The sequence below is a fragment of the Bidens hawaiensis genome, unplaced genomic scaffold, assembly GCF_021521415.1.
Source record: "Bidens hawaiensis isolate Kalapana, Puna unplaced genomic scaffold, B.hawaiensis_p1.1 tig00009309_1, whole genome shotgun sequence".
Lineage (NCBI taxonomy): Eukaryota > Viridiplantae > Streptophyta > Magnoliopsida > Asterales > Asteraceae > Bidens > Bidens hawaiensis.
In genome coordinates, this window is record NW_027491686.1 from 195823 (window position 1) to 267911 (window position 72089).

Here is a 72089-nt window from a genome sequence, read left to right on the forward strand (position 1 = left end):
TCAGCATTCTCGGGAAGTATTCTGTGTTCTCGGGCAAATTACAGAGTTCTAGGATTGTTTTGCTTGTTTTCGGTTAAATTTCAACGTTCTCGGCTACTTTTCAAGGTTCTCGGTTACTTGTAAGGTTCTCGGGTTTCTGGTTTCGTTGGGCCCACCTTAGTTGGGCTTTGGATTTTGTTCAAGTGGGCTTCTGATTCATTGGGCCGGTCATCCGAAGTGGCCTTCACCTCCACCAAATCCTCTGAGTTAAGTCCTGTATTATATTCCCAATCATGTATTGATAAGGTAGGACTGTATAAAATTCACCATAGTAATATGCTTAGAGATATGGAGGGAATTAAATATGAAAATGCTACCCTTAAATTGGAAAATGCTTTAAAAGGAAAACTAGAAGCATCAAACAAAGATTTTTCAAAACTGCAAAGTGATTTCAGTGTCAAGTGTTGTCACATCTTTGATGCCAATAAGAAAATTGCTAATCTAACCGCCAAACTTGAAGCATCTATTTTGGAAAACGCTAAATTAACGAATAAATTTGAAAACGCTGAGTTCAATTTTAAAAAGTTTGATGTTTCTAGTGCGATCGTTGAGTCAGTGATTGAAAAGCAATTAAGATGGAAAGAAAAGAGGGGGTGAGGGAATTGGGTATAATGAGTTTCCACCTCCATACAATGATAATTATACTCCCTCTCCTTTTGTTATTGAGGAAGATAAAGAGAAATCTTTGAAATATAGCAAACCTGAAATTAATGAAAGGATGATACCCGGGTTTGTCAAACCAGCTCAATCAGTTGTGAAAGTGAACGATTCTAATGTGTTTACTTCATGTGCAGTTGAAGTAATAGTTGAGGATTGGACTGATGAGGATGATGATTCACCTATTAATTCTCATGTTTCTTTGAATTTTCCTGTTTTGAATACTGCTGCTACAACTGTTTGTGTGGGCTCTGTTTTAAAGAGCAAAGACAATCGTGTGGTTGATTTCTCTAAAACTTCTAAAAACAGTGATCTGCTTTCTTATAAACTTGATAAAAATAAGAATTTTCATAAATATTCATCACCCAAGTTTGTTAAAGAAGGAAGTTCATGTACTTGTAACTGTGAGAAATCCAGTGCTAAGTCCAAAGGTGGACAAACAAACTCACACAACAGAGCAAGACCGGGAATCGGCCACAACGATTTTTATGTTAAAAGGCAAACCTGCTTCAACTGTGGCATTCCCGGTCACATTGCAAGAAATAGCTCTAGACTTCCGTATGTTCCATACTACAGACGCCATCAAAGGACTATGCCTCGGAATAGCTCCACAAGCTTTAACTCAAATAACATGAGGTATTACAAGGCAAAGCCCTCTGACGGTGATTGGAGGAGAAACAATGCTGACAGGTCAAGCTTCCATCAAATCAAGCCTTATTCGGTTCAAAAGAGGAACGGAAACTCGGTTTCAGCTCCGAGACCTAAGTGGGCCTCAGAATCGGAAACGTTTAGAAGGTCAAAGTCAAATGTGTCTTCCGTCCGCAAATCAGAGACAAAATCAACCGTTTATACAAATCATAAAGCTTTAAAACCTAAATACAAATGGTTGCCTAAATCTCCGGTGACCAAGCCATCAAAGCCTTCATGTTCAATCTTTAATAATCAGGAAGACATGTCATGGCAACCCGTGACACGGTTGAACAAGTCAGGTTTACCCAGAACGACTATGAACTGGGTTCCTAAGACTAACTAATCTCGCACATCGTGCAGGAATAGCTATGGAGGAATATCATCAGACCATGGTATGTTGATAGTGGTTGTTCCAGGCACATGACAGGAGACATCTCACAGTTGCATGACATTCAAATTTTTAATGGAGGGTATGTTTCCTTTGTGGGATGAGAGAAGGGAAAGATTACACAGAAGGGTGTAAGAGACTGCAGTTACCAGGTCATATGGATGCAACATCAATTGCTGGACTTTGGTTTGGAATTTCTTGATACTCCTATTTTCTGTGATAATGATGCTGCGATTACCATTGTTAAAAAGCCGGTCCAATATTCTAAAACCAAGCACATCGATATCAAAATTCATTTTATTCGTGACTGTTACGACCGGAAGTTAATTCATCTTGAACAGGTCCACACAGATAATAATGTGGCGGACCTATTTACGAAACCGGTCGGGACAGCCAGATTCAATGTGCTTGTAGGGTTTCTTAAGATGTTACGTTTTGAAGATTGAGTATTTTTTAGGTTAAATTTTGTACATAAATATTTCTTTCGTATTTCTTTAATTTTTGCACAAATTTAGGGGGAGAAAATTAAAAATATTCATAAAGAGTGTGTGTGTGCTTAAAAAAAATAATAAAAATCTGTTTTGTTCCTTTGCTTAAAATCATGCCGGTTACTCAAGTTCAACAGACATATTTCATATGTTTGGTCCTGTCATCAATTCTTGACTCACGGGATAGCCATTAACCTTAGGGCTGAAAGTGACCGGGGCAACTGAACATACATAAAAAAAATTTTGTTTAACTATCATATTAAGTTCTCTCACTGAAAATTATGTCGGCCGCCTAAAATTTGAGGGACACATTTTATGTGTTTGGTCCTATCGTATACCTGTAAACTCATAGGATAGCCATTCACCTGAAAACTGAAGGTAACTAGGGTGATTGGATTTAAAATTGTCTTCGTGATTATCATCTGGGAAGTGATATTATTATTCAGCTAAAAGCTTTTTAGAAGCTCAAAATATTTTCAAATGAAAATTGATCCAACCTTTGAGAAACGATAGATAAATAGATTTTGTGTGCCTAACGTGTGAAGTTATTAGGCTAAAAAGGCTTTTGAACAGTCATTGATGTGTATGGTAGCTTTCCATGATAATTAAAAGTTTGAAGTGATATAAACTAAATCTGCTAAACTTATTGTGGAGAGTCATTTTGAAGATGCTTTGCATGTCCCTAGATACATCTCTTTGAATGATAGGCAGAAAAGTAATTACCCAGTCATACACGAGCCTGTTAGTGTCTTGATCGCCAAAAATATTATATTTCTTTTGAAGCATAAAAAAAATTGTAAATATAAATGAAAATTATTGTCATTCAAATTTGTTTTCCAAAAGCTTAAAGGGGTCCCAGGGAACTACAGGGGTGGGGCATTCAAGTAAGTCCGAAACACCCTGAATGTAAGGCTTGTAAGTCCGGATGGCGTATAAGTCCAACGTTCAACCTTAAAGCTAAAAAATTTTTTGTATAAAGAAAATTATTTGATCAAGCACTAGGGGGTTGGAGTCAAATTGGGGTGATCTGGGGAAAGCCAAATACGCTTTGAGAAGAGATAAGGGGTATCTTAAGTCCATAAGTGATGTCCATATAAGCTTTATGCCTAATTGAATCTAATCATATCACTGGCGCAATGAAAGTCATACTAAGTTCTAAATACCTGCCATCAACCTTTTCACTATGTCAAAATAACACTGAAAATGGATCATTGTGAAAGTATCTTAATCAATATGATTTCATGATCAGATATTTTCTTAAAAAGAGTTACTCATTTTTAAACAACTGAAATTTGATCCCAAAATATGTTTAATCTACTAAAGGCCGGATGGGTAAATTATTTTTGTTTTTGTTTAGTTTTCCTTCTAATTTTATTTTTTTAATTTTTATTTTTTACCTCATGGTCGCTCGTGTTGAAACAAATGTCTTTAAGAAATCGTTTTTTTCACGAATCGGGATTGTTTTTAGATCATGAAATTTGACGGCTGCTAGTCGTGATCCTTGGGTCATTCACTTTGGCCCAAGTTGTTTGTATTAATGGTGTTCTCGGCCCATCCAGGTTCTCGGCCCAGATGGGTATCTCAAAAGTTTAAAAGGTTTTGTTTACAGATTTGATTAAGTTCGGAAGGGAGTCAAAGTGGTTTATCAAGGTGTGCATCTGTTGGTTATGTATAGAAGATTTGCTGAGATCGAGACAGATGTTGATGCTGCTGGTGCAGCTATAGCTGAGGAACATGTGGTTCCTGCTCAAAGGCACGTCACCACCTTTGAGACCTTGTCCGATGATGATGAGTCGAATAGTTCTTTATCACAACATATGGAGACTGAACATCAAGTACAACAGTCAATACCTACTGCTGAGCAAGTTAGAAAGTTTGAAGCGTTCAGAAAAGCTCCAGTCAACTGCGTTGAAGCCTCCTCAATCAGTTGCTGTGACACATGTTGAAGACGATATTGACGAAGAGCCAACTTGTAAGACCCCGAATCCCGGGAATCCTACAGTTGGTAATTACATCCACAATTTCACAAAAATTTAAAACCAAACGATTCGTTTTTATTTAAAACAAGTTCAGAGTAAATAACAGCGGAAAAAGTGTAAGTATTTAAAAATCCCAAACACGGGTACAAGTGTCCAAAATCAAATATAAATAAAGTATCTGCTTTATTTGAAATCCTCGACCAGAAATGCCTTCAACCTTCCGAGTAGTCTCCAGCACGTCCAAGCGATAACCTCCAATCCCTAACCTGAAAATCAATCTAACATACACACAATGTCAGCTAGAGCTGAGTGAGTTCAAGTTTTCGTAAATGACATTCATTAAACAATTTAAATTCCATCAGTATGAAATGTAGGGGAAAATTATGAGTAATTAGTTATATAATTTTCCTTGGTCAAATCATAAGTCCATAAAATCATAAATAACTCTTCTTAATCAAATCATAAATGAATAAAATAGTAAGTATCTTTTCTTGATCAAACACGCAACACCGGCCTCCTCACCCCGGGTCTTCTCCAAGTAATATATTTGACCCGGTCGCGGTTTAACAAAACCAAAAATCACGCAACGCGAGCCTCCTCACCCCGGGTCATCCCCAAGTAATATATTTGACTCGGTCACGATTTAACATACCTAAAAAAATGATACGGGCCTCCTCACCCCGGGTCTTCCCCAAGTAATATATTTGACCCGACCACGGTTTAGCAGAATGGCGGGCCTCCTCACCCCGGGTCATCCCCAAGTAATATATTTGACCCGCCGGGACATAAACATGCAACACGGGCCTCCTCACCCCGGGTCTTCCCCAAGTAATATATTTGACCTGGTCACAGTTTACCCACACGTACACATTCACATTCACATACACCCTTACAAACATCTACTTCAAATATCCAACTAAACCATATCATCACATTCAATCCATAAATAATGGATAATCTAGGAATCAATATTAGGCCTAATAGTATCCTCGAGCCTAGACCATAAATAATATATATAACCTTAAGGAATATAAGACCATAAACGAGTCTAAAATATCCTAAGGCATAAAATATAAATCACACATATTTTCATAAATCCACATATACGAAAGAGGCTATGTAATACCATCCAAATGTTGTAACAAGTAAAATCGGGTAAAATTGTAATACGGTGTGTATGCTAGCCCAAAACGTAAAAAGATTAAAAAGGGGCATCATGAACTCACCTGACACAAGCCACGAATTCAGCACGAGCTAGAGGACCCCCTAAGTATCCCCAAAACTTAAACGCCTGTCGGTTTACATACAAACATCACTAACGACATTGAAATGACTCGTTTATCCTACGAGACGTTCTAACATGATTCGAGTTACCTAACGCCTCGACCTCATCAAACTCATTCATAACAGCCCCCGGGGCCTTAAGTTTACCAACACGACCCTTAGATACTCCCGGAAATAAAGAATTCCCAAATTACCCCCCGGAAGCACTAGGTGATACTAACACGTGCGTTTAAGAGTTGTTTAAGCACTTAACATCCAACTCAGCCCCGTGTGGACCCAATATGATAATTTCACAGCCAACAAGTCCACACGACGCTACACGAGTTTAATGGGTCGGTAACTCGCAAGTACAACGCACTTACTATTCAATAAACGCAAATGCGCGTTGTACCGACCCGTTTGAGTAACCGACAACCAATTCAGTCCTCATACTTATAAAAATGATTTTTCAACAGTCCGTAACCTGAACCAAGGTCACCCGAACTGAATTGGTCTTTAATTACTCCAATACTCGCGTTAAAAGCATCAAATTCGCTATTCTAGACAACCGAATATCCACTTTCAATCTACAACTAGTTGACCAATCAAACTAACACCAATGCATATGATTTTAAAGTATGTTATACGGGACTTACCTACAAGGAATTTGGTGCAAAAGCCTTAGCCGAAACAGCCCCCACCCAGTTGGACAGCCACCCAGCAAGCCTAAAAACAACCGTTTTTCGATGAATAAACGAGCTATAAGGATGAATTAGGGTGAAAAAAGGTTGTAGCAATTTAGTACCGACCTGGTTTGCACGAAAATCGAGAAGGGGATGGGGGGTCTAGGGGGCGCCGATCGGACCAATGTTAGGGTTAGGGTTTAATTTTTTTTTAATATAAAATATAACAAAATAACATTCTGGCCCCTCCACTTTACTAAGGGTTGAACTTGAACGAAAAGCTAAGTAAGATACGTTTATGAGGGTGGCAAGGAGCTCTTGGGAGAATGTCGGGTCAAGCCCGGGAGGTGCACACAACACTATAAGGTTATACCTTTTATCGGAAATTTACGGACGTTACACAGCCACCAATCTAATTCCACGCAAACGACGAAAGAAAGATTCGAGACCAGGTGTGCTGGCTAGTGATGTGATACCAACTACTCAACCAACTGTTGCTGAGCCTGTTACTGTTGAAGCTCAGACAGCTTAAGGCCCATCTAATGATGCTCAACAAACTCAAGAACAGATTTTTGAAGATATTCTCGAGCACGACTAAAATCAAGCAATAAACAAAGGGGGAGATTGTTGGGCTATATTTATGGCTTATGCTTTATTTATTAGACGTAGTTTTTGGGCTTAATTGGGCTAATATATGTAAACCAAAATCTTGATTTCGGTGGGCTTTACTTTGTTTTGGGTCTAGGTTGGTAGTCTATATATATGATGTATGTAACTCATTGTAGGGTTGTTGGTTCTAGGTTGTTCGTCCATTATTATTCAATCGTGTAAGTTAAGGGCTTAAGCACCCGACGTATAATATACGTGTGTTTTGAAGCTTCTTCATTGTGTTTGGTGTGTTCTTAATCGTTTCTCATAGAATCAACGTAGTGGTTAGTTTTCGCCTAACCATTAAGTATATTGATATCGCATTTAAAGATCCGTCACGGGACTTACAAGGATCACTAAATAATAACTAGCCATAAAGAGCATTAATTGTCCTGGCTAGGATCTTGTATTTGTTACGGCTTGCATATCATTGTTATAAACGAGTGGTAACTCCCTCCAACGTCTACAATCTTCAATGCTTTGACCGAGTCTTCAGCTAGGCATTAACTATTGACTGTTTCATGCCGTTTGGAGGATAATGCATCCTGAAGTTATCCTGAATATACCGCATTTTAGGATACCAAGAATCCAATGTATAACAGTTTCTTAGTGGTCCGAGTCTTTAGGAGATCATGTGAACGTTGTATGACCTAGTAAACATCAAAGAAAGGTGATTGAACTGTTAGTATAACGATATATTAAGGATGCCTGTTGCTTGGGAGGATATTGTATCCTGACGTTATCCTGAATACATCGCCTGTTTTAGGATATCGAAAATTTGATGCCTAACACGGCCATAAACTAGTTCTTCGATAATTTCGGCTGGCCTTCGGTCTTCTCTTGATAGTAACAAATTCCTCGAATAATCCGGGATCACCTGACCTAGTCTCCATTAGCCGTTGGCCTTGTTAACCAGGCATACTTCTATAAAGAAGGTATCTTGACTCTTGGTACATTAGATCGACATCTTTGTTAATTTTCCTGAAAAGACATATACTGAAAATATCGGGTAACAAATCGTTAGAAAAATATAACCGGGATACCTGGCTATTTCAGGATACCGACTCATCGGTATCTCCAGATTTGCATAGCTTAGCATACCGTGATGTCGAAACTTACCCCTAACAAAAGGGTAAATTGATAATCCATGACGGAAGACATTCTATCCAACAAGACGGATACTTTATATCCTGCTTAGATAATTATAAATAAATACAAATACAAAATAATTATCTATTTATGGTTACTTCATATAATAGATTATTACCAATAAAAGATTATAGGAAGATGGGGACCTTTCCTTCAATTAGTTTGGTTAAGCATTCTTAATCCATCTTCGTTCAAGTAGTTTGGTAATGACATCGACCGATTGAACCAACGAATTTGTTCAATGGTTTCTTGGGTCAAATTTTTAATTGTTTATACGGATTACGCTATACAATAGTAGCCATGTTTCAACCTTGTTCCAATCAGGTCACTGGTGTAAATTTTTATTTTATCTGAGTCACTTAACATTTATTTAGTGTTTCAATCCTAGATATTTGACCTGGATAGCAGGTTATCTAGGGTTTTTTTTTATTTTCAAATATTTTGACATTGCATACCAAACACCTGCTAACTTAAGAGGAGTGCATACTAAACACATGTTAACTTATGAGGAGTGTAAAGTAAAAACCTGCTAAACTTAATATGAGTGTAAAGTAACACCTACTAACTTAAGAGGAGTGCAAAGTAAACAACTGTTAAGTTAACAGGAGTGTATAGTAAACACCTATTAACTTAAGAGGAGTGTATAATAAACACCTGTTAACTTAAGAGGAGTTCATAATTAACAGCTATTAACTTAAGAGGAGTGTAAAGTAAGCACCTGGTAACTTCAGAGGAGTGCACCAGAAAACACCTGTTACTTAGGAGGAGTGCATAATAAACACTTGTTAACTTAAGAGGAGTGTAAAGTAAACACATGGTAACTTAAGAGGAGTGCACGTGTTTACCTCTTAGTTATGAGGAGTGCATAATTGTAACATTCGTTATTTTTCAAACCCGAAAACACGACCCATTTTGAATTTTTGATTTTGTTTATATATATATATATATATATATATATATATATCTTATTATATTCTCAAGTTTCTTTTCATATATTTTATTTGACATTCGTCAATATTTATTATTTGTAATTGTATTTGTATTTATTAAACCGACCCGGTTTATCATTTCAATGTATTCTGGTTCATCGTTCATTATTAATATAATATTCATAAGGATTCACGTTTATCGATCGTTTGTTTTTCTATTCGTTTGTTCAACTAACGAGACTCTGGGATTTAGTGTGTTTATTAAAGTTAAACAATTTACAAAAGCAAGTATAATACAAACATTATCCAAGTATTTAAACAATTATTCCATCTTTTATCACGTTTCAAAGTTAAGGGACTAAGTTTGCAATTATAATTCAAATTTTGTTTTAAAAACAACATAAAGGTTGAGGTCCATAATGTAAATATAATTTATTTCTGATTTAAATCAAATTTGAAAGATCAAGGACTAAAATTATAACATATTTAAAATATAATATTATAATTAAAAATAACCCAGCTCATACCTAGCCCCATCCCCTTCACCGTTTTTCTGGCATCGCCGTCCGGCGACCAAGAAAACTCAGGCAGACATTGAAATCCTTTAAAACAAGCGTTAAAATCCAATTTAATCTCGTAATGACCCTTAGACCACCCGACGACCATCAATCAACATGTCTAACGCATAATAATTATCAAATAATGAGTATTCAAACCCTGTAACCGGCTGAAACTAATCAAAATTGCAATAACGAACATTAAACGCTATACACTCCAATTAAACCTATATAAAGGACCCAAACCATCAACTAAAGATGTCCATAACATCAAAGTTCTCTATTAAACTCTCCAAACTCCTTAATTAATCCGTTAAAATTCGTAGTCCGGCAACTATGGTTCATCACCAAATCATCACAATACCAGGTAAATTCTATATGGTTTTGAATAGTTTTTAGCCAACAAACAAATCCCTAACATGGAACCAATTTTTCTGATTAGAGACATACGGTTTTGATGTAGAAGATGATTTAATTGGTATAATATAAATATTGCATGTATTCATACTTGTAACAACAATCAGACTTGGTTTAGTGGGTTAAGTCACTTTATTTTAGCCTCAAGACCTGGGTTCGAACTCGGATCAGTACATTTCATTTTGAATATATTTTTTTAAATCTTTTCTTTTATTATTTATGACCAAATAAAATATTATAAATTACTATAAATCAATTAAAATTATTAAAACTAATTATAAATATTTTTTTAACCAAAGTTCATCCAAAAACCCAACTCTTTCGTATCCGTTAAAGTTTTGTTAAACCGTTAATATGATATTATATTATATACTTTTTCGTTAATATTTATAAAACGCTAGCGTAATTGTTTACGAAATAAAATTATATCGTTAAAATTGGTGCTTCGTAAACATCATAAAATTCTGATATTAATAAATATTAGCTGAAGTAATATTTAAATAATATTAACGTTAATATTGTAATTCCTTTTTGTTAACCTTATAATTCGATTTCATTAACTTTATATTTCGTTAAAACCGTAATACGCAGATATTATATTAATCAAACATTAGTTAAAATAACATTTGGTTCATTAAAATTTATGTTAAAGTTAAATATAATATTATCCCACAAAATACATTAATAATATTAAGCAATGTCCTAAATTAATAATGCTTAATCCTAAAATTTAATTAGTTAACTTTTTCAATCTTGTTAGTTAGATTTTGTATTTGTTTTAATTATAGTTCGAGAAGTTCAATTGTTTTAGGTTCTTTGACGCACTTTCGGTTGCTTCGGTTTTGTTATCGTGCTTTTGGTTTTCATTGCAATGTTTATCTTGAATTTCATGGTGAGTTTCTCACACCCCTTTTTAACGCTTTCATATTTTTGGGGTAGCATGTATACCGTATTCAAAGGTTTACCTGGTCATACTTTATTCAAACTACAAGTCATTATGGACTTGTGTGTTTATTTGCTTACTTGCGTTGTTCAATTATCTGAGTACGTTGGTTGTTGTTATACGCGGAATTTTCGGTATCCTAAATTGCGATATCTTCAGGATCAGTGTCCTCCAAAACGACATGTATCCTTAATATATTATCATACTAACAATTCAATCTCCATTTTTTAATGTTAACAGGTCAAGTAACATTCTACACGTCTTCCCGAAGACTCGGTCCACTCTCAACCATTTAAGCAACGGGCGTCATGGGAGCAACGTCTATATTTGATTTAGCCTAGGTTTTCCTGATTTTTAGGAATTGTTATTAGCTTATTTTTTATATATATAGAGCCGATATCTGGACAAAACACACATAACACATACACTCAATACTTAGAAATATTCGTGCAATCATTGTAACACGCAGTCCTGATCGATAGCTCCAACAATTGTATTTCTTTCATTATTTGAATAAATTGGTGGTGATAGTTTTCACCACCCGGGTTTTTTTCTTGTTGTCCTCAGGATAATAGATTTTTTCCTTGCAACAAATCTTTGTGTCATTGCATTTACATTCGTTGTTATCAAGCATCTAACCTCACTTACAAATTTGGTTACAAAATTACTCTATTCGATTTTTACCAAAAACAATTTGGCGCCCACCATGGGGCAATCGGTGCTTCGATTTTTCAAAACCTTTTACGTCGTCCTCGATTACTTTCATCCTTTCATCATGTCTTCACAGCCAAAAACCAGTTCCATCTTTGCTCTAGTAATCAGCACTGCTCCAAATGTCAACCCCGGTCCTTCGCCAATTCCGAAGAAAAACACTTTGCCTAAAGAAGATCATCCAACATACTCGGGAAGCTCTACACGGGTAGATCCTGCTATTTCTAAAAATTATATTCTTTCTTTGATGAAACAGGTAAAAACTTACATGGAGAAACAAGAAAAGACCAACCTGAAGCTATTCAAAGAGATTGAATGGATTAAGAAAAAGCCATGCCAGGATACTACTCCGCTCATGCCCAGAACCCTTGATTTTGATTCTCCAGGATTATCTATCCCCTAGAATCACAAATCCTCGGGGATACAACCAGCAAGGGCTCCGTCTCAACAACAGTCAGGATACTGGAATAATTATCCTCTGGTATCCTGGAACCATTCAGACCTTTGAGGCCGGATCCCATTCACACGCTGCCTCATTCAACCATGCCAGCAGGTTCGTTCTCGTCAGGGCCTCCCATACTATCCTCGGAAGTACATATAGGGGATGATATCCCTATGCAAACGCAACGTTATCCTAAAGCCACTCTTACCGGAGCTACAAGCCGTCGAAGCTGAGGATGTCAGATACCTAGCCATGATCCTAGTAACAATTTACTTAACACAACTTTATATACTAACCATGGATCTGTGCAGGATACGGGGATGTCCTCCGAAATAGCAAGAGAATTACAAAATATGAACGATATAATCTCCAATATCCCAGGGATAATACGTCCAATAGCAGAAGTCCCCTCAGGGAGCCACAGGTTATCCAGATTCACTTGGCCCATATACGATGTGGAGATCCCTAAAAGATTCTAAATTCCTAGCTTGAAGTTGTATGATGGCACTACAGATCCTGAAGAACATGTAGCTCAATATAGGGAAAGGATGAAGATCAACCACATCCCCATCAACATCAAAGATGTTTGCTTATGCAAAGGATTCGGTTCGACACTAACAGGACCAACTGAAGTGGTTATTGAGTATTCCTTCCAATACTATTACCTCATTTACTCATTTTATTAACTTGATTAATAATCAGTTTTCTTGTAGTAGATCCTTTGAGAAACTGACAGGTGATTTATACAGAGTAGTTCAAAATAGTGATGAATCCTTGAGGGCTTACATCACTATATTTAGCAGGGAAGCTTTAGACATCCCCAACTTCGATGTGGCAGCTGCTGTTGAAGCTCTCAAGATGGGATTAAAGAAGGATTCTCTGTTCTATGACGATCTTGTCATGACACCATGCAGGAATATCGATGAAGTCAGGAATACTGCCTTGAGATACAAACGGCTGGAGGATGACAAAAAGGCTCATAGGAGTTTGATTATACCAAAATACGAGTCTACCAACATGAAATTAGATTCGCCACAAAAATTCTCCAGATCTAAGCCTTATTCCAAACAAGATAACTCCAGAATAAATGCTGTGGAAGAAGACTAAATGATGAAGAGTATCCTAAACTTTTTGAATATTGCTTTAACATTGATATAAGTGGTGTGATATGTTCCATGCAGGCTTTAGGTGAAAAGGCTAGATGGCCCAAGAAATATGAGAGATCAGGATCCGACAAAGATAAGTCCAAATGGTGTGCATACCACGAAGACTTTGGCCATCGCACTGATGAATGTATAGCACTTCGAAAGGAAATAGGATACCTACTCAGCAAGGGATACCTAAAAGAGCTGTTTGGAAAGAACAAGAACAAGAGTCAGGATTCTGCCAAAATACCTGAAAGGGTGGTTTCTCCACCACCTGGAGCAAAGGTCATTGCCCTTATATCTGGAGGATCATACATCTGTTGAACTAGGGGGTTATCAAGATAGAGAGTGACCAACAAGATGCCAAAGATTGTTATGCATCATCAATGAAATCGGCCGCAAAACCTACTCTAACATAGCAATTACAGAAACAATCAGGAGAAGTCCTGCAAGGTAGGGAACAAGACGTGAAGAAAGTACCCTTGGATCCTCAGGATACTGAGATCAAAGTTTTGTTAGGATCAGGTATTCCTAAGGATATCGAGCAAGGATTGATATCCTTTTTAAAGAAAAGAGCTTCCACCTTCGCTTGGAAACATGAGGATATGATAGGTATCTCCAAATCTATCATTACTCATAAAGTTGGTATAGATAACTCTTTCAGACCAGTGTATCAAAAGCGAAGAAAATTTGCTCCTGAAAGAAATATCATCATACAAGAAGAAGTGGAGAAACTAATCAAAACCAAGATAATAAGAGAGGTCTGTTATCCTAGATGGTTGGCCAATTTAGTAGTAGTCCAGGAAAAGAATGGAAAATGGAGAGTGTATGTGGACTTCACAGACCTAAATAAGGCATGTCCTAAAGATCCCTTTCCACTCCCATATATCGATTCAATGGTAGATGCAACTGCTCGAGATACTAACTTTCATGGACGCATCTTCGGGATTCCAACAAATACAAATGGAACCATCGGATCAAGAAGATATAGCCTTCATGAATTCGATAGGTATATATTGCTATATTGCAATGCCTTTTGGACTAAAAAATGCAAGTGCAACATACCAAAAGTTGGTCAACATGATGTTCAAAGACCAACTGGGGGACACGATGAAAGTCTACATAGATGACATGGTCGTGAAATCGAGAAAAGCTAAGGATCACCTTAAAGACTTGGCAACAACATTTGATATCCTGAATAAGTACAAAATGAAGTTAAATCCTTCTAAATGCCACTTCGGAGTTAAAGCAGGAAAATTCCCAGGATACATGGTCACTAAAAGAGGAATAGAAGCAAGCCCTGAGCAGATCAAAGCTATCCTAGATATCAAATCACCAAAAAGCGTCAAGGATGCCCAAAGGTTAACTAGCAGAATAGCAGCCCTCAACAGATTTATCTCAAGATCTTTAGAGAAATGTAAATATTTCTATGATATCCTGAGGAAGAATCAGAAATTCGAATTGGGAGATAAGCAAGAAAGGGTGCTAATATCTTTGAAAGAATACTTATCCTCAGCTCCACTCTTGATGAAACCAGTTAATGGTGAACCACTATCCTTATACTTAGCAGTTTCAGGGAGTGTAATAAGCGTTGTCCTAGTCAAAGATCACGAAGGTCAACAACATCCGGTATACTATGTAAGTAAAAGCCTATTAGATGCCGAATCTAGGTACTCTTATCTTGAAAAAACAAGATTCGGTATCCCGGCAAAGATCTTTTGTAATAATGGTTCACAGTTCATTAGTAGTAGGACAACCAACTTTTGTAAAAGTTGGGGAATTAAAATGATAACTTCAACATTGGTACATCCTCAAGCCAATGGTCAAGCAGAGTCAAGCAATAAGATCGTCATCAACAATATAAAGAAAAAGTTGGGATCCATGAAAGGAAAATGGGCTGAAGAATTACCAGTCGTACTTTGGGCTGATATGACTACTTCAAAAAATGCAACGGGTTAAAAACCTTTCTCTTTGGTGTTTGGAGCTGAAGCTGTTATCCCTACAGAGATGGTGATCCCCACAGCAAGAACCAGCATGCAGGATACTGAGTCCAACAGTCAAAACCTTATTGAAGACCTAGACACTGTCGATGAGCTCAGAGATCTTGCTAATATTAGAATGGCATCATATCAACAAAGAATAGCCAAGTCCTACAACAAGAATATCAGGCGTCAAAGATTCCAACTAGGAGATATGGTATTAAGAAAAGCATTTCAGTATACCACCAACCCGGCAGATGGAAAACTAGCTCCAAAATGGGGAAGATCCTTATTTGATTGATTCAGAAGCAGGCAAAGGAGATTACAAATTGATTACTATGGAAGATGATCCCATACCAAGAGCTTGGAATGCTATACATCTAGATGTATAGCATTCCAAGCTCTTGGTATGGATGTATAGCATTCCAAGCTCTTGGTATGGGATCAGCTTAGCTAGTATCTTCAACTGGTATGTTCACATCTCCAACACTTTTAGATGAAGGTATGTCTCCTGATCTGTCTTAAAATTTTTATATTTGATCTTTATATTATTTCTTTATCAAGTTACTAACTTAAACGTCGGAGGGGTATTAGCCAAGCTAACACCCACCCCTCATCAAAAGTTCAATGTCTTTCAAATATTCCAACGATTCGGGATCCCGTTAAAAGTAAGAGGCTGATCACCTCACACACGAATAAGATATCCTACATATCTTCTAAGGTTTAAAGGTCTTCACCTTTCTTACGAATTGGGTAGCACCCCACCTCGAGCGCATGATATTCGACTATAGTTCGAGATGGTCAGACCAGACCATGAATAGTGGCTGATAATATTTTTTTTGTTGGCTATAGTTTGGATCCTCAAGACAAGTGGCAGACATTTCACACACACGTTCCTAAGGTTTATAACATTTTCATGTTATCTAAGGTTTCGGCATTTTCATGCCGCTCATGATTAGGTCTTTCCCCAGTTTTATCTGAGGTTTAGACATTTTCATGTCTCTCAAGTAAAGGTGTTTTCGCCAGTACCATGGTTTTACCCTGAACAGGCTTTATCAACAAATTTATTTAACTTAGTTTTGCTAAAGCAGAGATCGGCCAAGTCGCCAAGTGGAAAAACGCTATCTATTCACTTTTAACTCGACTAGTATATATCCTAAAAGCAAGACTCAGAAAATACTCAGCATTTGGGGACATCATATGTAAGTTTGTTTGATCTATGAGTGTCTACTACAAAGGTACACTTTTACCCCTAGCTTTATTATATACTTCACTATTAAGTTGTAACCTTTCGGCTTAATTGTGATAACTCTCACCTGAATGACTTTTAAAAATATTTTCTTGATATATTATGCTTATGATATTTTATTTTAAAAACATGCCAAGATATCTTATCTCAAACATCATGATGCAAAACATAAGATAAGCCAAAAGATTATATTACTAACGACCAAATGCAGGGAAATAAAAACAGTGCCCGAACTTCATCCTTAAAAAGAGAAGACCCATCCACCCAGGCTCCGTTTAAAGGTCAGGTTAAAGGATAACGTAGGCTTCGTCCTGGAACCCAGGATCCCTCCACCTATGTTCCTCAAAATGTTGATTATCCTAAGAGGGATTTAAGATCCATAAACCTATTGTTTAAAGACATGAAAAGTAAATTTTTCAACAAACCAACTACCACAAACCATAATCAAAAAACCACCACAAAACAAAGCTCAGGAATTTTCATTCTTACCCTCATTGCTCTGTAAACCTTCACCACCCGTCTGCTCCACCTCTACCTCCTTGATCTTTGTAGCATCCTCAGCTCCCTTTTCTGCCATGCTTGACCCCGGCTCATCCAAACTCTTTCCACTCAGGTCGGACATGATCTTCTCCAATGATGCCACATCCCAAAAAGGTGTCTCCAATCCTACATCCCTCGCCTCCTTGGCCATCCTATGCCTAGATTGGAAGATGGAGATCGCAGCTGATCTCTTAGCCCCCTCTATGACCTCCTGAAGTTTCACTGCGTGGTCCGCCTCCATGTGTACCAACACCTTCCTGGCCAGTGAGAGCTCGCTCTTCGTATCCTCAAGCTCCTTAGTCTTCTTCTCTAGGAGGGTGGTTTTGGAGGTACCAATCTTTAGCAGATCGGCAATTCGGGCATTTGACTCAATCAGTTCCTGATTCATGCTAGCAAATCTGGAGGTGAAATACTCAAGGCCCAATCAGGACAAACAGTTTTCATGATAAGTAATTCTCAAGATAACTTATTATCAAGACACAATAGTCAAAGATAGATACCTACTGCATCTTTTTCATCGCGTCTTGGAAATCAACATCGTGGACAGAAGTGGAGTCGGAGTGCTCTTGATTTTTCCTTTTCCTGGAACTCTTGGGGGGTCCACTTTCCGGTTTGGGGAACGATCTCGAGGCGACTTCCTTCTTGACAGTACTATGAGTGGAGACCATGCTATTAATATCTTCAAGACCAAAAACAGCTACGGATTTACCTACATTCATATAAATAAGTCAGTGTCTTCGAACCTTTATTTCTTATGACTAACATATAATCACTTCTTACCAGACATTTCGCAAGGAGAATCCTCCATTTGGGATAGATCACCGTGATGGCTAGACTTGAGTTGGAAGGTTCTCTCATCTTCGTCGATATTATAGAAGGCTTTCACCCTACCTATAGTCTGACCAGGCGGAGGGGCGATCTAAAAAAACTTCTAAGCTGCAACAAAAACAAAAGGAGAACAGATTAGGACCAAACATTTCAGTATATCATGTCAACATAACGTATCCTACATTTTGTAACCCAACGATATGGAAGATTTGTGGGGTTTCGAAAGGAATCCCTTTTTACGAAGAAGAATTGCTTCTTCCAATGATCGTTGTTCTGGGTGGTTCTCAGGATAAGAGGGGTTCGGTCAGATTTTGTTTTGAAAAGGTATCGACAGCAACTGTGGCTGCGAAGATCGTACACATAAGCTAGTTCAGAAAGAGAAAAATCGATAGCATGCTCAGAGATTAAGCGTTCAAGGACAAACAAAGTTCTCCAAACCATTGGCATAGTTTGGATGAAGCTCAAGCCAGTTTCTATAAAAATAACTTGTGGTGAAGGCGGGAAAAGGATAGCTGAAACCAATTTTGAATGGAAGATGCGGAAAACAGATCCAGGTTTTCAAAATCATGTCGGATCTGATCATATGATTGAAGGATTTGATGATGGTTTCGGGGGGAAAACAGTCCTTGGCTTTCAAGGCTTCTATATCCGTGTCATTGGAAGTGCATATCTCATTGACAGGATCTTTAAGAAGATTTTGAAAAACAAAATCAATGCCGGAAGTTTTGAGCTTTTTGCTCATGATTTTCGAAGTATAGATGAAGAACAGAGAAAGAGAAAGTAATTACCTTGGTGAGATCAGATCAATATTAAAATAACTCCCAAGAATATAGGGATAATAAAGCGACTTGCAATTATGACGGATTCACGGATGATCAACACGTGTCCTCTATCCTCTTCATCTTTGAATTCAAATTTCAAAAATTGACAGCTGTAAACCATTTTTACAACCGTCAATTTAGGGACAATTGTTATACGCGGAATTTTTGGTATCCTAAATTGCGATATCTTCAGGATAACTTCAGGATGCAGTGTCCTCCAAAACGACAGGTATCCTTAATATATTATTGTACTAACAATTCAATCTCCATTTTTTAATGTTAACAGGTGACGTAGGCTATCACGGTCTACTCAAAAACAATTAATTAAGGACTTAAATACCTATAACTAGTACGGGTAAGTAAGTCGTCTCCACAAGGACTCAAGGAAAGTGCTAATTTAATATGACTAAATTAATTAATTAACTAAAGCGGACAGACGACGTCAAGCAATTTGTTTTTAGAAAAATATTAATTAAAACTAATTATAACTTAAAAGCTTTGTAAACAATATTAATAAAAGCATTCATTCTAGGTTCGGGTAATATGTTCTTCAACTTAATTCCAGATTTACTTGTCTTGATTGCGCAGTAATTACTAAACCTAGTAGTTTGATTGTGATAACAAACGATACCCTAACCGAATTGTTGACACAATTGAACTGGATCTACACAATTACCAATTTATGTTTTATGATAACTAATTAAGTAACATTAACCGATGATTATTAGTTCAATGACACAAGAGCCTAACCCTAAATGTCGGTGAACAAACCAAACAAGTGATTTACTAATCAATAATCGCAAACACAAATTGTTTAAACAACCAAGCAATCAATTAAACAAGAATAAAGCAATAAACTAACTCAAGTTCATAAACATTAAGCACATAAATCTGGTCTTAAGTTAATTTACACAAAACCCTAGCCTAGAATGAACAAAGGATTTAGCCAAGCATTGACATATCAATTAAACAACTTATTTTTGATGAACATGCAAACCCGAGATTAACCGGAAGCTTCAGGATGGCTGGAAGTCGTCTTAGCACAGCTCTTCTGCCTCTGGAAGTCGTAATTAGCCGATTGGGGAGGTTAAGGGGTTTATATAAGGCAAACCTAAAATTTTGACCGACTTAAGCATCTTCACGTATCGTGAAGAATAAAATAGTCGCGGTCATCTTCTTGCAACTTTGCGTATCGCGAAGATGTAAAACTTCAGATTTTTCTTCTTTCTTTTCTTGAATGCCTCGTGTTACGTGTACATCCAATCTCTCACTTCTTGATCTTCATTCCAAGCCCATAAATATCCTCGTTAAGCTCCATAGCTTCCAATATCCTGAAAACACGTAAACAATGCTTGAAATACCAATGTTCATTCGATTTTTAAATAAAATTAACTATTTAATATATAATAATAACTAACTTTTACCCAATCATCAACAGGTCAAGTAACGTTCTACACGTCTTCCCGAAGACTCGGTCCACTCTCAACCACTTAAGCAACGTGCGTCATGGAGAGCAACAGCTATATTTGATTTAGCTTAGATTTTCCAGATTTTTAAGAATTTTTGTTAGCTTATTTTTTTGTATATATAGAACCGATATCTCGATTAAACACACACAACACATACGCTCGATACTTAGAAAATATTCGTGCAATCATTGTAACACGCAGTCCAGGTCGATAGCTCCAACAATTGTATTTCTTTCGTTATTTGAATAAATTGGTGGTAATAGTTTTCACCACCGGGGGTTTTTTTTCTTGTTGTACTCAGGATAACAGGTTTTTTCCTCGCAACAAATCTTTGTTTCATTGCATTTACATTCGTTTTTGTCAAGCACCTAACCTCACTTACAAATTTGGTTAAAAAATTACTCTATTTGATACCCTAAATAGTTGTTACCAACTGGAAAGGACCGTGCTTGTATTGTGTTATTATCCGAGTACGTTGGTTGTCCTCAACTAGAAAGGACCTTGCGTGCGTTGTGCGATTATCCGAGTACATTGGTTGTTACCAACTGTAAAGGACTTTGCTTGCGTTGTTACACATGTTCATAGAATTGTATGGTTTTTACGTATGTATATCAAAACAGTGTGATTCTCACCAAATACTTGTGGTTGACTGTTTATTTTATATACATGCTACAGGTACAATTATTAGAGGTTGAAGTACAATGAAGACACTAGATTTAGGTTATTTAAATCAATGGACAAGTTGTTTAGTTGTATTTATTTTTCTTGTATTTCTTGTTACAAACTTGTGTACTTGACGTATAAATTAATTAATGATAATATTGCCACTTAATAGTGTCACATGTGTTTTGAACAATCTGTACGCCACACTCGGGCGTTTCCTCGTAAGCAGGGGTTTTACAATAATAAAGCTAGATAACCTGATATTCATATCAAATATCTATGATTGAAACACTAAATAAAGGTTAAGTGACCTAAATAGAACATATTTTACACAAGTGACCTGATTGGAATAAAGCTGAAACTTGGTTAATATTTTATGGAATAATCCCTTGTGTATATGAAATCTAATTTGCTGATTTATTTACATTCCAACCGTTTATTTCTATGTTTTTTATCAAAGAATTTTAATTAATCCTTGTGATTTGTGGAATTTAAACTCAAAATCTCCCTATTTCAAACCAAGGTTTATTTCTATGTTTTAATAAAGTTAAAAATTTACTATGTTTTAATTTAGTATATATATTACTAGATTTTATCCCCCGTATTACGGGGGTTATTTTACATTATTCGTTTTTAATAATTAATATATATTTGGATTTTAATTTTATTTATTGTAAGAAAGTTAATAATTAACATACTTGAGGTTTGATGATAAAATGGTTTCACAAATAAATGATATGTTATAATACGGTTTAAAAGCTACCTGGATTTGATGATACCCATTATCCGTTTATTTTCTTTATTATAAAATTATTTCTTAATTATTAATAATATATTTTTCTAAATAAAATAGGATATTAATTTTAATATATCCCTATTTTATAGAATTTTCATATCAAATATTTGATGAGATTAATTTTTAATATAATGAGATGTTATAACCCGTTTAAGAGTTATCTGAGTTTGGCGAGATCTTTACCTGTGAATTCGGGTCAAATGCGTGATAAGCCTTCATTTACAAATAAAGCAATTTGATGGCTTGAGAGAATGGTTATTTTACATTTTTCGTTTTTTAATATTTATTTTTTGGATTTTAATTTTCTTAATTATAAGAAAGTTAATAATATACTTAGGGTTTGATGATGAAAGAGTTTTATAAATAAATGATATGTTATAACCCGTTTAAAAGTTATATGGACTTGGTGACCCATGACCTGCTTATGTTTTTTACTATAAAATTGTTTATTAATTATAAATCATATCTTTTTATTTTTAAATTAGATATTAAATTTTAGTATATTCTTATTTATAGGATTTTCATATCAAATAATTGGTAAGATTAATTTTTAATTTAATGAGATGTTATAACCCGTTTAAGAGCTATCTGGTTTTGGTAAGACCCATACCCATAAATTTGGGTTAAATCAATGAGATGCCTCCATTTAAAAATCAAGCAATCTGGTGGCTTCCATAAAAGAGGGGAGCGACCACATCGCGACACGTAGGATTTTAGTGGTTTCGTTTATATATATTAAAGATTATTTTATAAATAGGTTAGCTCTTCATTCAATTTCTAAAACGGGATGCCCATACCCTTATGAGAAATATTTGATATGAATTAATTATTAAATAAAAAGAGAATGGATGCGTAGGGACACACCTCGTGGATGAGAGTGACAGACACCCTTCGTTCACGTGGGTGATATAGACAACACCATGATAAGCACGTCTCGGTGGCACCGCAACCCCACAACTGAAATATTGTTCATGTGAAAGGTTGTTTTCTTTCTAAGATGTGACATCCAATCAGAGTCGATGAATTTAATGATATTGATTAAGAATGCCAAACAAAATTAAGGTAGATTTATTTTTTATTTTTTAATTTTATGATGAAAACAAAAATACTTTTATTTTTTGTTTACAAACAAATAAAGCCCAGCTATCCGGGTTAATGACAAAATGTGATTTTATATGTTTGCGATCGCAAATAGCACTGGGTAGCTCAAATTAAGTTAGCGGCCAAAATGAATAACTTGGTGCCTAAGTTAACTTTTTATTTTTTTTAAGAGTTAAGTTTTATTTTAGTACATGTGGTTTTTAAGAGTTGTCAGATATCTCTAAGTCAAAATAGGGTTTGTTAAATTAATCCCACCACCCAAATTTTTAATTTTCATCATGCAACATGTTAGAAAACATTAAATCAACTATTTTTTGTTTCTTGATTAAAAAATCTAATATTACTAATGTGACAAATTAAATTAGAAGATGTGACAAATAAACAACGATTAGTTAATACAAAATTGATTAATGATTCTCGTGACAAGCTTCACCGTCATCTTTTTGTCCAACACTTTCTTCTTAATTGCCTCTACATCATATATGCCTATATATATTCATTTTTATATATATATATATAAATAGGGTTTGTTAAATTAATCCCACCACCCAAATTTTTAATTTTCATCATGCTCCATGTTAGAAAACATTAAATCAACTATTTTTTGTTTCTTGATTAAAAAATCTAATATTACTAATGTGACAAATTAAATTAGAAGATGTGACAAATAAACAACGATTAGTTAATACAAAATTGATTAATGATTCTCGTGACAAGCTTCACCGTCATCTTTTTGTCCAACACTTTCTTCTTAATTGCCTCAACATCATATATGCCTATATATATTCATTTATATATATATATTTGATGTAATCCTCTATTTTTATATATATATAAAAATGAATATATATATATATATATATATTCATTTTTAGTTTCAACGAAAATCCGCCGCTCAAAGGTCACTATAGTAAAACCCGGTTGAGATTGGATTTAAACTGGAGACATTACAGTTTTCTGCTCAAATCTTCACTTCCTCTCTAATGTCAGTTGAGCTAAAGTTATATATATATATATATATATATATATATATATATATATATATATATATATATATATATATTACATTACAATAGAGATAGGCAACCTTTGAGCTATCTACATTAGATGCCGTAATATTAATTGCCATTGAAGGCTCCGGCGTCCTTCCACGTTTACGCTCCGACACCCCTTGAATGCTCCGGCACCAATCCTTGAGACGATGTTTAATATCAATTAATGGTAGTCCATTCATATCCATTCTGTTTCAATACTATATATGATATCAATTAATGGTTGTCCATTCATATCCATTATGTTTCAATACTTATATATATATATATATATATATATAGACCAAAATTCCTCATCGTCACTAAAACTTATATTCCAGTTCTCTTACTGAAGAGGTAGGTCCCAGCAGAGCCCAGTTGGACCCGTAAGACTCACCTTGAAGAGGGACGTCTGCGCAACGACTAACTGCTTCCGCAGGACCCACCATGCTCAGAGATGAAGACCTTACGCGCAGTACGCCAGCTGTTCCCGCAGGGAAAGCCTCCCAATGGTGAAGTACCCCGCTTGTTCCCGCAGTTGCGGATACAAGCCATCAGGGAAGGCTACCCGCACTGATAGCAAGGCTACACGCACAAGGCACTAACTCTTGATACTTCAGTAATGTCACCTGAAGGAATGAGCAAGGCGGGAATACTCCCGCCCAAATGAGCCAGTCCGTATGCTTCTGGAAGATCTTTTGTACTATACCTGCCAAGGTATGGGCAAAACAGACGATCTGACCAAAACAGCCCATGAAGCAATCATAGGGTGACAGCTCACCGACAACAATACGAGGAGGAGCACCCTCTAGTACTGTTTGTCACTATTAGCCGCTGCCTACTCACCAACCCTTACTATGGGACGTGCGTAGCCTACAGTTGGTGGAACAGTGCATAGCCGGCAGTAAAGGAACAGTATACAGCCGGCCTTGTCACTATCGGCCGCAGCCTATCCACCAACCAGCATGGCTTGTGCGTAGCCCACTGTTGGTAGAACAGGAATACTATTCAGCCGGCTGTACCTTCTTGGAAACCTACCTTCGGCTATAAATACTCCAACACATTGGAATGGTAAGGACATTATCGGATATCTCATTATCTTATCTCCTCTAGCAATCTCTTAATATACATTTATATTCAAGAGCAATCTAGTCTGATTCTCACGCCGGAGGGTGGTCACAAGGAGGTACCCCCCCCCTTCTCAGTGACGAGCTCACGGTGTCTGTTTTGCAGGTTATCAGAAGAACCATCTTTGCCGGGTCTAACCCCTCGTGGGAAACATCTATTTAACCCCCAGATTATCCGTAATCTGCCCGGGGTCAATTAGTGTTTCTTCATTGGCGCCATCCGTGCATAAAAGCTAGAACTAATTCTTAGTTTTTTCAAAATTTTTGAAGAAATGGTTAACGTTACTCCGGTCCCAAAGCCAGTAAGTGACCAAGAAACCCCGGTAACCACAACCCCAGCAACTGGGGGGAACACCGGCGGTTATACAAATTTTACGAACACTACCCCGGTTACCCAAGCCGGGACAAGTGCAGTAAACAATATTTCACTGTGGTTCACTGATGCTCAGTTGGAGAAACGGACGAGGGTCCCTCGCCAAACACTCGATCAAGTTAAGGCGTGGGCCGAAGCACGTCAGAAAGAGTTCCAAGCTGAGTTGGATGAACACTTGCGTTCACTTCAACAGGCTGACGAATTCGGCAGTACTCGCCAACATCTCAACATGAACAGTGAGTGCGAGTACTCGGATGATGAGCGGGAAGAATCCGATACCGACGCAAACCCTCGCCATAAGGCAAAAGGGAAGCGTAAGGAAACGGACTTCCAACCGACAAGGAATTTTGGAGAAACCTTTAAACCAACGAACGCGGGGAGAGACCCACGTGACTTCTCCAAAACCTTTTGACCAACTGCTGCAAATGCAGGAAAGTCCAAGTTTGCAAGGGACATTGCGGAAGCAATCGCCCCGAGAAGTGCCAAACAAATGTCCAATATCGGCACTTATGATGGTCTATCCGACCCAGACGACCACTTGAACAGATTCATTGCGGGGGCAACCGTCAGTAACTGGACGGAACCCACGTGGTGTTATATGTTCCAGATGACTCTGGTTGGAGCGGCCAGGGCATGGTTCGATCGTTTACCGGTCCACCACATCTATGATTGGGCGGACTTTCAGAACAAGTTCAGCCAACACTTCAGCCAACAGAGGAAATATACTGAAGAACAGTGGACGATCCTCAACTGCGTTAGAGAGGAGGATGAATCTTTACTAGACATCATCACTCGCTTCAACTCCAAAAAGCTGAGTCTGAGCAACATAAGTGAAGATCTTGTTCGCGCCGCTTTCATCCAGGGCGCCGAATACCCAGAGCTTATCCGCACATTGACGGGTAAGGACGGCATGCCATCCACATGGGATGCCATCATGACGGCGGCCAAGCGCTTTGCCGAGACGGAGAAGCAACTGGGAAGGGATCTTCCCCAGAGTACACACCTCTACACGCAAAGGACTAGAGAAAACAATGTTCGGATCGCCCGGCAGAACAAAAAGAGGAAGCTAGGTATTTGGCAGTCAAGGGTAAACTTTGACACCTCATCCAGCTCTCACCCTCTTGTTGGCGGAAGAGATAACACACACCCTTCAAACCGAAAACACCGGTGGACGCCACTCACCAAAAGCGTCACGGAGATATTTGCCACCGAGAAACTACCATGGCCAAAAGCTCCAATAATCCGGCAGCGACCTAATGCGGATCAAAGCAAATCCTGTGACTTCCACGGGACAAAAGGTCATAGTACGGAGGAGTGTACATCCTTGAAGGATATTGTTGAAACATTCGTCAAGGATGGAAGACTTGCACACCTTGTGGCATCAATCAAGAAGGGAGGAAGGAATGATAACCGGTACAGAGGCAACGGACGAAAGCCCGTTGACATCAGCATCAACATGGTTCATGGCAACATCAGAGGAAGAAAAAGGCGAGCGACAGAACCATGCGCGTGGAGGGAAGCTGAGGTGCGCTTCCCGCGAGTGCCAGGAGGACCCAGCAAAGAAGGCCCTATCGTCATCAAAAGCCAGCTGGGGCACTACATCACTTCTCGCACTCTTGCTGACAACGGCGCCTCGTCAACGGTGATGTACAGGCAGTTCTTCGACAAGCTAGATGACGAAGACAAGGAACGCCTGGAAACGGTCTACGCCTCGATGGAAGGGTTCGACGGCAGCACAAACACCCCCTTGGGTATCCTATCTTTCCCCGTCACTCTTACGGACGGGAATCACTCACGCACAGAAGACGTGGATTTTGTCGTGATGAGGAAGCCACACCACACATACGACATTCTCTTCGGAAGAGACGGGATGGCAAGATTCAACGCCGTGGTATCTTCAGTCCACGGCATGATGGGATGGCCAACAGCTGAGGGTGTAGCGATGATCACCGGCATTCCCCAGGTATGCATCGCATCTGTCTCATCTAAACCCAAACCAAAGATGGCTAAACCAACCGTCACCGAACTGGAAAGATGGGCCTTCAACGGCAAATACCCTGACCAGGCCGTTACCATTGGCCCAACAGTTGTTGATCCCACACGCACCTTACTCAAACGCTTACTACAGAAAAACGCTGACATCTTCGCGTGGACACCAGCTGACATGACTGGTGTACCCCGAAGTAAGGCAGAGCATAAGCTCAAGTGCGATCCGGCTGTTACGCCAGTCGTACAAAAGCGAAGAGTAATGGGGCCAGAACAAACTAACGCGTGTAGAACCCAAGTCAAGGAACTCCTTGACGCAGGCATCGTACGCGTTAGCAGATATCAAACATGGGTTGCAAATCCCGTTATGGTACCGAAGAATAACAAACAGTGGCGCATGTGCATAGATTTCAAGGACTTAAACAAAGCATGCCCCAAAGATTGTTATCCGTTACCCGAAATTGATCTTAAGGTGGATTCGTTAGCACCGTTTCGCCTTAAATGCTTCCTGGATGCGTATAAGGGGTACCATCAAATCCACATGGCCGTTGATGATCAGGACAAAACCGCTTCTCGGACGCCCGATGGCACATTTTGTTACCAAATGATACCATTTGGACTTAAGAATGCCGGGTCCACATACCAACGCCTGATGGACAACCAGTTTCATGCCCAAATTGGGAGGAACTTGGAAGTCTACATGGATGACTTGGTCGTCAAAAGCCCTGACGCAGAAGCGATGTTGAAAGACATCGAAGAAACTTTCAACACGCACAGGAAGATAAACATGAAGCTCAACCCGAGCAAGTGTGCCTTTGGGATGGAAGAAGGGAAGTTCTTGGGGGTCATCGTCACTAAAGATGGCTTCAGAGCGAACCCTGAAAAGGTCGAAGCCATTATCAAAATGGAATCACCTACCACCATCAAACAGGCTCAGACACTGAATGGACGACTAGTCGCACTTAATCGCTTTTTGGCAAACCACGCGGATAAGTCGTTTCCTTTCGTGTCAACGTTGAGAAACTGTTTAAAGAAAACGCACTTCCGCTGGACACCAGAAGCGGAAGCAGCTTTTCAGGAGATTCGGTCACGCTTGATCGAACTCCCAACGCTCACAGCACCAAAAGCGGGGGAGGAGTTAATCCTATACCTTTCCGCAACAGATAGAGCAACCGTGGCGGTCCTGCTAGTTGAACGGAAAAGCATCCAGATGCCAATCTATTATGTCAGCCGTATCCTAACAGACGTAGGAACCCGGTACTCTACCCTCGAAAAATTAGTCTTAGCACTTATACACGCTTCACGCAGGTTAAGACGATATTTCCAGGGTCACCCAATCACCATTCTCTCCAACTTCAAACTTGCAAACGTTCTACGCAAACCCGAGTTATCGGGACGCCTAGCCAAATGGGCAATTGAGTTGGGGGAATACGCGATAAAGTATAAGCCAAGACCAGCCATTAAAGGCCAGGTTTTGGCCGACTTTATTGCGGAAGTGCCTGCATCGCGGGAAAAAGAGTGCCAGGAAGAGGCTCAACCCTCTCCAGCACAGGACATCAATGATGTATGGCGACTCTACACTGATGGAGCAGCCAGTAACGAGGGTTCAGGCGCAGGGCTGAAACTAACCAACCCAGCAGGCCAAGAATACACTTACGCTATTCGACTGGATTTTCCAAGTACGAATAACGAAGCCGAGTATGAAGCATTCTTGGCCGGGCTGAGAATTGCGCGTAAGATGGGAGTGAAACACTTGGAAGCCCACGTGGATTCCATGTTAGTAGCCAACCAAATCAACGGGACGTACACGGCCGTGAACGACACAATGGCCCTGTACCTCGCACAAGCAAAAACCCTTATGCGCGATTTTAACGATTGCAAAGTCATACACGTCAAGCGTAGTGAAAACAAATCTGCGGATGCGTTAAGCAAGCTTGCATCATTAGCATTCACCCACTTAGGAAAGGACATCCGCATTGAACTCCTCGAGGCACCTTCAGTCCCGCATAAGGAAATTTGTGTCATCCAAACCGGCACAGAAACATGGATGACACCAATAATAAATTACCTTGCGGCATGTACACTACCAGAGTCAAAAACACAGGCAAGAAAACTACGCTGTAAAGCACTGAATTATCAACTCATCGATGACATCCTTTACAGACGTAACTTTCTTGGCCCACTCTTAAGATGTGTGGACAACCAAGATGCTGACTACCTCCTAAGGGAAGTACACGAAGGCATCTGTGGAGTACACGCAGGTCCACGCGCTGTTGTAGCTAAGCTAAACAACGCGGGATACTTTTGGTCGGGGACGCATACGGATGCGCTGGCATACATCAGAAAGTGCAGGTCTTGTCAGCTCTACGCACCCAACATGCATCGCCCGAAGAATGAACTTGTTCCAGTCACCTCTTCATGGCCATTTCAGAAGTGGGCCATCGATGTGACAGGCCCATTTCCTACAGCAGCAGGAAATGTTCAGTTCCTAGTGGTAGCCATCGACTACTTCACCAAGTGGATAGAAGCAAAACCCTTAGCCCAAACAACCGCGAAACATATCAAAAAATTTATTTGGGAGTTTATTATTTGTCGTTTTGGACTTCCACAGAATTTGGTGAGCGATAACGGCACCAACTTTGCTGACAAGAAGCTACAAAAGTGGCTGGAAGAACTTCAAATCACCCACACTTTTACCTCAGTGGCGCACCCGCAGGGTAATGGTGAGGTAGAAAGAGCAAATAAGAGCATCGTCGAAGGCATAAAGAAAAGACTCTTGGAACACAGATCCGGCTGGGTGGATGAGCTTCCGCACGTCCTTTGGGCAAACAGAACGCTGAAAAAGGCCAGTACGGGAGAAACCCCGTTCAGTCTCACTTATGGCACTGAAGCCATGGTCCCGGTCGAAATTGGTTTACCCTCACCAAGGGTCTTGATTCAGCCAGAAGACAATGATGCGGAAAGACGGTTAGACCTTATGCTAACCGAGGAACGCAGAGACTTAGCCGCAGTGCGTGAAGAGAACTACAAGCGACAAATGCAAAAGTACTACAACACGAGGGTAAAACTCTGCAACTTCAATGTAGGAGACTACATACTGCGTAACAACGAGGCTTCGAGTCAACAACGCCCAGGAAAACTGGCCCCGGTCTGGGAAGGGCCATACATTATCAAAGAAGTTCTGGGAAAGGGCGCATACCAGCTCGAAAGGCTCGATGGCACTCCCATCCCAAGAACATGGAATGGAGCTCAATTACGCAAATGTTATATGTAGATCAATTCCAAACTTGTAAAGAAAAGGCCTAGAGCCACTTCTAATGGAAATGATTCTCCTTTCACAATGTGTTGATAGCCTTACCTTTATACTTATGAACTTCCCACACTGATGTGCCGGTATTCAACGCATAAATATGGGAAGAAGTAAGTCGTTACGTGTGGAAGGCGGCAAAACCCGCATAAACACAAAACGGTAAAAATTTCAAAAGGAAAAACCTTCACGCAGGTCAGTCATAGGTAAACTTTGGTCATCCCACTAAATGAAAGTGCCGGTCCTAACCGCACAAATCATGATAGAGGAAACTGAACTAACCTATTGACAACCGCGCGTCGAACGGTTAACTTATTCAAAATGCTTAGAAAATTTCTAACAGAAGAATGAGGAGAACCTCCACGCAAGTCAGATGTAGGCAAAGTTTAGCCATCCTACTAAGTGCAAGTAACGGTCTTACCCGCACAATCACGAATGAGGAAGCAAAACTTCAACCTATTATCTACCACGTTCAAAGGTTAACTTATTCTAAACACTTAGAAAATTTCAAAGGAAAAGATGAGGAAAACTTCCACGCAGGTCAGATATAAGTAAAGTTAAGCCATCCTAAGTGTAAGTGACGGTCATACCCGCACAATCATGAAAGAGGAAGCATAAACTTATAATCTGCCACGTTAAAAAGTTAACTTATCTAAGTACTAAAGAAATTGCTAAGTTAAATCAAAACATGCGTAAAATAAACAAGGCAAGGAATTAGCACATAATCTTTATTCCATCAAAATTCAAATATTACAAAGATTGCTGGGTGCATACCCGCATACAAAAGAAGCTATAAAAAAATAAAAATCTACTCTAATGGTGGAAAGGGATCTTCAGGATCAAGCTTCAGGACCACTTCCACTTGGACCCGCACCATCAGTAGAGCGTGGCGGTTCAAGGAAAGCTTTAAGGATAGCTAGCCCATCATCAGCAGTAGCAACTTCGTTCACCTTCTCCACCACCGGATGCGGGAAGGCGGCATACTGGTTCACTGCTTGGTCATAAACAGCTTCAGTATCCACATCGTACAAAGGGAAGTTGGAAAGCGGGATGCCTTTCTCAACGAACCCTAGACCAAGCAGGAAGCCGGCCTTTTCCCCATCCTCATGAGAAGCGTTGAGGGCTGCGCTCATGGCATCGTCGTATGATGTGTCCGTGAAGACTCGATGCACAACCTACAAGAAAAAATACAAGTGTCAAAACCTTTTCTATGTGCAAAGAAAAGTGTAAAGATATGAAATTACGCATACCTGCGACAACGCTTCTCGAAGAAGCCATTCCTTGGTAACCAGAGCTTCCTGGAGGGCAGCTTGAGCTTGGTTACAGGCGCGTTCGGCTTCACTTTTGTTGAGGTTGGCAAGCAACACTTCTTTAGCCGCAGCCTCTTCAACGCCCTTTAGCTTCCGCTCAGTGTGGTCAAGCACCCCCCTCTGGTCCAGGATCTCTTGGAGCTTCTTGGCGTCTTCCATCGCCAAGGCATCATGAGCCTGTTGGAGCGCCTCTAGTTTGGCTTTAAGTTCCTCATTCTCGAGGCGTAGAGGCTCAGCAACAGCTTCAGCCTTGGTGGCCCTTTCAGTTGCGTTCCGAGCAGTTTCCTTAGCCAGCCGAAGCTGTTCGTTAACAGCTTGGGCAGCCTTGGAACGGGCCTCGAGACGGGCCTGAACTTCAACTTCAAGGGCCTTGAAGGCCTTCTCCTTCTCCGCAGCAACGGCGGAGAGCCTCCTATTCTCCTCCCGGACAGCCCGCGCCTGAGCTACTTCTTGTATACGAGCTGCTTTTAACTTGTCGTTTTCACGACAAAGCAGCTCGACGCGCGGCTGCATCCGGGCCAGGAGAACCCGAAGCTCATTGGTTAGCCTACCCTCCTGGTAGCTAGCCATGGCTTCCCCCAACGCACCACTGGGAGCTGCGTGACGAGCCCACTCCAAGCACTCCACAGGTGTGCGAAGGGTTGTTCCTCGGCGGATGTTCCATCGTGGAACATACACTTCATTGGAATCCAACACTGCAAAAAACAAAAAGCAGTAAGGAAAAGATGATATAAAATAAAAAAAAATAAAAAAAAAGAGGCCAAAAGAACCCTACGCACCTGTAGGGTCGACAACAGGCCGATAGCCGCCAAACCCATCACCTGAACCCAAGGGAAATCCGTCCAAGAGGTCAGGCAGATGGGAAGGAGGCAGAGGTTGGCAAGAAGCCCCAAGCATACCTGAAGGATCGGCCGTCGTTGCCGATGACGGAGGAGGCATGGTGAAGGCCGCCGCGGTAGTTGAAACCAACGGAGGTGAACTCACCGTAGGTGAACTCACAACCGTGGTCGCCGCTGCGGAGGAGTCCGCAGAAAAAGTCACCGCCGGCTCAGTGAAAGATTCAGTAAATATGGCACTGACAGCCGGCGGTGATGTCATCACAGTTGGAACAGTTGGCTCAACTGGGTGAGCAACTGAACCAACAACTGAAGCAGGCGCAGCCGCCTGGGTCATCGCCTCAGGTAGGTTGACCAAGCCTACCGTCATGGGTCCGGAGGTGCTCCTCCCCGCTCCACCCTGGAATGCGGTAGCATCCACGCCTGCACAAAGAAGATATAAGTATAATGGCGGAAAGATATGAAGTTAAAAATAAAGGAAGTTTGTACTTACGGGTTTTCTTGAGCCTAAAAGTGCGAACAGGCGGGGACGAACCCGATGGAGCCGGCCTCTTTACGCCGCTCACCGTCGTCATCCTGGGCTCTCCGGAGGTGACAGTCGTCGCAGCCTCCGGAGCGGTGGTCTTATCACCACCAGGGTTCCCCGCCACCTCCTCGCTCTCGGTCTCTGAATCAGACCGAGGCACCGGATCGGCAGTGGAGGCCACCTTCGCCTTCCCCTTCCCGCCGGCAGCCTTCTTTTTCCGCACCAACGGAGGACCATCTGCGGATTCCTCATCAGAACACAAGATTAGAGGAATTCCAGCAGAGGTTTCAGCATTGAGGGGTCGAGGGTTGAATAACTCCTTACCTGGCCGCCTGGCGCTCAGGATCTCGTGGCCTGGCGGGTAGACCTCCACGAACCGATCCGCCGTCTGTTCAAGGATGGGCAACTCGTTCTCATCTAGAGCACGAGTACCCATCCGAGCGGGACTATCAGCCTCCCGCGGATGCAGGAGCGACTGCAAGTCGTTCCCCTCTGAAATAAAAGAAACAAACAGTTAGAAGGCAAACCTATATAAACAAAGAAGAAAGAGCATACCGTAAGGAACAGAGTTCAAACCGTATTCGAGGACGATGGGAACCTGTGACGCCTCCTTCCACACCCGGCTCATCCCAAGCATCACCATCCCAGACTCCGCAAAGCGGTATACCGGAGTCTGGACCCGGGAGATCTTAGCGAACCACTCCGCCTCCTGGTAGTTGACGGCGTGAAGGGCGGGGAGTGCTCTCCCATTCTTAAAGGTCATCGCAAGGGGGATGACGCGAGCGGAGATATAAAAAAACTCACGCTTCCACGACCGAAGACTGCGCTCGGTAGCGCAGATCTTCAACCCCTTGATCCGATTGACCAAGGTGTACCACCCCTGGATGCACCTCCAAGAGTAGAAGGTCATCAACCGGTCAGCATGGGGCTCCACGCCCAGAATGAGGCACACCCACTCAAAGTGGCGGATCTTGGCGATCGCCATCGGGTGTACCTCCGTCAGATGCACGCCGTGCCTCTCCAAGACACGGTATACAAACTTCGTCAATGGGAACCTGAGATTCCCATAAACGAAGAATGCAGCGTACACCCCTATCTTGCCCTGGGGGGCATCGTACACCGTCTGGTGTGGCTCCGGAAACTCAGGCTCGAACGACTCGAGCATGAACTTCCGGACGACGTACCGATACAGGTCGGCCGGAAGAGCATACTGGCACTCGCCAGCTGTACTCTTATCGTCCTTATCAGAAGTGGACGAAGGATTCTCGACGAACACGTCAGACTCCTCGGCAAAAGAAGACATGTTTGGATGTACAGAAAAACGATTTCAGAAGAATGCTCGACGGAATAGTGAGTATTCGCCGGAAATCGTTTAGAAGATGAAGAGAAGTGAAAGTGTGGATTGCAAAGGACCCTCTCCCCCTTTATATACTAATCGCAATTAATGCGATGAATTTAATGCGGAAGAGAGAGAAATCGCAGGTGCAATGAAACTATGACACGTGGCAATAAGCAAGCTGGCAACAGCTGTTGAAAGGACGCGTGCCATTAATTTCGCGGCCACGCGCCCGAAAATTCGCGCCCACGCGCCTGAAAAGGCGCCTGGAATGACCATATACTGTCACGTCGCCATAACTTCCTGCACGTCCTGACACTGTCAGAAGAAACCGTCGGACGACGTTGCAACAGTTTGGACTGTTTTTATCCTTTCACCAACTCTTCGAATTTCAAAATTTCAAAAAGATTCAAAAGTAAGCGGGAAAATACCCCTTACCTTGGCAACCAAGTAACTATAAGACAGGTGCGAGTACAGTGTTAAGGCAAAACCCTTCACATACTTAGCACCCGCAGGGAATTGACGCCAGGAATACCTTGGAAGTAAAGTAACCGTAAGACGAGTGCGGGTACAGTGTCAAGGCAAAACCCTTCACATACTTAGCGCTCCGCAGGGAATTCAAACCAAGAAGGATCTTCTGGGCCATGCTTATGGAAACGGGAATAACATCCCCGCATAACGGGAACGTCGAGAACTATATTGTTTGAAACTCCAAGATGGAATTGGTGGTTTTAACATAATTGATCACTATGTTCAAAACTACCAAAACCCCATGGAGAATCCACACAAGTGGGACTCAACGCTCCTGACTTGCGAGGAGGTTACAGACCTACCCGCTTCATATCCAAAGATCAAGCAGAAAAATCGGGAATTTCTGCGTGACATTAGGAAAACCGCGGGAAGAATCCCCACGGAAAACCTTAAAACTAAAAACCCTTTTCAAAACCCCTTGCTAAAGTCCAAAAGTTCACCTCATTAATAATTCATGAGAAGAACATTGGACTGGGGGGACTTGAAGAGGTAGGTCCCAGCAGAGCCCAGTTGGACCCGCAAGACTCACCTTGAAGAGGGACGTCTGCGCAACGACCAACTGCTTTCGCAGGACCCACCATGCTCAGAGATGAAGACCTTATGCGCAGTACGCCAGCTGTTCCCGCAGGGAAAGCCTCCCAATGGTGAAGTAACCCGCTTGTTCCCGCAGTTGCGGATACAAGCCATCAGGGAAGGCTACCCGCACTGATAGCAAGGCTACACGCACAAGGCACTAACTCTTGATACTTCAGTAATGTCACCTGAAGGAATGAGCAAGGCGGGAATACTCCCGCCCAAATGAGCCAGTCCGTATGCTTCTGGAGGATCTTTTGTACTATACCTGCCAAGGTATGGGCAAAACAGACGATCTGACCAAAACAACCCATGAACCAATCACAGGGTGACAGCTCACCGACAACAGTACGAGGAGGAGCACCCTCTAGTACTGTTTGTCACTATTAGCCGCTGCCTACTCACCAACCCTTACTATGGGACGTGCGTAGCCTACAGTTGGTGGAACAGTGCATAGCCGGCAGTAAAGGAACAGTATACAGCCGGCCTTGTCACTATCGGCCGCAGCCTATCCACCAACCAGCATGGCTTGTGCGTAGCCCACTGTTGGTAGAACAGGAATACTATTCGGCCGGATGTACCTTCTTGGAAACCTACCTTCGGCTATAAATACTCCAACACCTTGGAATGGTAAGGACATTATCGAATATCTCATTATCTTATCTCCTCTAGCAATCTCTTAATATACACTTATATTCAAGAGCAATCTAGTCTGATTCTCACGCCGGAGGGTGGTCACAAGGAGGTACCCCCCCCCCCCCTTCTCAGTGACGAGCTCACGGTGTCTGTATTGCAGGTTATCAGAAGAACTATCTTTGCCGGGTCTAACCCCTCGTGGGAAACATCTATTTAACCCCCAGATTATCCGTAATCTGCCCGGGGTCAATTAGTGTTTCTTCACTTACCCAATTGCCAAAACGACGACCAAGAAAGGCCAGTCAATGGAAGCAACACCAAAACGACACCGCTATAAGCTGTGATGTGAGTTTGAATACTTGTGATTCTTTTATTTACTTGCGAATTTTGGGTTTTGATATTTAATTGGTTGTTACAGTCCAATTGATGATTCTCCAACGTCTGAACGTAGATTAGGCGAACTCTATCTACAAAGGTAATTTTCATAGTGTTTGATTCTTCAATGGGATTAATAAAATGCTTGGAATTAGGAATTACTGAATTGGGATTAGGATTACAGGATTTGATGCTCAATTAGGTCGAATTATCTACTGATTTTGCTCCAAATCGGTGATCGATTTATTTAATGGGAGTTAACATTTTTATTATAACTTTTCATGATTCTATTTGATATATATATATATATATATATATGTGTGTGTGTGTGTAGGGTTAGGTTAGAATAAAAACTCATTTGAGTTGTAAAAACTTTAAAAACTCATTCTCAACCACATGTTTTTAATTAAAGATTAAATTTGTGTTTCACAATTAAAGTTAATAAAAAATGTAAAAGTTTGTTTACATTTTCTCTCTCCTGAAAACATATATAAAAATTACTAAAAAATGTAAAAAAAATAGCAAAACATTTTTTTTTTATGTTTTCGATGTTTTGTATTAAATGTAACAAAAAAAACGATATTATATAGGGTTTTCACGGGTTTTCTCAATTCAAGAGGGTTTTCAAACTATACTTCTCCCATATATATATATATATATATAGGGTAAGGTTAAAATGAAAACTCACTTGAGTTGTGAAAACCCACGAAAACCCTATGTAACATCGTTTTTTTTGTTACATGTAATATATGTTGTAACATTTAATACAAAACATCGAAACATCAAAAAAAATGTTTTGCTATTTTTTAACATTTTTTTACTAATTTTTATATATGTTTTCAGGAGAGAGAAAATATTATATTTATGTTTACATTTTTTATTCACTTTAATTGTAAACCACAAGATTTAAACATTAATTAAAAACATGTGGTTGAGAATGAGTTTCTAGAGTTTTCACAACTCAAGTGGGTTTTCATTTTATACTTAGCCTATATATATATGTGTGTGTGTATATATATATATATATGGGAGATTTCAAATGAGAACCCCTTTGAGTTTTAAGAACTCGAAAAAACTCAGTGTAACGATTTTTTTTTTCGAATTTTTTTTACACATGCGTAATATATGTAGGTTAGATACACGTAAAAAAATTACAGAATTTTTTACGAACCGAGTCGACATTTTACACATGTGTAACGGACGTAAAAGTTAGTGTAATCAGTTACATATTTATTCTCTCTCCTACTTTAACATTTTTGCCAGATTTAATCTCAACCACATATTCCACATATTCCTTTTTGCCAGAGTTCTTAAGTTCCTACAACTCAACATGGTTCTTAAAATATCCTTCCTTTATATATATATACACACACACAATTATACTTCTAAAAAGGAACTATTTTCTTTTAACAAAGGGACCAAGTACATACGAATATACGATGACCAGCGTACAAAAGTCAACCAAGAAGCAAATTATTGGTGTAAGATTACAAGAAGACCACAATTAGACTTCACTGATACCTATAACGGACTAAAATGGATATAGTAGCTATATATAGTATGGGGATCAATCTTTGATCAAGACCTACGAGGAACAGATAAAAGAAAAAAAACTTTGGAATCAATTTTGTCTGGACCAATGCTAGTTCAGACCTCAGATAAACAGCTTATTGATAAGTAAAGTTGTATGGAGTTTGAAGATTCGTTGGTCAAGATATAATCATAACAAGCCATTAATGATAAATGTGTCGTGACACTAAAAGAACGATAATGTATTCGTATGAGAAAAGTTAACAACCCATAAATGTGTCATGACACTACAAAAACTAGTATTCGCATGAAAAGTTATCCGTTCATTTACTATTAGAGGATCAAATGTTGATCGACAATAGTCCGTTGACACAGCCTGGCGTAGCTATCGATATAGTGATTGCATTAACTGGTGAATCATGTTGGAGCATTTACCAAAATAATTTTAACAAAACAAACATTGGGGTTGATCAAAATTACAGATCGACTCACTTGTCTTTGTCGCTCATCTTCAACGAAATCCAAAATGAATTCACTATTAACAAGTTGAAAAGTCATTAAATGTATAATAATGATATGGGACATGTATTCCGGATGACAATTTCAACATATTCTATGGAGCATCTGATGTACGACACTAGTAAATGCCAATCTAGTTATGGTTTAATAATTTGCATGCATGGAAATAACTTTGAAGAGGTCCTGTCTACAACAACTTCATCTACTAGAGGTGCACTAAACATCCTACATAAGTCCATTAAACACAACGAAGAGAGGGTGGGCATGTAGAATATGCTTTCACGTTTATAATAGGAAAAACAATTATGTAAGACAAGCAACCGATACTTACAGGTTTATGTAAGAAATCAAAATTAGCATTTAGTAGTAAACTCGAATGAGTGCATCCATAAGAAAATGGACGAGATAATGAGAACATGACACTCGAAAGTACAAAACATCCAACCAAAACAAATATTAGAATCCTCGATGAACCAACACCGGATGTTTGAAGCTCTACTTTCCAAAAGACATTCACAAAACCAATGACCAAAAGACAGAAGGTGGTTGTTGATGGTCGGTTATATTTTCTATATTTAATTGTTTCTTTTATGCTTTTTTAGTTAGTTTTGTTGGGAACTTCGGTACATCAAGCATGCTTTTTGATCGATTTTCAGGCTTTAGTGCATTAAAGACATAATTTGGTGCATGTATTGAAGTCATATGAAGTCTCGGGAAGATCGAGGGTTGTGATAGATCAATTTAGAAGCAATAAAAATGAAAAAAAAACAATATTTGCGTCACCGACGCCACTATGTTGCCGACGTTGAGCCTGGATTGGCTCACGTGATTAGTGGATTTTGACAAATTTTTATAAAATTAATTACGGTTTCTGCCCCCACTTGGTTCATAACTGGTTCTAGGTCGATTTTAGTGCTTTCTACACCTCTGGAGGCTCACTTTTTCCATCCGATTGAAGATTCTAAACTGAACCCCGAAGAATCGGAGGTGCAAATCACAACAATAAGCGGCTAATCTGCCTGTAATCATTCTTGGGTGTAGAGTTTGTATGTTTTAGTTGTTTTATCTAATTTAACTATTTGGCCAATATGTTTGTAATCGTTTGATAATCTACATGACTTTGATGTTTCATATTGTTGTTTATTCATGTTGTTGAAGGTTAATTAGCATCATTGGCTTGTGTTTAAAGGCTGCATTAATAATTACTTGAGTAGGGTTTGATATCTTGTTCTAAGGCTATATTACATACATTTATTAATTGATCTATAAAGAAACTTTTATGCCAGTCACGATAGATAGTCACATGCTGATGTCTTTTATTAGGATATGGTAGATTGATGTCTTTTATTAGGATATGGTAGATAACCTGATTTATTAAATGTTAATGAAAGTTCAATTGGTTACATGATGATATCTAATTGATTTACCTGCTTGAACCTAGGTGTGAATATAGTTCTATTACTTGTTTACAATTATATTTCGTTTAACTGTTACTTGTCACTTGAAATCTAAGTTTTACAACTTAATCAAATAATAAACTGTTAAATGAAATTGTGTTAAAACACAAATCAACTTTATAATTAAGAATCAATTAGTTGTGAACACTGATCACAAATTATCGTGGTTTGAGATTCTACTTTCCGTAACAAGTTAAGATGAATAAGACACCCAATTCTATTCACCTTAACTAGTTAAAGCAAGTAGGGTGACGAACTAGGAGAGTCTATGGTTAGTGTTCATAATGTATTAGTCTAATATGACATGAAAAACTGTTGGTTGATGCTATCTATATATGGCATACATGTTTATTAATACTTGATTGATCATCATTAGTCACAAATAAGTATGATTAAGTACTCAATGAAAACTGCACACTTTAAGACTAAAGATGGTGGAATTCACAAGTTTAATTCATAAAGTGTTACATAAAGATTTCTATACCAACATTGAATATGGTGGAACTATAAGAGTAATCCATTAAAGATTAATAACAACTTAATATAACGAAGTTGTAAATTTTTATAATCTTTGGGAAAGGTTATAAAACTACATTTGAACAAATATATTTAAATGTTTATTATTTGAATATCAATTGATACTTGAAAGAATCATTCCTTTTTAGGAATGTCTTTCATTCAAACCTAACATTGGTGACTCAACTATCATCAAAAGACTAAGTCAAACTTAAAGGATGAAAGGTTTGAAGCTTAACAATGTGAAGAACCAACGTAAGATAAAGACTTCACATAATGTCCACATTGCCAAAACCAACGTGAAGTGGACTGGACGTCCACAGTCACTCAAAGCGACCCTAGGAATCGACCGTTGGGCGTCCAGAAAGCAACCTTGCATCCCACATGCTTGATTATAAATAGAAGACTTAATCAAACTAAGTCTTCACCCATTTGCTCTACAACTTTCTCGCATACTTTCAAAGATAATCTCTTCCATAATTCAAGAAGAATTGAATCATTAAAGATCAAGAAAAAGAGACCAAAAGTTAGAGTAGAAAGAGCTTTTTTAACTACGAACCCAACATCTTGCTTGTGTATTTGAGAGATCATCACTAAAGGTTGTTCTAGTGATTTGGCAAATGAGGTTTTATCATTTTGTTGATGATTTGAGAGGAGAACATACCATCTAAACATAGTGTTGTTATTGTATTGGGCTGGGAAACCCTATCTTGATATGGAGTTTATCTTTGCTGAGAGATTAAACTATCTTGATATAGTGTTTGTGAGGGTTCACTATCTTGACATACGGAACACATTGAAGAATTTAAAGCTAGGTACTTGGTGTAACTAGTCAAGAAGGTGATAGCTTCCTTTGAAGAGTGAAACGATTGTATCAATGATCCCTACAGTTTAGGGAGACGACCAGTCAAGAAAACTCTCAAACATGGGTATGGCAGAAGATGTAGAGTGACTTGGTTAACATTCATTTGAATATCTATAAATCAATTGTGTCATCACTATCCCTAAGCTCTTTACCTTTTCGCATTTATTTTTATAAATTTCGAAAAGGGTATAACAAAGTTCTTAGCTCATTCAAATTTAAGAGAAAAGTATTCACCTTCTCAACTTTTCTACAAATTCTATGATGTTTTCAAAGGCCTTCAATTTTCAAGTCATGAATGTTGATTTTCTTTTAAGCTTTGGTTTATCATCCATGCTCACTATAAGCTAACCATATTTATCACTTTAATTTAGATTATGTTTACTAACATTTATTTGTGGATTATTGACAATGATTATGTTGATTTATAGTAGTATCATGATTATCCTTTTATGATGTTGTAAGTTTGATGATATATACAAGATTTGTAAATGTTTTACTATGTTATGTTGGAAAACTCGTATGTTTGAAATTTATTCATAGACCAGTGTTGATTATTCTAATTTAAGGCTTTTGAATTAGGAATGGTGAATGAATTCTTGATCATGTTTACTTAGAATGTGCATCCTTATGCATGTTATGCTTATGTTTGGAAGATAAAATAATTTTTATTGTTTGTCATGTTGAGTTTTATATCTATCTAGGATTTGTTGACATAAATTCCTAATTTGTGTAATATTTATATGAGCATCGTATGTTGAAGAAGTGCATGGTTATTTCATGATCTTGTAAGTTTGAAAGTTTGATGATATATGCAAGATTTGTAGATGTTTTACTATGTTATGTTGGAAAACTCGTATGTTTGAAATTTATTCATAGACCAGTGTTGATTATTCTAATTTAAGGCTTTTGAATTAGGAATGGTGAATGAATTCTTGATTATGTTTACTTAGAATGTGCATCCTTATGCATGTTATGCTTATGTTTGGAAGACAGTATTTTTTATGGTTTGTCATGTGGAGTTTTATATCTATCTAGGATTTGTTAACATAAATCCCAAATTTGTGTAATATTTATATGAGCATCGTATGTTGAAGAAGTGCATGGTTATTACTTAGAATAGTCAAGTTTTTGGTGGATTATGTGTTTTTCATATTTTCTTTCCAAAGAGTTGGATTAGTCATCCTTGATAGGAAATTCATACACATTTATAAAACATTGACAATTATATCACTTAGTTTACTAAAATGATTTTAGGTGGTTTGTTTGTATCTTTCATTCTAACTTTCCAACCAATCATATGACTAAATATATTTAGCAAAATTCTAGTTGCTTATGCTTTTAGTGATCTTGCCATGTATTCATGCTTATCATCATTTATAACTTTATGGATTCGAGATTAAAGTGATATTCTTCTTTAATTGATTGCTTTTTAGTACTTTGAGTATTTTTATGATTTGTTGTTATTTTGTATGATAGTGTAGTTAAAAACACCGATTGTTGATTAATCGGTTAAATAGTAACAACAATTTAGTATCATGTGTCACTGTGTCCATCGACTGATATTCGCTTATTACCTTTAGCTATATTACTATCCGATATTTATACTTGCGCATTGTATGTGTGGTGTAGTCCTTAGGTGAAAATCTATTTAAGGGGTGTTTACACTTGCGATTATTTGTTAGGTTAACCAAGTTTGTTTTCTTTTAACCTAATCCAACTATTTAAACCTAATTAAATAAGAAAAATAAACAGAAACCATTAAGAATTAGCGACATTCAGAAATTGACATCAACGATCCACGATTGAGCAGCCAGTTAGCAGACGAGTCGGCGACCGCATCCTACCTTTGTTGCCTACCGCCATCCGCTCTCCACCACTACAGTAGTCCACCGTAGCACCGAGCGATGACCATGTCGTCCTCAATCCGAAACTAAACTATTTTTTAAGGGTTAGATAATTATTTGATTGATTAGATGGTCATTTGATCAATTAGTTTATTAGATGACCCGGCCTAATAATCCAAAAGAGTTACCATACAAACATATACGATAAATTTCAAACACCCAAAAAAATTTTAAACAATTTGAAAATATACTTTGGTCCACCAATGGACCAAAATCACAGGATAGGTAGTAGTAGAAACCCCAAAATGATTGAAAGACTCTCACGCTTATAGATAGACGAATATTGTTGTTCTTCTAGTTCTATCAGCATCTTGAACATTTAAACCTTCAAGCACATGCAAAACTGTAGACTATCGTCCAATCTTAGTTGCACCCAAAATCAACTTTTGTTTTTTTTCTATGTATATACAATAAATGAGTAAGCACGATACTATATTAAGGGACAAGCCAAATCGATCAATGTGGTCCTTAGGTTGCATCTTATCAAAAACTGCTATATATTATCATGCATATTTACGTGTCATTCATTCCCCCTTTGAATGTCTATCCTCAAATTAATACGCGCAAATGACATCTTTTTAACATACACATAGACATTAATTAACGCTTATCCCTACATCATTTCTTGAACGCTGAAAGTGGGCGTTCTTGGATTATTATCATTGAAAAGAAAGTGTGTGTTCAAGGATTATCACCACTGAAAAGACGTCAGATGTTCCTTCTAGCTAACTCGAAACAACCACAATTACTCAAGTGAATCAGTATCATCAATATGTATGGTTGATACGTGTGGTCTTACCCCAATTGTTTGTAGTGAATATTGATTCTTAAAAGTTCTGATATAATATTGAAAAAAAAAACTCATTTAACAAGTCATTTGATTATAGATAACATAATTAATCAATTCTAGAATTTGATGTTGACTAGACAATGTTTATGCTGCCCCACATCATCCTTACATGCATTGTTCTTTTTTCTTTAGGTTGCTAGAGCATTCTCATCCAACCCCTCATATTATGTGAGGGGTGTTTTTATAATTTAGAGAGTGATTCAGGGTGTTGTGAGTGAAGAGTTTTTATATTTTAGAAAAAGTAGTGATTTTTCTGTATATTTAAAAAGTTACTGTTTATCCCCTATAAGTTTTTAATATATGTTGAAAGTGGTTGTGAGTGAAGGAAAGAGAAAAGGTAATGATAAAAGGTATAAAAAGTAATATTTAATTGAAAAGAAGAGAGAAAATAAAGTGAGTTTTATTGTAATTTTTGGTTTGAAGATAGGGGATGGGATAAGAATGCTCTTAGATACATTGTTGTGTACGATTAGCATAAAAAATTTGTATTCTACTGTATTCTACACATACATGCGTAAGCATACACGTACACAAGTATACATGGAATGCATGTTAGGCGGGAGGATAAATATAAAGATATAAACGAGTTAAATGCAGAGTTAGTCCCTGTGATTTGCAGATATTTCACGCTTGATCCCTAAGGTTAACTAATTACAAACTTAAAGCTCATAGTTATAAATTTATACTAAGGTGCTCCAGATGTATGAAATTTGTAACTACGGTGGTCCTTACCCGTTAATGCCATTAATATTTTCAATTAAGTCTGTATAAAATGACCAAATTACCATTAATAATAAGACTAGTAATCAAATTATAAGGCTTTATATCAGAAAAGATGTTATGGACATATCTTATCTTATCTTATATTACTATACTAATAAAAGAAAATGTTGAAGCTTAGGTGTCAAGCCTACATTTCTCCTAATTTCTAATCTCTCATCTCATTCGTTCTAGCTATCTATGGGTTATGAATCAAATCCATTTAATCAATTAGGTTATAACATAGTGTAGATTTTATTCATTATTAAGTTAATTGTTATTTTCATACATGAAGTTTGACTAACTACGCAAGTTTAGTACCTTTTTTAAATTTCTTGCAAATCAATATTATGACGTTTCCAAAATCATGCTATTTAGTACTTTTCGTTAACCCCGTTTGTTTTTTCCATTAAGTCGTGAATAAAATAGTAATTTTTTCTTTTATCATTTACTTAACCCTGTGGTAAAAAATAAATGGATCGACCTACTTTTTTTTTAACAAAAATAAGCGAATCGAACTACTTTTTTTTAACAAAAGTAAATTATCTGGACCAGTTATTTTAACAAAAATAAACGAACTGAACTACTTTTTTAACAAAAATAAACAAACCAGAAACACATTTTTTAACAAAAATAAACGAACCAAAATACTTTAATAAAACAAGCAAACCGAACCACTTTTTTTTAACAAAAGTAAATAAACTCAACAATTTCTTTTTGCAAAAATAAATGAACCGAGCCATTCTTTAAACTGAACTACCATTAAGTTCATATTTTTCATCATGTGTGGTATATGGGTGAACATTGAAAAGATACATTTCATAAGTCGTGAACTAAAACAAAATATAATTCATAAGTTTTACTTTGAACATTAAATTAATTGATAAGTATTTTAAGAATCACAATTGAAATAACGGACCTAATTTATTTTTATCATTTGATAAATCTCGTGTAATACACGAGTTCAAAAACTAGTAACTTGATACAGTGTTTCGTTTGCTAATAATGAAGTACCAAACAAATTATAAATAGTAGTGTGACATAATTTTATTTAGAGTTAATTGCAGTTATGGTCTCTGTGATGAAACATAAAACACAGCCTTCAACCCCGTGGTGACCATTTCCCATATATGGACCCTGTAGTGGTCCTTTTTTTTGCAATTGGGATCCCGTCGTGAACCCAAAGTTTGTTTTTCTTATAAAAGACCACTATACCCTTGCAATTTGCAACCCAATGGTTTTAAATACATGCAATTTGGACCCTCGACTGTTAACATATATTCCCTCTAGCAATTTTAACCAACCGAATCTTGACTTTTTACGGATGACTATCTTTAACCAGTTGACCTTTATTGTAAGCTGCTTATTACAATCTACCAAACACAAATAGTCATAATCTTGGCTATATAACTTGATTATTTGTATAAAATTAACCAAATTGACATGAAATAAATAATTTACATAGTTTTTAGCAATACATATACACACTACATAGAGTTTGACTTTCTTAAGTCAACTACGACTTTACACAATATTAACCAATTAAAACAAAAGGTTTGACTTTCTTAAGCCAGACTATGACTTTACATAACATTAACCAATTGAAACACAAGGTTTGACTTTCCAAAATCAAACTGTGACTTTCAACAAATACAGCTGTCTAATATACTCAAATGCATACATTCAAATGCACACAATACATACCTATACACAAATACATACAGATACACATACACACAAATATACACATACGCATACATATACACACATACATGTAGATACACATACACATATATATACGCATATAATCACATACATATATACATAGGCATATATACACAGATACATACATATATATACACACAGATACGCACAAACATGTATATACACATAGATGTCTACACACATATTGTCACACCCTGCCATGGGGGCCAGGTCATTTTACAGACAAATTGGTACCAAGTGTAAGCAGTAGAAAATTATTGATAAATGAGTTACAACGTTTGCACTAAGTATCTATGACAAGGTATAACTACATAACTGTTTATTCTCTAACACTATTGCAATCCCGTGGTAGGTCAACTAATATTCTTGGCATCTAATCTTCATTTTTCATGTTAGGCGTACGGCTATCCTTAGGCATTCTCATTACAAAGCTAATCCAAATTGCTATCCACATAGTACCTGAATACATGCTAAAAAGTGCCAACCAAAAAGTTGGTGTGTTCGTGAGTTTAGCTCACATACACATAAAAGATTTACTTTATAAAGGCGTGCACGTTTGCCTGTATCTAAGTATAAAGCTTGGTTCACATCAATCAAGTACACAATTAATCCTACATTCTATCATAAGTCTCCCCTTGACTTACAACCGAATGACACCCATCCCCGATATTACTCTGCCAAGCAATAATCCACACGTTTAGGTCATATGCTGCAACGATCCGCAGACCTCAGTGTGGTTTACCTGACATAGAGTCACTGTGTGTGGGGGTATCCCAAATGGTACTACCCAGACGAGCCTTAAGATCACTCCCTAAGTTAATGATTTGTGTAATTTAAAATGGGACAAAAATAGTTCTTGATAAATATCACACCATAAGTAAATCACTGCATGCATTCAACCCAAAATGTTTAAGTAAAAAAGGCAGCACGAAAATGACCTCAGTTCTTATACAATATATGTAAATGAAAGACAATCTATGAGCCTATAACTACGTTATGGACCACTAAGTATGCCTAGCATATATTAATCAGCAATAAGTTATTGGACAACATAGTAAAATTCATTATTGGTATTTTGTATTAGTTAATTCTAAGTGCTGGCCAAAGTGTGTGGTTCGCGATGATTAAGCTTTCCTTTTATGGAAAGTTAATGTTTATGATACTGATGTTATGCCTTTAGTTATATATTTCTGGTATTAAGAGCATTAGACACATTAGTTTACTTGGTCGGGTTTCGATAAAGTTTCTACTTTTAGAAAGTTTGGATCTTCAGTTGGACTTCGGGTTACCCTATGTCCTTAGGGGTTATGTATTTATTTATATCTAAGGTTTAATGATTTTATATTTTGAAACTTCCCGTTCGGTTTATGTCAATTCAACCGTCACTCACGGTTAAATGCTAAATCTTGACAAAAAAGATGTTGTATCCATAAAAAATGTATTTCACTTTTATAATGAGGTATTTTAAATAAAACTTTCTGGAAAAATATACAATTTATATTTTTGAAGTGTTTTAATCTTTAAAAGTACGCCGTTTGGTATTAAACAAAACAGCACTCTTAAGCTTGTAAACAGACCCGTTTTGTAAATCCCCATTTCCTCACATATTTTTATAACTTATATTTGACCATTTTAACTTAAAAGTTTCTATTTTTATATTTTATAAAACTTTTTGTTTGGTTCGTGTCAGTTTATCCATAAACCGCGCTTAATCAACTATCCTTGGTAAATGAAGGTGTTACAAGTTACAAAAATACATTATATCATTATTATAAGATATTTTAATTATATTTTCTAGAAAACATGTATTGTACATTTTTGAAACAATTAGACTAATATATGTTGGTGCATTGTCGGTTTTATGCGAAACACGCGTCTAGGTTCGTAAGCGGGTTTCTTTTCCTAACCAAATTAGTTCTAAATATTTTATAACTTGTTTTTAGTAAAAATAAAATCATATTTGTTTCTTTTTGAAATAGTATTTGTATGTAAACACAATTTAAGGATATAACCCACCCAAGTTTTGTTCCAAAAATATCCTTTTTGTTATACAATCAACGTAATCTCGGTTTTGATTATCAAATCAGTTATGCCCTCCTATAATATAATAAAATATGTTGTAATATCATATATTGGTTCATATCACGACTAGGGCTTTGATTAATGCTGCGGTTTGGGTTTTGTCCCGTTAAGGACATAATTCGGTTTTAAATGTATGTTTTTACGTAAAAAAAGTTCGGGTCAGGTTATATGACATTAAAAAATTATATTTATGGCTGCAAAAAGACATCATATTATTACTTTGGTTGTACGACTTATTTCTTATCGAACTTGCCATCAAAATGAAAGTTCAGTTGATTTTTAGTACTCGGATTTATTATTAATTTTTGGCGCTGGTCTTTACCAAGTTTAAGGCCTCAGGTATGTATACTTAACTTCTGTAAATTTTGTTAACTATCGAGAAGTTAATAAGGTCGCATGTCGGGTTGATTTTCAAGTTAGTTTTCACTTAAACGAGTTACCGAACTCCTATTAGTTGGCTTCGCTTTTAACGGCTGCACATTGTGAAATTTTAAGAAGTTCATGGCCGTGTTCATATAAGTTTTCTTTATATGTTGTTCTTAAGTTTTTGTTTCGTAACTTATTTGATTCGGGCTCAAGTTAACACCGCCACCAATATTTATCTAAGACTCATTTTTCATCACAACATATTTTTGGACCTGTTCTAATAAATGGTAAGGACTTGCTAAAAGTTTATACTAGTATCTGGGTGCTTGGAACCCAAACAGTGGCTTCAGTTCGGTTGGGGCCCGCATCTTTTGTTTGGTTTTAAAAGCGGCGTATAAAACTCTTCACAGCCTTGGACAGATTCTTTACCTACACTTTACCAATTATAAGTATCATTGCTGGGCATAAAAAGATGTCATGCAGGAGGTTGTGTTTTAGGGTCGGTTCTTTAGGTTTTACAGGTTTTAAAAGTGATAGTCTATAATTTAAATAACTAGGTATTCGTGCTATCATTTGGAAGTTTATCGTGGACGTAATAGGGGATTCCAATGATATTATAAGCTTTTGAAATTTTGAATAATTTCCACATTTTACGTGGTCTTGGTTGGATAATCGCATAACTCAAGCAAGGTCCTTTTCAGTTGGTAATAACCAACGTACTCGGATAACCGCACAACACAAGTAAGCAAATAAACACAAAAGTCTATAATAAGAATTGTAATTTGAATAAAGAATAACTAAGCAATTGTTTGAATAGGATATACATGCTACCCACAAAATGTAAAATCGTTTAAAAAGGGGGTGTGAGAAACTCACATTTGATATTAAAGCGCAAATAAAAGAAAAGCCGAAAACACATCAAGGAAATCGAAACAGTTGAACCTCACAAACTATAAATAAAATAATACGAAATTTTAACGACTAACTAACGGAATTAACAAAGTTAATTATTGTATAAATTTGTTGGGAATATACGTTATTTTATTACAAGTTTTACTAATTTAAGGCATTTGATTATTTTAATAACATTTTATGCTTTAACGAAAATTTTAACGGTTTAAATATTATTTTTATAACATTAGATTAATTGCTTAACATTAATAACAGAAAGATGATATTTGCAAGGCACAGGTTAAAGTTTAGGAATTAAAACTAAATTCTAACGGTTTAACGGATTAAAAGCTAAATAATTAGAGTTTAATGAAGTAAAATTGATGAACAAATTAAAATTAATGGGTGAACGATTTTTGAAGTTTGGTTTTTAAATGAAAAATGATGAAATATAATTTATACTTAATGTATAAAAAACATTTTAGTTTAAAATAATTTTATTTGATTTATTATGATTTATTTGGTTTTTAATATATATAGAAAATTATTTTTAAAAATTAAACAACAAAATCGTGCACTAACCCGGGTTTGAACCCGGGTCTAGCGAGCAATAACCTAATGTCATAACCACCAGACCAACAATTTAATTTGATATGGAAGCAGAAACGTAAAATATTATCAAAAGTTCATCATCTTTGTTAAGTAACCCTAGCCTTCTAATCCTTTAATCCATTCCTTATTTGATCCAATTAGTTTAGGGGTTTTGATTGTCGGCTAAAAATGAATAAAACCATATCTTATTTACCTGGATTGGTTACGATTTGACAGAGAACCAGAGCTTGGCCGGAGACGAACTTGCCGGAGAAATTACGAGATTTAAAGGGTGTTTTAGTATAAGTAGATCGATGTTATGACCACGGTTATACGATTATGAGTGGTCTATTTATAGTCTCAATTGGACTGTTGGACGATAATTACCCGTTATTAGTATTTAATAAATTTCCGGCTGTTTGAGGGTATAATTCGATCATTATATGTTGCTGTTACAGATTATTATGGATTATTAATATTAGTCGTTAGTGGAGAAAGATATTACGTGCTTTAAATTATAGTAATGATGCGTTTTGGCTATTTTTTAAAGGTCACCTGAAATTACCTTCGTCGCCGGACAGCCGCCAGGAAAACGTGGGAACATACGGGGGCTGGATTTGAGTTATTATTATTATATTATATTATATTATATTTTAAAATCATATTTACATAACAAGTCCCTCTATTTTCAAGCTTCTTTTAAATCAAGAATTAATATATATTTCCCATTTAGACCTTATACTTTGAAAGGTATATAAATGTAATAATAAATTATAAACTTTGATATCTTTCGTATTATACCCGAATAGTTAACGAATTGTTTAAACTTCATTTCTCGAAGTTTTAATAATTGAACAGAAATAATATAAGACGAACGAATGGGCATTTAAATTATTGTGAATCTTTTATAGCTGATAAATAATAACACACATCGAAACGACCCAAGGGGTCGGGTTAACGAATACAAATTCTATCCAAAAACAAATAAAAATTTAGAAATGTCACAGCATTCTCTACTTCTCAAAATTTCGTCCTGAAATTAAGTCGAAGAATCCATATAAAAAAGATGAGGATACTTAGTTACTTAGTTCGCATTTGGTCTTCCAACTCCTAAGTGAATTCAGCACCACGCTTGGATTCCCAAAGAACCTTTACCAAGGTATATGTCTACGTTTGGTTTCCTTGTATGTGCGATCCACGATTTCCACCGGTTTCTCAACAAAGTGCATTGTTTCATCGATACATACCTCATTGAGTGGTATGTGGAGATTTCCCTAGGCTAGACATTTCTTAAGATTTGAAACATGAAACGTCAGATGAATATTTGAAAATTCTTCTGAAAGCTCGAGAGTATAAGCCACACTACTGACACGTTCGAGAGTATAAGATCCTATCGAGTTCCCAGTGCGGTTTGAAGTGATGCACAGAAATGTGAGTAAAATGGCTATCACAATCAGAACTGATACACAAAGGTACACCATGACGACAAACGATATGCTGAACATAAGTCTGAGCGAGCTGATCAATCGTGAACTTTTCGCTGATAGGGATGAAATGAGCGGACTTTGTCAATCGGTCAGCTATAAACCAAATACCATCGTGGTTGCTTCGAGTTGTCGGAAGTTTAAATACGAAATCCATGCTTCCAATTTCCAAATAGGAATGTGCAGTTGCACAAGTAAACCAGATGGTCGTTGATGCTCATACTTAGCTTTAGCACAAGTAAGGCATTTTGCAACGTGTAATGCAATGTGTCACACTCGACTTAGGGACTAGGTGCGACACTCGTTAATTGGTATATGTTTTGAAAATATATCAGAGTTGCTGGTTTTTTTTGGTGGAAGTATTAAAATAATATTCTTTTAATAAAATAATGGATTCAAATGCCTATTTAATAACATAAATAAAGTTTGACAAGATATGAGCAGAAGCCTTTTTAATAAAATAATTTTATATTGAAAACTCGGGATTTGAATACCCGTTTGATAATTTAAATACATGTACCATGAAATATAGTTCTTTATAATATTCTGAATAAACTATCTGAGCCATCAGATCACTTCTAATGACTATGTCTCCAATCTTCTAATATGTCTTGCATGTCAGTTCTATTCTTTATAGTTTCCCTGAAATGTGGGGAAAAATACATCAGCACACAGCGGGTGAATGACGCTGACTCAGTTTGTTGGTGCATGATGTCAGTAGTTCAGTGTCTAGTGTCTGTAATCGCGTTTGTAATGTTTTATGTTTTGTATAAGCGAAGTTGCTAACAAGTTCGCTGATATGGGCGAACTTGTTAGACAAGCGAAGTTAGTGACAACTTCGCCTGAACATGCCAGGCGAAGTTGTCGTGATTATATAAGCCATCTGTTACGGCTTATTAATAATTAATTCAGTTATACAGTTTTCGAGTATTCGAGTCAGAGAGAGTCTGTAATCAAGTGATCTTCGTATCACGTGTTTAAGGTTGGTATACAACGTGTTTGATTATCGTGTGTTAATCGTATTGTTTTCTATACTCGTAACGTCTTACGTAGGGATTCCGCACCTGCGTAGTACATGATATCTCGTGTAGATCAGGCTGGGAACCTACAATTGGTATCAGAGCATTTGCTCGATTGTGTGGTTCGGGATTATCACGCGGGTATAGAAATCGTTCCGTTCGACTATTCGCGGGACGAGTTTTCTGAGTTTTTGTGTCATACTCTCCTCCTACAAGCTTAAACAACCCATAACACCTTCACAAACCTCGAAAAATCCAGATATCTAATCTGCAGAAGCTTCGTGTTCATCAGGCGAAGTTGCCGTCACTGTTACTAGGGTTACGGCGAAGATATAAGGTTAAGCGAAGTTATCCACAACTTCGCCTACCTCTTCAAGTTCGCTTACCTCAAGCGAAGTTACCCACAAGTTCGCCTACCTCCCAAGTTCGGTCAACTTAAGCGAAGTTATTCTCAAGTTCGCCAATCCAGCGAATTTAAGAAAGTGAGCGACGTTACAAATTCACGCGAAGTTAAGCTTTAAGCGAAGTTATCCACAACTTCGCCTACAGAGCTGTTTGAAGATACAATTTTTGATTTTCGGATTTCTTTGAGTTTTGAGAAAGATGTCTTCGATAAACATTACTGAACTGGTAAAGATGGAAGTAGAAGCAGGTTCGGCTACAAAGGCACCCAAGATGCTTAAGAAAACGGATTATGTAGCGTGGAAAGACCGTTTTGAACAATATGTCAAGTATCAAGATGCCAAGATGTGGGTATGCATACAAGATGGTTACATTCCACCTACTACTGAGTATGAAGGTCGTGATCAGATCAAGAAGTACAAAGAGATGGAAGATGAAGAGAAGAAGATGTATGAGGCAGAAAGTAAAGCTCATGCAGCAATTACAATGGCTCTTCCACAAGAGATACTTCACACCTTCCGAAAGTATAAGACTGCTAGAGAGCTTTGGGAAGCACTTGAGAACCGTTTTGAGGGCAATGTGGGAATTCGTGCTTCAAAGACTAAACTTCTAAAAACCCAATTCTCGGTCTTCAAGTATCTGAAAAACGAATCACTTGATGATATCATCACCAGATATTATCATCTGATGACTGAACTCAGCAACTATTCAATTGCATACAAAGAAGATGAGATTGTTGAGAAGCTTCTTGATGCTCTCCCACCAAAATGGGAGATGTATACAGTGTTGATGAGAGAGGATAAAGACTTTGCTGACTATGACCTTGAGACAGCAGTTAACAAGCTAAGAACGTTTGAACTGAACATGGTACGAAAGGAGACACCTACCGATCAGGTTCAAGATCCGGGTATGTATGGTGCAAAGGTTAACTCGGGATCAAGTTCGAAAACGGAATCATCTGCTTATTACTCTAAGGGAGAGTCAGGCGCGAGCTCAACACATGAGGGACATGTATCTCTCAACATGAACGGTGATGTGTGCTATGTAGCTGGAGGGTCAAATGCTTCTCAACCTCAAGCGACCAAGAGTAGTTATTCCCCAAGTGTTTCAAACAACAACTACTCGAAGATGCCCATGAGTGTCAAATCTGCTGAACAGCAGTTTTCTCTCTATGCATCTTTTATTGCTTCGTATGAGAACTACATTCAGGGTAAGATCGTTGATCCTGCAGTTTTGGATGAAGACTATGACCAGATCGATGCTGATGATCTGGAGGAGATGGATCTGCAGTGGCAGATGGCTATGATTGTCAGAAGGGTGAAGAGGTTCATGAAAAAGACTGGCATGAAGTTTGTCGGAGAGAGGCCAGGGTTTGATAAGACGAAGGTTCGCTGCTACAACTATCAGCAGAATGGCCACTTTGCAAAAGAATGCAAGAATGAACGTGTAGAACGCAGTCAGAACAGATCTACACAGCAAAGTGGTAGTGGTAATGACTATAGAGCCATGATTTCCAGACATAATGAAGAGTACAACTGGAATCTGCATGTTGAAGAAGTATTTGAACAGGCCAACTTGGCAAACATCGAAAATGCAGATAGTGAGAAGGGAACTGGCGAAGATGAAGCGTACATGGCAGATGTAGCAGACCAGCTCTCCGAGGTAAGTACCGAACTCCCTTGTACTAAGTGTGAACTTCTGTCTGAACAACTGACAACTCTAACTAATCAGTTTGTTAGTTTGGATGGGCAATATAAAACTTTAAAAGAAGATCATCACTTCACTAAAGCTAGAGAAAATAGTTACAAAGTAAAAATTAAAGCTAGTGAAACAGATATTAAAAGTCTTAAAGCAAAGCTTGCTGAAAAAATTAATATGATTGATCTTAGCTATGAGGTTCTAGAAGAAAAAACCAAACTAATAGCTGAGAGGGAAAAACAGATAGCTGATCACCAGGTAAAAGTGGTGGAACTTAACAGGAAACTGGAACAATTCAGAAATTCCTCCGCTATACTTGATCACCTTGTTAGTGATCAAGGTTCTCCAAAAAGGGGAGGAATTGGTTATCATGAAGTTCCACCACCTTTCAATCATAATTACACTTTTAACCCTAGTAATCAGAAATCTGTCGATGTTGACTATGGTCAGACAGTTCCTGTTCCAGTTACTACTAAAGAACAAGAAGTTAGTAAGCCTGTTGCAAGTGTTAAGATTTCTGCTCCGAGTCCTGTCTCATCTAACTCGGACAAGTCTTCTGAGTCGAGTGAGAAAAATCAAGAGGAAGTGTTACAAAAAAGTGGAGAGAAAAAGAAAACATCTGAAAAAAAGTCTCCACTAAACCCGTATGTCCCACCATATGTGAGACAAACGGGCAGTAATACAGCCTCAACATCTAAGACAACTTTTGATAAGAAAGTTGAAAACAGGTGTTGTTTTAGATGTAATCAACAAGGACATCTTGTTGCTGATTGCCCTCTGAAGCAAAAATTCAGAGGTGTGAGGCCTTTAAAATCTGAGAAAAGAGTTAACAGTAGTCAATTTAATGATAAAACTGAAAACCCATCGAATTTCAGAAAATGGACTAATCCAGGTTTTCAAAGAAATAGATCTCAGTTTTTCACTGGTAACACCCAAACCATAACTAATAATTCATGTAATTCAAGACGGTTTGGATGGCCTCATAGACAATCCACAAGAGGTATCCTGTTAGGACTCACAGAAATGATTATGATACTAACTTTGGACAGCCAAGGTACGGGATGTATCGACCCAAGACCAAGAGGTCTTGGGTCCCAAGATTCTAATAATCTGCTTTAATCGTGCAGGAACAGTTGAACAGGGCTGCCAACAATCAATGGGTTGTGGATAGCGGCTGTTCCCGGCACATGACGGGTAACAAGAAATTGTTACAAGACTGGAAACCTGTTCAAGGTGGTAGAGTGAGTTTCGCAGGAGTGAGCGGTGGAAAGATCACAGGAATCGGGACTGTGACTAACGGGAAGATGACGCTAGAGAAAGTTAACTTTGTTGAAGAACTGAAGCACAATCTGCTGAGTGTTTCGCAGATCTGTGACAAGGATTATACCGTGCATTTCACGAAGAATGAGGCGATAGTTTTGTATCCTGGTTTTAAGATACCAGAGGACTGGATTGTGATGAAGGCTCCAAGAGTGAAGAATACGTATATCATGGATATGAGGTCTACTGAAATGGCCACTGAAGAATCGTGTCTTTTGTCGAAAGAGACTGAACCAGAATCCGAATTATGGCATAGGAGAATGGGGCACATTCATCTTCGTAAGATGAACTACCTTGTCAAAAATGGGCTTGTGTTGGGGGTTCCCTTGAAGAATTTCAACTTCGAAGAAAAATGCTTATCATGCAAGAAGGGAAAGCAACACAAGAAATCCCATCTCACCAAGAAGGTCAATTCAATTGTCAGTACCCTAGAATTACTTCATATGGATCTTTTCGGTCCCGTGAATGTAAAAAGTCTAGGAGGAACATCGTACTGCTTGGTGATTACTGATGATTTTTCTCGATACTCGTGGGTATATTTCCTGAAGTCGAAGGATGAAACTGTTCAGATGGTAATAAATTTGATTACCAAAGTTGAGAACATTATGGGAAAAAGAGTTAAATACATCAGGAGTGACAATGGGACTGAGTTCAAGAACTATCAGATGGAGATCTTCTGCCTACAGAAGGGGATTGAACACCAATACAGCGCACCGTATACTCCGCAACAAAATGGAGTGGCTGAGAGGAAGAACAAAACTTTAATAGAAGGAGCCAGAACCATGCTGGCTGATTCGCAACTTCCTGTGGTGTTTTGGGCTGAAGCTGTTGCTACAGCCTGTTATATCCTTAATAGAGTGTTAACTGTTAAAAGATTAAATAAAACTTGCTATGAACTAATGCATGGGAGAAAGCCCAACTTGAGTGGTCTTGAACCATTCGGGTCCCCGTGTTCGATATTAAAGACCAATTCAAAATTTGGTGAAGTTGTCGACGAAGGAATCTTAGTCGGATACGTTGTTGGGACTCCCAACAGACGGGTCTTTAATACATCGACCAGCAAGGTTGAGGTGGTGTGTAACACTAATATCACAAGTTAAAAATCACCAAAACCAAGCACGGGACCCGCTAGGGTTTTCGACTATGATAGACTCTTTAAATCTTTTAACATGCCTTATCTGGATTTTGCAGAAGCTGAGGAACGAATTGCTACGAAGATGATATGCGATGAGGAAGACACTTTGGTGCAAAGACCACAGTATGATGAATGTCAGCCTTCCTCGTCAAATGCTGTCAATACCCCTGCTGCCTCTACTGAAGAGGAATTCATCAATCCGTTTCACTCTCAACATCAATCAACCATGGATGAGCTATCTTCGAACTTGGAAGATAATCTAAATGTCAGTCCGGTTCCGACTACGAGAATTCACAAAAGTCACCCGTTGGAGAATGTGATAGGTGATCTGTCCGCCGGTGTACAAACAAGAAAAAGCGTGAATGAGCACACCTGTGTTTACACAAGCATTAAAGACACGGGAATTATCAACGAATGCTTGTACACCTGCTTCATCAGCCAGATTGAACCAAAGAACTATCAAATGGCTCTGAAGGACAGCTCGTGGGTCGAAACCATGCAAGAAGAGTTAGCTCAGTTTAAGAAAATGGAAGTATGGAATTTGGTTGAAAAACCAAGAAATGTGCATGCGATAGGCACGAAGTGGGTCTTCAAATGTAAGAGAGATGAGAAAGGGGTTGTTATCAGGAACAAGGCGAGGCTGGTTGTTAAAGGCTTTAATCAGCAAGAGGGGATTGATTACAATGAAGTATTTGCTCATGTGGCAAGATTGGAAGCCATTCGGCTGTTTTTGTCATTTGCTGCTCATAAGGAGATGAAAGTTTTTCAGTTGGATGTGAAGAGTTCGTTCCTAAACGGTAAAGTCGATGAGGTTGTGTATGTTGAGCAACCTCCGGGTTTTCCTGACCCTGACTTTCCCGATCACGTGTACAAGCTAAGTAAAGCGCTGTATGGACTACATCAGGCACCTCGTGCCTGGTACTCAACGTTATCTGATTACTTGCTTGAGAATGAGTTTGAAAGAGGTAAGATTGATAGCACGTTGTTCTTCAAGAGAAAAGGAAGCGACTTTCTGCTGGTGCAAGTCTACGTGGACGACATTATCTTTGCTGCATCAAAGGTCGCCATGTGTCAGGAGTTTGAGGCCGTCATGAAGAAGAGATTTGAAATGAGTGCTATGGGTGAACTAACTTTCTTTTTAGGATTGCAGGTTGATCAGAAGAAAGACGGGATGTTCATTCATCAGACGAAGTATGTCCATGATGTTCTCAAACGGTTCAAGATGGAGGACAGCACTCCATATGACACTCCAGTCTGCGTCAATCACAAATAGGGTGCTGATTCAGATAACGATGCAGACGTGGACCCAACCCAATATCGGGCTATTATAGGTTCTTTAATGTACTTAACTGCTTCTAGGCCTGATATAATGTTTGTTGTTTGTCTTTGTGCACGCTTTCAGGCAAACCCAAAAGAATCTCATTTGAAGGGTGCGAAGAGGATACTGCGGTATCTCAAGGGCAAGCCGAAGCTGGGGTTGTGGTACCCGAGATGAGGAGACTTGGAGCTAGTCGCTTACACAGATTCTGATTATGGAGGGTGCAATCAGAGTCGGAAATCTACAACTGGTGGATGTCAGTTTCTTGGTGGCAGATTGGTGTCGTGGCAATGCAAGAAGCAGACTTCAGTCGCAATTTCAACCTGTGAAGCAGAATACATGGCAGCATCCAACTGCTGCTCCCAGGTTCTTTGGATTCAACAACAGTTACGCGACTATGGTCTGAATTTCTCACTTACTCCTATTTGCATTGATAACACTGCTGCTATCTCAGTAACTAACAATCCCGTGAAGCACAGTAAAACTAAACATATTGACATACGTCATCATTTTATACGGGATTGTGCTGAGAAGAAGCTGATTGAGCTCGAAAAGGTTGACACGTTAGATAATTTCGCTGACTTATTCACGAAAGCGTTTGACAAATCTAGATTTCAAAACCTTGTTGAGCTGAATGGGATGATCAATCCTGAGTAACCGTGCTTTCTTATGTTTGTTTAAAAAAAAAAAAAAAAAAACGTCACTATCGCTTAGAATTATGTCGGTTGCCTCAGTTTGAAGGACATGTTTTCGGATATGTTTGGTCCTCATTTCTACTTGTAGAATATGAGGATAGCCATTAACCAGATGACTGAAAGTGACCGGGGCGGTTTATGATGAGTTTTCATTCTTTCGTTGAAAATTAGTCGATCATACTTAGTTAGAAGGACACATACTAGTATGTGGTCGGTCCAGCTGATCCATTGGATCTTCGGGATAGCCGTTAACCTGAAGACTTTGATTTGGTCGGGGCGATAGAAGTTAAATTTTACTTTTTGGGAGATGAAATTATTTTTCAAGTCTACTACTTCGTAAGAAGTTACTTTACTATGTTTAACAGAAAATTGATCCAACCTTGGAAAGTGATAGATATACTAATTGTGTGTGCTTAACTAGTGAAGTTATTAGGCTTAAAAGACTTTAGAACAGTCATTGTATGTCATGGTAGCTTTTTATGGTGCGTAAAAGTAGAAGTGATACTAACTAAATCTACCCGATTTTACGTGGAAACTCCTTAAGAGTTGTGCATGTCTTCATACATATCTTTCCGAATGATAGGCAGAAAAGCGATTACCCAGTCATACACGAGCCCGTGAGTGTTCTGATTCCCGTGAAGATAGCGTGTCAAGACACTGCAGTGATCCAGATTCGGGACTTGCAGTTATTTTCTACTTGATGTTGTGTATATATATGTTAGATTAAAAAAAATGTGTGTATTCTAGAGTTCATAAGGTTAATGATTCTCAATCAAGACGCAAGAAGGTGAACGGGAAACAGAGTCAAATACGCCTTGAGAATAGATAGGAGGCATCATAATCTCTGCGTTGTTGCCCACTTAAGTTTTGAGCTTAATTGAACCTAACTCGTATCACAGAAACGATGAAAACCATTCTAAGTAGATTACCTGCTTACAACCTGTTTCTTTATGTCATAATACAGCTAAACACGGATCTGTGTGAAAGTCACGAAATTAGTATGATTCCTGTTCGGATCTTTTCTAAAACATGGTAGTCCCTGTCGAGACTGAAATTTGATCCCGTGTACTTTAATTTTTTCAAATTTTTGTTACTTTTGTAATTGTTTGATTTTATACCTGGTTACTTGGTCTTGATCGTATCATTTAACGCTTTAAAGGATGTTTTAAAACTTAATTGCAAATTGTTCAAATTATGGGGTTTGTTTTGAAAAATTTTTAAATTCAGCGAAGTTCTGCATAACTTCGCCTGATAGGCGAAGTTATCCACAACTTCGCCGATACATCTGTGACCCTATATAAAGGACTTTAAAGGTCAAACTGTTCTTTTATTTCAAAACCCAGCGAACTTATACTCACAGAAACCTCGGCGAACTTATCGATTCAATTATCATCAATCATTCTGTGTTTCTTTCTCGATTTCATTGTCGATTAAAGGTGTGTAGGGTTCCATATTCGTATAATCATTGTCGTTAATGATTATCACAGGTCGATACGACCCGTTTCGTGACCTCGATTATTTGAAACCTAAAAACCCGATTTTCAAACTTGTTTTTACGTGATAGTAAACCACTTGAACGTATAAAACTTCATAAAATCATGTATTTCGGAGTCCTCGATCTCCGAAATCATCATCTACACGTCGTTCAATATCCCTTACTGTTGCCGATTCAAATTCGGCGAAGTTACAGTTTAGGCGAAGTTATCCGTAACTTCGCCTGAGGTTTAACTTCGCCTGATTTTTGATTTTGAAACATTTTATGAGGCGATGTTGTGATTAGGCGAAGTTATCCGTAACTTCGCCTGGACCATTTTACTTAACTATTTTCAGACGAAGTTCAAGTTGAAGCGAAGTTGTTTCCCAACTTCGCCTCACCTTTAACTTCGCCTATACAGAATTGATCACAACTTCGCTCATGGTAACAGACGAACTTGTGATTCGCTTGGAAGTTTATCTAACTTAACCTGTTTGTTGCATATATGGCTGCTGTTGCTGGAGCAGGTGGTGCAGGCGGAGATGACGGAGGTGATCAACAAAGACAGTTCTTCCCGGGTCACAACATGTATATCACCTTAGACCCGGAAGCGAGCGGAGTTGATGATTTCCGCGAAATCATCACATTCCTTTTACGCTCGAGGATATTCCACGCCATTACAACAACTCTGCCGATATCCTTACCCAACATTGAGGATTTCTGGCAGACCGTGGAATACGACTGTAGGGTCGAACCCCCGGTGATGCGCGCAACAGTCAACGGTCAGATGGTTCAGTTCTCTTCTGAACATATCCGGGCGGCTCTGCGGTTTGGAAACGAGACAAGGGATGACCCGACGGAGTTTGTAGCTCCTTTCCGTGATGGGGCATTTTTGAGGATGGGTTATTCTGGTCCCTTGGGGGATTCGCAGAGAAGGAAGGGTTTTCTGCTTGACCAGTGGCGCTTTCTCATGCATGTTATGATCGTTTGCATGTCAGGGAGAAAGGCGGGCACTGATGGCATGGGCGCGACCATGCAGTCAGCGATGACTGCTCTGACATACAACAAGCGATTCAGCTTTAGACAGATGGTCTTTTACGAGATTGATCGTCAACGAAGAGCGATGGCGCGTGAGCGGTTCATCATGTATCCAAGATTCCTTCAAATGATCTTGGATCATGTTGCTCCAACACTTCCTCAGCGCCGTCCGATCCGATATGTTGAAAGCGTGAACAAACGGATCTTCGCCCAATGCAGATCCTCCAGTGCGAGGAGCAAACCTGAGCTTCGTCCTCGCCATACTCCACTCTTTGGGTACTTAATCAACCCGGAGTATGTGCCTGCTCGAGGGGATGAGTTTAGGGACCCGGCACCACAACAGGCAGGAGCACCTCAAGCTATACCTGCTGCTCCTGTTGTGTCACCGGAGGAGGAAGTGGACATTGATGCAGAATTTGGTGGTCAAGGCTTCTTTGATATGGATCGGGTGGATCCAGAGGAGAACGTTCAGGTCCAGGTTGAACGTGCTTCGACTGTGCATGTTACTAGGGCAGCTACTACGGTGGCTGGCTCAGATTCTGATGATGAAGTGGCAGAGGCCAGAAGGATTATGGTGACTCGAGAAAGACTACATGGGAAAAGAAAGAGAACAGATGATGATGACGAGTCAGATTATGAGGAAGAGGTACAACAACTGATAAGAAGGTCAAGAAGGGAACGGATAGGTGCAGGATCAGGAGCCGGTGAGAGCTCTAGGGTGGTACGTTTCACTCCACCAGCACTATCCGGTATGACAATGGTTCCCTCATCTCTACAGGTTACTAGGCCAAGCGCTACAGGTGTTCCCGTAGTTGCTACATCGTCTACATTTGGCCTCCCATCCACTACTTTCCAACTTTCGACTCCCGTGATTGGTTTCGTTGCCGCCTCCGACTGTTACTCCATCGGAGGTCGTGGCACGCTTTATTGAGTCGACTGTTGTGGCCACTGCAGGGCTATCGGTGACGATACCACCTGCGGTTACATCTATTTCTACTTCTGAGGTCCCGGTGACATCGGAAATCCCTCCTCAGTACACTCAAGATTTATCGCATATGAGGTTCGATTTCGATGCAACCCTTTCAGACTCAGAACGAATAGCAGCACTGGAACGGGTCGTGGCAGAGCAGTCAAAGATTAATCTTATCCAGACCCAGGCTATTCAGCGCCTAGTTACAGAGAATCAGATGCAGTCGTCCCTCCTGGTACAACATGGAAAAATCATAGATGCTTTCAAGGAGTTCTTGGCATCTCAGGGGGAGACGAGCTGTAAAGGCGACGAGTTGAGGACGAAGAGAAGAAATGATAGAGACGATGATCCCAATGCGTCGAAAGATGCAGGTGGTGAGCTACCAAGAACTACTCAAGCTCTTGGAACTTCCACAACTCAGGGGGAGTCGACATCTGCAGCTGGTGGTGATGATGTGGTGGTGGTGGACGTAGAGGAGATGGTTGATGACTTGGTTGGTGATGATGATATTCTACCGAGTGATGTGATAGAGAAAATTGGTGAAGAGATTGTGATGGATACAGAGATTGAAGAGGGAGAGATAGTAGAAGAGAATGTGGAGCATGACATTCCAGATGTTGAGAAAGCCGATATGAGTGAACAGATTGGAAGCGATGAGTCTGAATGGGAAGAGCAGCCTAGATGGAAGGAAGGCTATGCTCAGTGGTTCGTCAAAACGAAGAAACCGGCGGTCCTACAATGTTTAAGAAGAGTTACAACATTAAAGGCTATGCTGAAGCGAAGAAAGGGATTATTTGCTGGATCTATGATGAGCAGTTGAGGCTCTTCGTGACTAAAAGGTATGACGGTGTTCAGTATTTTAAGAGACTGTTAAGATCGTTGAATACACTGCCGGAATGTGAAGTGAAAGACTTAGCTAGATTGGGGTTAATCAATCGAAGTGACGATAATATGGCTAGAGTTATTGGGAAAATTGTATGGAAAGAAAGTATAAAAGAGAAGAAGTTTGAGCTGTTGAAGCCACAAAAGGGAAAACTTGTTGAAGACAAGGATAGAGGTTTGAGAGCTGATGGAAAGCCTTGGATGGTTATGAAGTATAAACCGATCCGGTGCCTTAAAGAAGTACCGATGAAGCTTATGCCCAAGGATGTGCTTAAAGACCTAAAGTGGTGGTTTGTAGATTGTGAGACAGCTGAGGCAGTGATGGAAGACGAGGATGAACAAGAGGTGCTAAGAGTTTACGATCCGATGCATTTGGTAAACTTATCGCAAGCTGATCTGCAGGTGCTCAATGAGAAGAAAATCTTTTATATTACTGCTTGGAAAGACGAAGCAAGGAAATATCAAAGGATTGTGCCTGTTTGTGTTCGAGAAGGAGTGCATGCGTGAAGATACAAGGTTGAAGATTACAAGACACGTGATTGAAGCTAAAGAGATGAAGCTACTGCCAAGGGGGAGTCTGTTGGTGCATGATGTCAGTAGTTCAGTGTCTAGTGTCTGTAATCGCGTTTGTAATGTTTTATGTTTTGTATAAGCGAAGTTGCTAACAAGTTCGCTGATATGGGCGAACTTGTTAGACAAGCGAAGTTAGTGACAACTTCGCCTGAACATGCTAGGCGAAGTTGTCGTGATTATATAAGCCATCTGTTACGGCTTATTAATAATTAATTCAGTTATACAGTTTTCGAGTATTCGAGTCAGAGAGAGTCTGTAATCAAGTGATCTTCGTATCACGTGTTTAAGGTTGGTATACAACGTGTTTGATTATCGTGTGTTAATCGTATTGTTTTCTATACTCGTAACGTCTTACGTAGGGATTCCGCACCTGCGTAGTACGTGATATCTCGTGTAGATCCGGCTGGGAACCTACACAGTTTCAATACCATTGTGTAAAAAGCAACAATACCTTTGTGACAACACTCATTAGGCACCCAAATCAATTGGGATAAAATTACCCTAAGTACATGTATAATTAATCATATACACAATATCATTTCTTTGAATAGTCTCGTAGACTTCCAGAGGCATGTTTGATGATATGCATGGCCTCGAGGAACTCCGAGTCACCATGTATGAATGGATCCAGACACATGTATACTCTTAATCTGAGTATGCCCGTTTCTTATTATTGTAACACAAAGTTTTAAGGATTCGTAAATCCCATGCAAACAGTCAGACACTAAAAGAGTTGTAAAACTTTAGGGCGTATTCACCTTTTATGATTGTAATCAGTTTCTAACACTGATTCCTGTATATTGATCAGTTTCGGCTACTGACCCTTGTCTGTAAATCAGTTTATGTTACTGATTCCTGTTTCTGTTTTCAGCTTTCTGATTTATTGATTGACTGTTATCTCGGACCTATATTACGATATTAACATTTGTATAAATGTCTAGATCAACGATCTAGCTTCAGACTCCGTAATCTGTTTTGTATAGCTTTAACCTCGACAAATCATTTGTTTGTATATAACATTTAGACCTATAGTCCTTTTATTTATTTATCAGTTATATGTCAGGTTCTTCTTTAGGAAGAAACATTTATACTAGGTTTCTTCTTCAAGAAGAAACATTACTTTAACTATAACCTGTGAATGAATAGTATATTTCTTAGTCATTTAGAAATACTATTTTAACTATAACCTTTGCATGTAAATGGTTACGTTTCTTAATCATGAAGAAACAATAATTAACTATAATCTTTGCTTATGAAAAGCTATATTATGTTTAACAGTGATCAAGGTTCGGGCTATACCCCCGACAATGGTCTAAGCTATTATAATAATAAAATAATAACTTAATCAGAACCCCTACCTCTCACGGGTATATGGAGTTAAACGCCTATGACTGATCGAGTGGCACTGCTACTCTATATCGCGTACTAGAGCTTAGACTGTCAAAGCTTCGGAGTTTGGCACATTCCACGAGGTCGGTATGCAAACCGAAGTTAACTGTGTGTAAAAGTGTGTGATTGAGGTATGAGATGAAATGCCGTGAACCCCGACCCCCCCCCCCTCTTTTATAGGTGAATTTGGGTACCATCGCGTAGCGCGATGGTCCTTTCTCCTTGGACATCGCGTAGCGCGATGTCAGGGGAATGACGTGTGGCTACTGACTTAGCCCTATCTTCCGCTACGTGTCTCCCCGTCGCGACACGTGTTGATGTGTCATCATACTCCATCACGTAGCTCGATGGTTTTGTTCTGGAGTTCATCGCGTAACGCGATGGGTTTTAGAATTCAAATTTTTATTTTTAGTCCCTTGTCTTGGATAACTTATCACTTCTTGGTCATACTTCCATTTTCCAAAAATACTAAAGCGGTCCTTATGCGGCTCACAGTGATGCGAGCGTGAGAAGTGCAAAGTGCGCCTTAAAAACGCCACATTACGCCCATCGCCCGAGTCCGAGTCCGTGTCTGTGTCCATGCGTGTGCGCGTCGGGTGCTTCGCACCCTCCGCTAGGACTATAGAGAGTGATTAGTCACATAAGAATATTACTATGGAAACTTGCTTCCTTATAAAAAACTTCCATTTCTTTCCTTGTCTTCATGTGGGATGAAAATTATCTTCTTTATTTATACCCATTTGGAATGCTTCCACTTTTCTTCATCTTTACATGTGGGATGGATTTTTCTTACTTTCTTAACGTAAGATGTTTTATTTTTCTTATCTCATTTTTTCCCATGACTTATCTTGAAAATATTTTTAATCCTTCAACTTTTAAAGTTGACATATTTGGCCTAAAATATGGGTTTTTCTGAGATGTTACACAATGTCTTCATACTGGGCCACCAAAAGTAGACCGTAGATCGAAATACATCGTTTCCGTACTTTGATGAATGGAATATTGAGACTTATGCGCTTCGTCCATGATAAATGTGTGAATATCGTCACGATTAGGAACCCACGAACGATTGAGGTAATACAAAAAACCATCACGCATAGTTCGAGTTGAAGCTCAGTGCCACAAAACATTTTGTTGTACATATTACCCTCGGTGACAGAGACATGCTGGGCTTCAAAGATACGAAGTTGAAGATCGGTTTGAACGATCACGCTATGAAGCATGGTTGATTATCATGGGTCTTTCGACTAAGAGTGTCCGCTACAACATTCGCTATACCAGGATGGTAACGTATTTTGCAGTCGTAGTCACTAAGTAGTTCGGCCCATCGTCGTTGCCGCATGTTTAGATCCTTTTGGTCGAAAATACGTTGAAGACTCTTGTGGCCAGTGAATACCACACATTTGGTTCCGTAAAGCTAGTGTCTCCAAATTTTCAACGAGAATATGACAGCGCCGAGTTCGAGATCGTGCGTCCTATAATTCCTTTCATGAATCTTAAGTTGTCATGAAGCGTAAGCAATAAATTTCGCTCGTTGCATAAGGACACAACAGTGACCTTGATTAGAAGCATCACAATAAACAAAAAAATATTTATTATCTTTAAGGAGTGCAAGGATCGGTGCATCGCAAAGCATACACTTAAGATTTTGGAAAACTTCATCTTGCTTTGGCCCCCACTCATAAGGTTTATCCTTGTGAGTTAAGGCGGTTAGGGACAAAGCGATCTTGGAAAAATTAAGTATGAAGCGACGATAATAACTCGCAAGACCAAAAAACGAACGAACTTCGGTAGGAGACGTTGGAGTTTTCCAATTCTTAATGGCTTCGACTTTGGCTGGGTTCTAGATAACCTTTTCGTTTAGTATATGCCCTAAGAATGGAATGTCATTCAACCAGAATTCGCATTTCTAGAACTTAGCATAAAGCTGTTCCTTCCTCAAAATATCATGGATGGAATGAATATGTTTCTCGTGCTCGGATTTAGACTTGGAATAGATAAGGATGTCCTCAATAAAGACAATCACGAATTTGTCTAAGTAAGGTTTGCATGCGCGGTTCATGAGGTTCATAAATACCGCGGGTTCATTGGTTAACCCAAAGTGCATAACCCTAAATTCGTAATGCTCGTATCAAGTCCGAAAGGAGGTTTTGGGTATGTCATATTCATGCACGCGTAGTTGATGATAACCCGAATGAAGATAAATATTTGAGAAGCATGAAGCTCCTTGAAGTTGATCGAAAAGGTCGTCAATGCGAGGCAAAGGATAACGATTCTTGATTGTAAGCTTGTTAAGCTCGCAGTAGTCGATGCACATACGAAAAGAACCATCTTTCTTCTTGACGAAAAGAACGGTTGCGCCCCATGGAGATGAACTAGGGCGAACGAACCCTTTGTCCGAAAGTTCTTGGAGCTGATTGGACAAATTTGAATTTTGGAGGGTGCAAGACGGTAAGGAGCCTTACCAATCGGGGTTGCACCAGGAAAGAGGTCGATTCAAAATGGAGGAAGACCAGAAACATCATCGGTAAAGACTTCGTGATACTCGCGGACAATAGGAATGTCTTCAATCTTTTGTTCTTTCTTTTCCACCACATGAGCTACGAATGCCACAGACTTCTTACATAAGTACGTTTGGGTTTGAGAACAAGTTATGAAATCAATGCTAGAAGAAGAAGGCTTTCCACCAAAGACACGAAGAAGTTGACCATCGGCAAGCGGAATACGAATGATCTTCTCGAAGCAAACGATTTGCAATAGGTTATTCAACGTAGTTCAGTTTACTATCAAGCTCAATGTCATCAAGAGGCACATGGGAATCTTCATCTGCTAAACATTTCCTCAAATGGGACACGTGGATAGTAGCATGAATCCCCGCGAGCTCATCGAGCAATTCCAGTCTATACGATACCTCACATACACGGGACAATATACGGGACGGACCAATGAACCTCGGACTAAGCTTCCCCCACATACGAAAACGAATGATGCCCTTCCAAGGAGAAACTTTTAGCATAACTCTATCACCAGCCCCAAAAACAATAGGCCTCCGCCTTTTATCCATGTAGGACTTTTGACGATCCTGAGCGGCCTTCATAAAAGCCTTAATCTTATCGAGCTTCTCAGTCGTTGCTTCAACCACCTTCAAACTACCCAACTATTTCTGACCAATGGAACCCTAACAGACTGGATTCCTACACCTCCTACCATACAACATCTCAAACGGTGGCATCCCAATCGTGGCGCGATAACTGTTATTATACGAAAACTCCACCAACGGTAAGTGACGGTCCCAACCACCACCAAAGTCGATAACATAAGCCCGCAACATATCCTCGAGAGTCTGAATGATCCTCTCGGACTGACCATCCGTCTCCGGGTGATAGGCAGTACTGATGAGGAGTTTGGTACCCATCTCCTCGTGAAACCTTTTCCAAAACCTGGAGGTGAAACGCGTATCCCTATCCAAAACAATAAATACCGGCACCCCGTGCCTAGAGACGATCTCACGAATAAACTCATCGGCTAGCTGCTCAGAATTAAAAGTCTCTCGAATTGGCAAGAAGTGAGCGCTCTTGGTCAGTCTATCCCCGGTTACCCAAATGGTGTCCTAATTACCCCAAGGAGTACGAGGCAGTTTAGTCACGAAATATATAGTAAGATGCTCCCATTTCCACTCAGGTATTTCCAATGGCTGAAGTTTCCCAAACGGCTTCTGATGCTCGGCCTTAACCTGAAGACACGTCAAACACTTACTCACATACTGAGCCACCTCAAACTTCATCGCAGGCCACCAATAATTCTTCCTCAGGTCTTGGTACATCTTGGTCGTGCCCGGGTGAATAGAATAGCGCGACTTGTGCGCCTCATCTAAAATTTTACCTCTGAAACCTCCAAACCTCGGTACCCCTAAACGCCCATCCTTATACTTCACCCCATCACCGACGTCTTCCAACAACTTTTCCTGACCCCAAACACGTTCTGATATAATCCATTCCACTTGCAAGGCCTCATTTTGAACGCTGGCTATTTGCTTCAAAATATCGGGTTTAAGGATGAGTTGGTAAGATTTTACACGAATCGGCTTCGGTCTCTCCTTCCGACTCAACGCGTCAGCCACCACGTTAGCCTTACTTGGTGGTACATAATTTCCAAATCATAATCCTTAATCAACTCCAACCATCGACGCTGGCGCATATTCAATTCCTTTTGTTCGAAGAAATACTTTAAACTCTTATGATCGGTATAGATAACGCAGGGAACACCGTACAAATAATGCCGCCACAACTTAAGCGCAAACACAACGGCCGCAAGCTCCAAATCGTGAGTAGGATAATTCGCCTCGTGAGGCTTCAACTTCCGTGAGGCATAAGCGATGACTCGACCTCGCTGCATCAAAACACACCCAAGCCCCTGATAAGAGGCATCAGAATACACTACCAAATCATCGGTGCCATCAGGTAAAGCTAAAATTGGGGCATGCGTTAACCTGTTCTTCAACTCGAGAAAAGCCTCCTCCTGCTCAGTACCCCAAACGAACTTAACACTCTTCTTAGTCAACTTGGTCAGCGAAGAAGCAATTTTCAAAAAGTCGGGAATAAAGCGGCGGTAATACCCCGCCAAGCCCAGAAAGCTACGGATTTTAGATGGAGACTTAGGAGACTCCCAATCATTCCCGGCTTCCACCTTTGCAGGATCAACCAAAATACCCCTCGGGTTAATAACATGACCCAAGAACTGAACCTCACGCAACCAGAAGGAACTCTTACAAAATTTTGCATACAACTTGCTCTTTCGTAGAGCTTCCAAAACTTCCGAGAGATGACCGGCGTGATCGGATTCGCTTTTGGAATACACAAGGATGTCGTCGATGAATACAATAACAGAGCGATCGAGCATCGGTCTACACACCCGGTTCATAAGATCCATGAACGCAGCCGGTGCGTTGGTCAAACCAAAAGTCATCACGAGGAATTCGTAGTGCCCATAACGAGTGCGGAATGCAGTCTTAGGAATATCTTCCTCCCGAATCTTCAACTGATGATACCCGGACCTAAGTTCGATCTTCGAGAGCCAACTAGCTCCTTGGAGCTGATCAAATAAGTCGTCGATCCTCGGGAGCAGGTACCGATTTTTAACGGTGAGCTTATTCAACTCACGGTAGTCAATGCACATCCGCATGCTACCGTCCTTCTTCTTAACGAACCAGACCGAGGCACCCCAAGGCGAGATGCTCGGTCGAATGAAGCCCTTGTCGAACAAGTCTTCCAACTGGGCCATAAGTTCTTTCATCTCATTCAGTGCTAGAAAATAAGGGTTCGAGCAACGGGTTTTGCGCCCGCACAAGATCTATCTGGAACTCGACCTCGCGGTCCGGCGGCACATCTGACCAATCATCTGGAATTACATCCGGGAAATCCCGAACGATAGGAACATCACCGACGGTAGCCCTAGACATGAAAACAGATTTTCCTATGGCGACCTCAACCTCAAACACATCGACTACACGCTCGGGTGATTTATTCAACGAGGAACAGAAAGCGGTAGACACAAAACTTCTACTGGCGCCCGAATCAAATAAGACTGACGCCGGTAATTCATCAAGTAGAAAGGTATCTGGGATAACATCACGCTCCTACTTAGCTAAACAGTTGCTCATACATTCTTGAAGGAGCGAGGAATTTAAGCGGTCAAGTACCAAGGAACCCAGAGTGACAGTATGCTACGCCTCAGCTAAACAATTACGCGCAAAGCGTTCGAGAGGATGGGAAACGAATAGGAGAATTTAGGGAATAAGATAAACTTTAACGCTAACGACTCGAGAGTTAGCCAAATCCTATCCCTACAAAGACGAAACCCTAACATAGTCAGACACAAGTGGTATTTAAAACATGGAAGGTAAGGGTAAACTGCTAATAACGTTGATCAAGTGTTATTAGTCGTTTACTTCACCGGCCCGTTCTAAGCACCCCCTGCCCCTACCCACATTAGCATTCAATCTAACACTTTACAATTAATCACATACTGGAAACTTTCAAATCCAAAGGAATGACTAAATAATTTAAAGTTACCTCTTGGCGTGCAGCTACTCGTGGCGGGCATACTGGTCTCTTTTC